We start from the raw sequence: 72089 nt of genomic DNA, 5'->3' as shown, positions 1-72089 counted from the left end.
TATATACCTAAAATGAAAATTTAATACTCAAACAAATAAATAAAGAAAGAAAGAAGTTTTAAACTAGAAGTCAACTATTTCGATTTATAAGAAACAATAAAACCATCTACTGCTATAAATTATTATTATTTGAATTAAACAAAAAAGCTATCAAAAAGTCTTCCTATCCTAATTCATAACTGAAAGCGAAACCTTAAATTGCTGTTGTAATTCATTCTACCCAAGGGCGCCCATATAAGGGGTAAGGGGGGCTCAAGCCCCCCTCCCCTAGAAATGAGAATTTCCTTGCTTTTAGTGTTTTTTTCTTTGCAAAAATGTAATAAAAATTTCTTTTCCAATCATAAATGAAATAAATTATTAAAAATTTCACATTTTAATGTCTCTAATCTGTACAGAAATCAGTTTCCATGGGGAAAATATTCTGCTAAACCATGGGGAACATTTTGAGCCCCCTTAAAATTTTGCATATGGGCGCCCTTGCCAAAGACCAAAAAGGACCCCCCCTCTCCTTTTTTAAATAATCGACTATATAATCTCGCAGTATAAATAATTCTGCCTATATTGTTTATAACTGCCACAAATAAGTAAAGTAAATTAAATTATGAGTTTGAATTTTTATTTTATAAATGATTGAAAAAATTCCATTATATGATCAGCATGAAATCTAAAATAAATAATGGTTTCTTAAATGAACCTATAACTATAGCTCCCTCTCTTCTGTTTAACAATAATGAACATACTATATTGCTATAGAAATGGTACGATTTGAATTTATGTTCTGTCAGCTTTTATCACATTACTGAATATTAGTCGCCACCTTTAGTTTTTGCATGGCATACATTTATGAGGCCTCTTTATGTCTAAAATGAGTTTTGTGCAGGGTTGGTATAAAAACCGGTTTTTTTGATAAAACCAAAAGAAAAACTTTTTTTTTGTTGTTGTTTAAACCAGATTTTTTTGGTTTAAACCGGGTTTATTTGGTTTTTATTACTATTTGTAAGAAAAGCAATTTTACTTCAGGAAAATCAGGAAGGTTTTATACATTGATTGTTAAGGACTGTTTAATATTCATATTTGTAACTAATTTCTTTGTAGTTAATTAAACAATTAAGAGTAAAATCTTGTAATTTCATTTCTTCATACTTAGAGATTTCTATAGGAGAATATTGTTTGATTTTTTTTTAACTGTTATAAAAAATACGATACATAAATGGGTTTTAATATAAATAATTAAAGAAATAATTTACTGTGATAGTTCAGACATTAATTACAAATAACCATTAATGAATTTTTGCAAATTAATTTCCTCTTAATCATAGCCATCTACTATAAATAAAAAAGTTAACGGGTCACAGTACCTTTCAAACCATTTCTTTTAATTTATATAAATTTTATATTTCTTTGAAACCATAACATGCATACTTAATTTGTAATCAATAATTTATTTTCAAAATTTAAAAATATTGCCTACATTTTTTGAAAATTTAAAAAATTGAGGAAAATTTCAACTTTTTAAAATCCCTAAGGTTTTTTTATTTTTGCACTAATTTAAAAAACGTTTTTTGCAAAACGATCACTATAATCATCTCTAAAAATCTGTGCATTCATTTGCCTATGAGTTCATTAGAAAATTTTCTGTGATTAATTATGTAAAAAATCAAAGTTTTTTTTTTTTTTGGTTTTTAAAGGTTTAACATGCTCTAAACATTAGAGTAATTTATAAAATGCTTATCCAATGCACAGTTTTGTCAAATATGTTATCCCAATTGCAAAAAGTATCACTTTAAAGCTGTATCTTCAACAGAAAAAAATCCTTAGGGATTCTAATGACATGAAAACACAAAAAAACCATCATCGAGAAAAAGCAATTTGAAGTTTTTCTTTTGCATAAGAACACATAGGGAGCATGGCCTAAAACCACTCATAACTTTTTAAATATTTGAACTAAAGCATTGAAACTTTTCCCCTGTGTTCAGAATAGTTTTTAGTTTTGAAATAAGCAATAAATTTTTTTTTGATCGTTTCATCATTTTTGAGGTACTGTAACCCCTTAAAGTAAAATCACACACTCTTAAACATGGAAAGTATTTTCATGTATCTATACTTAATACAACTTTAAAAATCAAAAGATCAACATATATTTTGTTTAAAGATTTAAAAAAGATAACAAATCATGTAATTTATTTATTTAATGTATCAATGACAACAATTATAGAAACAGGACAAGTAGGTTTTGAAAAAATTATTATGCTTCCCATTGCAGTCAGGGTACTCCTCAGCAATGCATTTATGAATACAATTTTTTTGGCAAAGAAAAAAATTCCTTTTAATTAAATGTCTTAGTACAAACTTAAATGAAAATGCTCTTTTAACATATTTTAATAATGAAGACTGTCATAAAAATTAATGTTTATTGATTCATCCACCATTCACAAATGAGGCTTTCATAATATTGGGATCAAAAAAGATCTTTAAAAAGTAAAAATGTAGCATTTAATTTCTTTTATTTTTATACATCTTCTTTCCTTGTCTTGACTGCATTGTCTATCGGGGATGCAAAAAGCGTGCATGTATAAATGCAATTCTATGCCTGCTAAGTTTTTTTTCTTGTCATTTAAATATTCTAGTGTTAAGATATTTTTACACTATGCATCGCTTTAATGATACATAATCTATCTCCATAAATCTTAAGTAATCAAGCAAATTAGGTAGTATATGAAGTTTTGGTTGAAATATGCTTTTTGGACTATTTTGAAATGCAAAAGACAGAATAATAATAATAATTAAAAAATTATAAAAGAGTTATTCGGATTTTTTTCCATGTAATTTTAGAAAAACTTAGTTGGTCTGCCTTGTATATTTATGTACCTAATAGAAAAGCTGCATAGATTTAAAAGAAGAAAAAAAAATAATAATAAAAACTATTTAGTATTTATCTTAAAAAATATAAGTTTCTAAATTTATTAAATCTGAGATTTATTTATAAAGCTTTGCTAGTTACTTTGCATTAATTAGATTTTACTTTTTGCAATAATATGCAAAATTTATGAGAACAAATTGGGGCAAAAAACCAAACAACCATGGTTTCATGTTAGGTAGGAAAGAGGGAATTTTCAACAATACTTACCTAGAGTTGTTTAAGTTTCCTCACCGGATATGTACAAGTGCTTTTATCTTTTTGGACAAAAAATTACCATGCCATAAGAACTAATATTCAGAAATTACCGTCTGTGAGATAACTGACTATTGCAGCTAAAATGTTTTATTTCAGTTCTGCATGACCGAATTGATAATTTTATTGCTAGTTAGTTAGAAGTAACAAATACAGTAGCATAAAAGTGATTGAGTCGACCTTCTCTATAAAGCGCAAAGGTGCAAGAAAAAATTTAGGGCCCTGTATTATTTCAAAAGTTATAAAATTTACAAAAACATTAACTAAGGCATGTTTATTTAATATAGGATTTTGTTTTTGATGTAAAGCATTTACTACTTCAGAAAATTAAGTTTTTTGTGCTTAATATATAAAATGCATTTAAGATTTCAGCACACATGTTTCACTGACAGTACTTATTTGGCAATTTTTATTTGCTGAAAAGAGCACTCATTTACCATGGTACCAGAACACATTAAGAAAAGTTTTAACACAGCAAATACATTCAGGAATATTTAATGTATTATTTAGCATGTATAGTATAATGCCTTGTGCATCATTTGCACCCAATTCCGTTAGAGTAAAATTTCGTAGCAAACCAATTTCCAGAATTCAATCTTTGTTATAAAACTATTCAAAATTTTGGAACATTTTTCGAATTCATTTTTTTTTCTATATTTCAATTATTAATGTGAAATCAAAAATAATATTTGGTCTACTTTTAATATTCTATTCGTACAGGCAGGGGTGGAGTTCCCTGAATCAATAACAAAATATAAGAAATTGCATCATCAAAAATCAGTTTAAAGATAGTCAAAATTTAGAGATCTTCAATAATATTTACAATAAAATAATCTTTACAGTATACTGACAACGATAGGGATAGTCACGTTTTCATGTGTAAGAGTAAAAGTACATATTTTTAGTTCCCCCGTCATGTTGAAGCTCCACTATATAACATCCGCCACACCTTCCGGATGGTGTGCAACAATATGATTATATAATAAAATGATCAGGATACATGGGTTAGCAGGTCGTGTTAAGAGGTCTTTCCATTCTTAGTCCCCTCCCCCCATACAAGAGCATGAATATATTCCAGTTCAGACAAAAATGGCACTAGTAAGGTAACTTTTAATGTTCATTGTTTTTCAAACCTTATAAGTGATGGAATACAATTAGTACTTGTAACAATCAATTATAGTATTTAAAAAAAAACGAGTAATGATGTTTTTAAATTTTTACATGTGTACTACATTTTGTTTCGTCATTTATTGTTTGTGAGCTTAGATTAACATTTTTTCCCCATATTTTTATTGAATTAATAATACTTGCATTGTAACTACTAATAATGTTTTTCAAAGGTATCTTTATTTACATATTTGGTTCTTCAAAGTTTTGATGATTAAGAATAATTTAATTTGAACCATACATTAATTTTTAAACTTTTTTAATTGGCTCATTTGCAATGCTAAAAATGATTACAGAAAACACAAAGACACATTGTAGTTCCTTTATTATCAATTTCTTTAGAAAATTATTACATTTTTCTCAAACTTGAAACAAAGTAACATCCAATTTCCCTTAGCTTAATAAAATAATTCAATTTCTAAAAACTACAAAAGAAAATAGGATATTTTATAAGCACTTAATTTCCCTGTAGGAAAGCATTCAGTGCACAGAAACTGGTACATTAGGCACCACAAGAAATCAAACATTAAAAAAATACATACTACAGCAAATATCTTTAGTGGAGGATTTTAGAATTGCAGAGATTGACATTGACACAGCCTACATATAATGAATATTTAAATATCACAAAAGATCACAATATAAATAAATAATGAATAGTGAACATAAAACTCAAAAAGATACGTAGTTTACAATGCTTAACTTTAATTTGATTCTGGAGTAAACATCAAGTTAAACAGACAGAAATCAATAAGTAACAAAACCATTAAAATTCAAAAATTGAATATCAAATTAAGGAGAAAAGTGAGGTTGTTTCAACTGACACAATTTTAACATATTTGGGCAATTCTTGATGGCTGGAGTCGAATATTAGGATCAGCAGCTAGACAGCTTCGGCATTTAGTTTCGGTAGCTGCATGAGCTGAAAATCCGGGTTCCCGGTTTTCGATAAGTTTTGGCAATTGAAAGTTGATTTAAATGTTGAAAATAGGTAAACATATTTTTATATACAATAATACAAGTAATGAAAGTTATAGTATAGTATCATACTGCAACTAATATTAAAAATGCAAAGTAATGACACAATACATAAACCCTTCTGTTTCGCGAAGCTTGATCTCTGTGAATACAATGGGACAGCGAAAATTTAAGCTGCATGAAAATAAGTGCTTTTAAACATTATAATCAAAATGATAATCGCAAGTTATGCTGCAGGAGTATTAGGCATTGTACAAAATTATTTCTTTATTACATGCTACCATAATAATCATTTATATCGAATCATGTGTCAAAAATAAACTAAATTTCAATTTATGCATAATTTCAGAATCATTTACTATATTAATTTGCTTTTGAAGCAACCTTATTTAAAGTAATAATTATTTGCATTTACATTTCACAAAAGACATCCATTCTAAATTGGCATTAACAAAAAATAAATATTACAGTTTAAACAATGTCAGATATACAGTATTTCTCTACTTTAAAATAATGAGGCAACAATGAAATAACAAGAGTGTGTTCTCAGCAATGTGATTACAACAAGAAATGTAATACGTATAATATTTTCAAGTACAAATATTTTGGAAATTTAATATTCTTCATACTTAAAACTAGTGCTTTGCTTTCTTGTTTTTACTTCGTAACAATATACACTTACTAAATTTGCAAAGTAGTTAACTTCTAAAATGCAGATTAAAATTTCATAGTCATAATTCACAAGAAATATTGTTGGAAATTAGCAAAAAATGTGAAGAAACACAAACAGTGCTGATATGATACATTAATTTTCTTTATAGACCTGTACAAGAGGATAAAGATGAATATTAAAAAAAAAATAAATAAATAAAGCAGACTTTGGCCACGGTATACTGCATACTTTCCAGGCAAGACTAAAATACCATTTATACAGCAGGATGTAGGTAAGCATAGAATCTGGAATAAAGGTAAATTTCAAGTTTGTAGCATAAACAATTAACTTCAAAATTGTGTTGTAGCAATCAAACAACCGAAAAGTATGCCCCTCTGTAATGCTTGGGTTAGACAAAGTCAAAACAATAATGGCACACCATTCAGTAAACTTAGCAAAGAAATCCTAACTCCGTCCGTCTATTAAGCAGCATCTCTTAGTAGATAGAAATGGCAGACCTAAAAAAGTTATTGTCTAGTAAAAGAATAAATTACATAATTGATAGTAAAATATTTAACAAAAATAGAAAATAACAGAACTATGTCCTAAATTGCAGACTATTAGACTACTTATATTACAATAACAATTAATAGTGTATTCTTTATTTAAATTTTAAATTTCTGATTTACATCAAAATCGGGTGAAATCTGAATTTTGTCAACTGTAATGCAATATTGCTTTATGAAGTACTCAAACCAAATTTTGTCTATGTACTTGGCCAATACAGGTCAGCTGAAAAAAAAAAACCCACTTAATTGTGGATAGTGCCTGCCAATAAGTTTTACAAAATATATACAAGGTATAAAAGTTATATATCATGCCAGGTACAAATTAACAAATTTCAGCACCAGAAATAAATTCATTATATTATAAAGCAGAACCAAATCGTTAAAAGTTAGTGAAAAATATGGAAGACAACTTTTGAGATTACAATGAGCGTATCTTTTCAATGCAAAAAGATGTAAGTAAATGGATGCAAAGTCATGCATTCCATTCAAAAGCTCCCATCCTCTTGCATTAAAAAAAGATTCCTTGAAATCAGTAGCGGGAGAGGGGGGCCACACCGCGTGACTCAAAGAGGATTTCATAGTTTATATTTAAAAAAAATATACTTTAATTCTGAAAATTTCCACCAATATATCTTAAACTATATTTTAACTAACAAATTTAACAAAAATAGAGTGCCTAATATTGCAGGGGAAAATGGAGGTTACATATATCTAGGATAAATTTTGCAAAAAATGGATTCACAGTTTTTATTTGTCTCCCAAACTTTTGTTATGCCACAAAAATAGAACCAAGTTGTTTCTAAAAATTAAAATGTTTCATATTTGCATAAAACATTTATAAAGTTTTTTTTTTTTGGGGGGGGGGGGGAGAGTTACCGCCCTGTGTGACATCTATACTAGGAACTCTACTTTTTACAACACCAAAATACATGATGCATTTTTTGTTGCTATTTTGCTCTGTAAATTTTTTTTCTTGCAAGTGACTTATATGATAAACTTACTAGTACATTGGCATATCTTTCGTCTATAACTAAGAACATATGCGCAATTCTTACATGTTTTGATAGAAATGAAAGTAACTCGTTGCACCTTCATTGTTAAACCAGATTGGATTGATACACTTCTAATTAACATTAGAGTGAAAAAATTAGAGATTAAAACGGCAGCAACCCTTTACCGGGTCTGCACATTTATTGTTTTATTATTTAACCAAAAAAAAAAAGAATGTACTATATTTATATTACTATATCAGTAATACGCAGTCATACAATATACATTTTTTAAATTTTATATTTATAAAAATACTAATTATGTAACATAGCTTCAAAATAAATATCCTGTTAAGTTGATCAGAAAAAAACGAAAATGTTTTATGACTGAGCACAAACCTATTTTATTTTTGAATTATATAAATTTAAATATAGCTAACTAAAGAAAATAAGTAAAGCAGTTAATGGTTAAGTATGTCAAGTAAAATAAATAAAAATTTAAAGTAAAATATTCTAACAGTACATATTACAACAATCAATAAACATAACATATGGTTTCAAATAACTTTTTCAGGTTTTAATTCAATATATCTTTTTTGTATATAATAGAGTGATCTTCGTGTGGTTTTTACCGGGCACATACATATAATCCAGTTTTATAGAGCATTCATATGATTAGAATAGTAATATAGGTACATAATAACATAAGTAATATTAATATACAGTCAATATTAATATTAGTTATGTTACATTTATTTTTGAAACATTAAATTACCATATTCCATGTATGATTGTAATCATCATTTATATAATCATATAATTTAAAGTACTTAAATTTTTCCATGAAAAAGTCTACTTTATAAGAAAATAAAAAACAGTGAAGTTCTTAAAAATGTAGTAACTAATTTTTAGTTTGTGCTGATTAAAAGTATCAGATATTTACAAACCCTGAAAATAACATGCAATCATTCGAAATACAAGACATAAAATTCCACACATAAAATTAATGTTGAATACAGGTTGGCTACACATTTACTATTTCTACCAACATAATAATACTCTTAGTCATGCTCTATGTTCTACACATGAACAGGGAAAGGACTTAATATTCGTTTTGAATTCCCTATAAAAGAAGTTTAATAATGTAGAAGAAATAATGTATTTTTATATTGGGGAGAAAAAAACCCTAATGAATTTTGAACAGCAACCAAGTGAATATATTTAAATATTCTACAATTGCGCAACACATCATTTTATACAATGAATGAAAGTTGTAGTAGACTATTATAGTATAAAATGAACACTTACTAGTATCATGACATTCAAAATAATTTTGAGGTCAGAAAAAACACGCAGATATTGAATAAAAAAATTTTTTTCTCAATTTTTATTTTATTTTACGGCACAATACATGAACCTTACTATCACTAACTCACTAAAACATGAAACAAAATCATAGTGTTCAAAATAAAGTTCATAAACATGTAAAGTCAGGTAGATGCCATATTTGAACCACAATATGGTAAGAGTAGACTATCATGTTAAACTCAAATAATGTCTTACTAACTATCTACCCCAAATTTACGGATTGAAACAAAAGAAAAAATATCGGAAATGCACGAGAAAACATTTTGCATGATTACAGTCAACTCAAAATATAGTGCTGATAAATTAATTTTATTTACAGACCTATATAAGAGGATAAAAGAAAAATTAAAAATAAATAACTAAATAAGACTTGTTCTAAGACTTACTGTATTCATTTTCAGGTGAGACAATTCTAAGCAGGTACATAGAATCTGGAACAAAGGTTTGCAGGTTCAAGTTAATAGCCCTGGATTATCCAACTTCAAAATCCTGTTGTAGCAGTAAAACAAACACTGAGAACTGAAAAGAATGCCACTACGTAATGCTCATGTTAGACAAAAGTCATAACAATAGTGGCACACCATTCAGTCAAGATAGTGAAGAATTTTAGATGTGTCCCTCTGCACCATTTTTTCGTAGACCATTTGTAAACCTGAAAAAGTTATGATCAGCAGGTCAATAAATTACATAAATAACAGTTAAATACTTAACAAAGCTAGAATATCAAATAAATCTGCTCAAATTTGCAGATCATTAGCCGTTTAGAAACAGTGGCCTTTCAAAAACTGGTACCCTGCCTTTTTTCCCCTCGAGTAAACAGTAAATATAATATATTATAATTCATGAAGTTATAGCAAGCACAAATGAAAAGAAAAAAATATCTGCAAATATTTAATCATGAAAATATATATTTTTAAATACTTCAACATTATTTAGCTCATGGTCACAGTTAAATTAGAATTAACAAAGAGCATAGCTCAAAAGTAATTGTTTTATAATTGCATATGTATATACAAAAGCATTTTCCACTAAAAACCTAGTTTTAATATAATCTTCAAACTAGTTCCGAGCTTTTAGGTATTATTGAAAGAATTGCATTTTATTTAAGATTTAAATTGCAGTTGAACTTAACTAGAAATAATTTTAACTGTGAACTGCTTCACAGGTTAACCACATGTAGAAAACTGGGGGGAAAAGAAGCCTGAAATTATCCAGCATTCAAAGTAATAAATTCATTACCTTACACAATACATGAACTTCATTATCACCAACTCATTTAAATATTAAAAATTATCAGAAAAGTGTTTATAAACATATAAAGAGGTAAATGGTGTTTATGTGCTACATAGTATGGCACAAGTTAACTACCATGTAAAACTCAAATAATGTTTTTAATTTAAACAAAATAAAAAACATCAGAAATGCATTAGAAAACATATTCTGCATGATTAGCTAACTTGTCGAAAATTTAATGTTGTGTTTTTGAGTAATATCATGCTTTGTTTACATTTCATTTAGGTTATTCTTTTTAAGTAAGTAACATTTTTTGCATGAAATTATTGCACAAATAAATAGACAATTTATCTGCCACATGTTCAATTATGAATATATATTTATAGATATGCATATTTTTAAATGCTTTTACAAAATTTAGCTCATGGTCACATTTCAGTTAGAATTAACAGAGCACATAGCTAATAAGTAATTATTTTCTAATTACATATGTGTAAATGCATTTTACACTAAAAACCTTGTTTTATTATCATTTATAAACAATTCAGAGATTTTAGGTAGATTGTTTTAAGAAATACATTTCATTTAATATTTTAATTTCAGTTGAACTTAACTGTAAACAATTTTAGCTGTTAACTGCTACACAGGTTAGCCACATGCTAGGGTACAGAAAATTGAAAAAAAAAAAAAAAGGACAAAGATTATCCAGCATTCAAAGTATAACTTCATTACCTTACATAATACATTAACCTCATTGTCATCAACTCATTTAAATATCAAAAATAACCAGAAAAGTTTTAATAAGTATGTAAAGAGGTAAATGCTGTTTTTGTGCTACATAATATGTAAAACTCAAAAAATGTACTATCTTAAATTTAAGGATTTAAACAAAATAAAAAACATCAGAAATGTATTAGGAAACATATTTTGCATAATTAGCCAATGTGTGGAAAATTTAATGTTGAGTTTTTGAGTAATATCAAGCTTTGTTTACATTTTATTTATGTTAGTTTTCAAAAGTAAATTTTTTTTTTTTTTGCATGAAATTATAGCACAAATTAAATAGACAATTTATCTGCCACATGTTTGATCATGAAAATATATATTTATAGATATGAATATTTTAAAATTTGTTTAGAATATATTTAGCTCATGGTCACAGTTAAGTTAGAATTAACAGAACGCATAGCTCCAAAGTAATTATTTTATAATTGCATATGTAAGTGTAAATGCATTTTACACTAAACACCTAGTTTTATTATAATTTATAAACTAATTCTGAGCTTTTGGGTATTTTTTTAAAGAAATACATTTTATTTAAGATTCAAATAGCAGTTGAAATTAACTATAAACAATTTTAACTGTTAACTGCTACACAGGCCACATGGTAGGATACAAAAAACTGGAAAGGCCCTAGCTTATCCAGAATTGAAAGCAATATATAATTTTAATTTACTTTTTAAAAAATATATTAATACACAGAAATACAGCAACACTAGTACAAGCAACGTCTAAATCTTTTCCACCCATTATTATACAAACTTACCTATCAGAATAAAATTTACATTACAGCTACCAATGTATTAAATCAAACACAAAATAAAATTTAAAACATTTCTTCCTAAAACACATAAACCCCGAATTACTTCTGCTGGATGTACAACACACTTCAATTAAAGCCTGGCCGAAGGATTGGAAAGAGGTAAGTCAATTTCTTAATGCAGCGATTTTTTCTAGTTATAACTCAGGTTGGTTGAATTATTGGATAACTAAAGCAAATTTCCATTCTATTTTTAGTTTTTTCACACAAAATCTTTCAAGCTGTGTGTGTGTGTGTTTTCTTTTTTTTTTTTTTGGCTCATTTTATTTAGATAGGATCAATACAAAGAAACATTTTAATCATCATTTAAACAATTTTTCTAAAGATGAATTTTGAAGTCATTGAACCTTAATGATTAGAACAATCATTTAATTATTTTAAATGTTGCATACATGAGTAGTTTAGGACTTCAAGGGTTTTTCAGTGTATTAAAAATTTTGAGTGTTCATAGAGCAGCAATTGGGATAAAACTTATTGAGCCTAGAACAAAGATGCTTGTATATTGAGAGATTTGCTTGGACACAAATTTACCGCAGGAAAGCTTGACTGCAAGTCACACAACATAGAAATTTTTATAAATCAAACATTAAGATAAATAAAGCTAATATTTGTTATGCACTTGTAAAGATGACTAAAATCGAAATTGTCGCTGCTCTATTGTGTGTTTCAGGGTGCAAAATATATTTTTTGAAAGCCCCTAACTAGATCAAAGGGATATTTTTCCCTACATTTTGGGATGCTGGAGTTAAAATAATTATAATCCTAACTAATAAAAAATATATGCATTGGGGAATTTATCTTCATATGCTAGATGTCAAGGCTGACTAATTTTAACTGTACAGGGCGTTCTTTTGCAAGCATGTTTGCATCGATTGCTTACACAACAACCCATACCATCTTCTAATGCTTGTTGGGGGAGGAGATTCAACACCAGGGTATTTTTGACGAAAATCAAACTGAACAGTTGTTACGGGCTCGCATTTCGTGAAATGTAGACACTATGATTTTTGGGATGCAGTCGCCCTTTTCAAACACTGAAATGGTGGGCGAAGGAAGAGTTAGCGCTACCTGTCAGCAACTCTGTGAAACTCGAGATTTTCCCCATTCTAACGATACCTTTTTTTAATGAAATGGATTAAAATCTGAATAGATATAGTCTTTTGATCTGATTTTTTCTTTAAAAAAAAAACTGTCTCATGCATTTCAAATCTAAAAATAGGAGCCGTAAACTCGGTTTGGGAAATTGTGGCTCGCATTGAAGGTTTGGAAAAAATGTATTCACCTTCTGGTGACCTGACCAAATTTTACTCTTTATGTTTATTATTATTAAGATATACTTCCAGTAAAAAGAATAACAATAAACGTAAATACAGTTGGCCCTTAATAATCTTAAAGTGCAGGGGAAAGGAACAAAAGGCAAATTGTTTAAAGTTACTTAATAAGATTTGGCAGTTTGAGTTATTGAAATTTGTCCCCCCCCATATCAGTTTTTTCCGGGAATATAGTGCACAATAGACTATAACACCTATCGTTTGGACAAAATCAAGTTTTAGTACCTCAAAAAATATCGTCACAGAAAATTAAAAAAAAAACTTCGAAGCAAAAAGTTATTTTTGACTGCTTACTAAAAAACATTGTATCTTAAAAAGTCCTTGAGCTTGTAAACACAATTCGACTTTTCCACCCTTTTGGAATTTTCAATTTACAGCAGTAAAATATTAGAAAATCTGATACTTGCCGATTAGTTGGAGGTGGTACAGATTTCTCAACATCATCTTCGTTAGAATCTGCACAAATAGACTCTCAAAGAAAAGCTTCCATAATCGCTCTGCAGAACAAGGACTCACACCTATTTACTTCTTTCTCGATATTCAAGCAAACTTTCATGTCTGCCCAGTCCTCATCAACAAAGATGCCTCTTAATGATTAGCCAAACTTTGTCGTCACACACAACAAAAAGGCGACTTTTGGCTACTTTTCCAGCAATCGAACTACACTGTGCGCATGAAATATTGTAAATAAACCCTTTCATACAAATCGATACGCAAAGCAATAAGTTCAAAGCAAAACAATCTTTGACTTAAAAGGAGTACATTCGAGATATGTAGAACTTTGTATTGAAAACATTAAATTATTTTAGAACCAAATGAAAAAGCTCTAATAAATACTACAATCCCATGTTCAGGGAATTTCGTTGTTTTGATGAAAATTTGAGAGATATTTGTTATATTAGAAAGTTGGGAGAAGGTATCAAACTCCAGGAATCTCCCCAGCAAATCCGTAGTGTTGGCAGCTATGGCAAGGAAATTTAGTTTTATGTGTAGCAAGATACTACAGTCGGTCAGACATATATTGAAGTAGCAAATTGCCAGGGGAAATTCAATATATCGAAACAATCTTAGTTTATCATAAAAATCTCCTAAAGCATTAAAAATAAAGCTAATTGTTGTGTGAAGCTCAATTTCTAATTGATACAAGCATTCGATTAAATGAGATAATCAAAAAAATTCATTATCTACTGAGTACCTTACTGCATAGTTTCTAAAAAGTAACTTTAAAGTCATTATTACAGCTTTCCGAATTTTCATAATAGCAGGCCCTCTGCTTGTGGAAATACTAAATTTTCTAAGAATGACATTTCGGCCTCTTCATACATCCTAATTCTTCGGTAATTCAACTTGATGCGCAACATCAAGGGACTTTCGTTATGACAATGTAATGGAAGAAAAAATCAATTTACTTAACTTGAATGATTTTCACCGAAGCTAAAAGGACTAGGAATGATAATTAACAGACAAAAGGGGCGACTTAAAACTGAGTATACTGTATTACTGGTTGCAACTAAGATTTAAGATGAACTTGAGGGAATTTAAGATAATGGAACAACGACCTATCTACACAATCCCTGAACCCCAAATTCTTTCTGAGTTGCGTATGAACTTATAGTGAACATAATTCTTTCCACCATCCTTCATTTTTCATAAGACAAACAGTCGGAACTGGAAAAAAAATCTACGAATATCTCAGTTTTTTTTGGATACTACATAGAGACTTTTTCGATGTATAGAAACAAACTTTCCATGTAATAGATATGGAAATTTGCTGGGATTTCGATATATTAAGGTTTGACTGTATTAGGGAAATTGATGAAAAATTCAGGGAAATAGCCATTTTTCAGGAAACTCTGGTTCTACGACATTAAAATTTAATAAAAACACAGGATACAAATATAAGCAATGCAAGATAAAAAAAAATTTCTATACAGGTTTAACTTGCACCATAACAAACAATCAGAAGCTTTAATCAGTCAATTTATGCAGTGGACTTAAATGAAACATGATAAAAAAATTTTGAACTAACTAGGAGCATTTTTATAAAAATTCCTAAATGGATTCGTATTAACAATAAAAAACTAAAAGAGAAATGCAGAAAAAGAGAGCGCTAAATAAGCTCAACTGTACAAATAATTGCTCATCACATTACTTTTAGAATAAATAATACTTAGTTTGGACCTACAACCTGTGTTATTTTCATAGAAAATGCAGATCTCAGTTAAAAGCGTTTGTATTATGCAAAAGGAAAGGCACTAATAACAAAAACTTAGCAATCTACCTGCACGTATTACTTAAAACTACACACTTAGTATAAATTACTTAAATTTAATTCTTGTTATCATATAGACTACACATCTATGCGGAACGAAATAAAATTATTCCCTGAAAAAGTTTAAATCTGGAACAGCATTGAACGATTTATTAAGTCACATATAAAATCTTGCAAACAAATTAAATGTCAGCAAATAATTATCTTGCAAACAAATTCATTGAACATATTACTTACTAATCATGTTATCACAAATTAACAGCTAAAATCCAAAATTTTACTTACACGGCGTAAATATCTCCACGGCATCCCACCTCAATCTGATGAAATGTTTCGAAGAAAACTCAAAAAAACAACATAATTCATACAAGAAACTATTAAAAACTTAAAACTATAATCCTGTTTAATTATTCACAAAAGCAACTGCAAAATTCCACCCTTCGTCACCATCCATATAGGCCTAATCTATCGGTATAATCCACACTATATCAATAACACGTGCAAACTTGGCGAAAAAGTTAACATTGGCTTCTTCCTTCTTCCGTAAGCTAAAGGTTGCTATAGCGCTCAGATAACGAGCAGGAGGGGGGGGAGGAACGGGGGAAAGAACGGCAGCCCCTCAGGCATTCCTTCAATCGGCAAAAACCCCTTGGGAAACGTGCAGACAACATAAACAGTAGAATCGTGCGTTTCTAATATGAAAAAAATTAAGAAAACAAAATATAATGATTCTGAACAGCCGTCGGAATCATGGACTAATGATTCTCAGGATTACCGGGGACGAAAAAGGTTCAAAAAAGAAGAAAATGTATCCCAATTCTCAGAAATACAAACTGGGATAAAAAACAGATCGCCTGAATCTAAAAAGAAAAATTCCGACATAACAGAATCTATTGTGTATTATGAAAGGATTCTTAAAGAGCTAAAGAAATGCCTAAATGACGATTCCAAAGGTTTGAAAATGTTTTAAAATCTGAAGTTACCGTAGTTTGGTGACAAATTGGTTAACTTGCGTGCTCTTATTGTATTTAGTAGCTGTTCTGCTAGGGTGTAAATGTGTAACCTGTCAATCCAAGGGCACCTACAAATAACAAGGGAAGATTTATGTAATTGGTATCTTTGCCAGTTTTTTCAATTGTCTCTAAATTTTTACACAATGTAGACTTCGCCAATGAACTATTGGCCTCGTGTCGAATAGTTAGGTGGTAAATGAGTATCAGTCTGTATATACTGTTTTATTTTGTGGTGAGATATCGTGATTAGCATTTTAATTTGGTGTAGAATGCCTGCAAGTACCACTTTAATATTAAAGTAAGAGAAAAAAGGAAGAGATACTTAAATATTTTTTTCGAATTTTAACATTTAGTTGTTTATCAAAAAATAGAACAAAATGTGTCAAAGTTATGTTTTTAATTTTAATATTTATCTAATGTGAACATTAAAGTTAAATATATATACATGTAACTTATTTATACAGCTGATTTTAATGTAGTTACATATAAGTTGAATTCTTCATTAAAAATCAATTTATAGGTATGAGTTTTTTTCCCCATAATAGCAACCAAATTTTCCAACATTTAAGCATGTGTACAAAACAAAGTGTTCAAAATATTGTGCAAGTTTTGACTTAAAATCAGTAAATTACAATTTTTTGTAGTTACAGAATGTATTATATTAAAAGTATGAACTAAAAAAAGAAACAGCACAAATTTAAAATATTGTTGCATATATTTAATCATCAATTTATTGTTCTTTAATCTATGATTTGAAAAATAAATTTTATTTAACCATCCTGTAAAAATTAGTTGCAAAAAACGTAAAAAAATAAGGATTTTTTTTTTTTTTTGCACCTTAATATTGGACATGTAATAACATTCCTTTGAGTTATAAATGGAACTGAAACAAGTTGTCTTGTAGTGTTGTGAATTTCCTTTCATAACTCTACCAACTGTTACATAAGGAACTTTTTATGTGATAGAGTTATTGGCAATTTATTTTAAGTAAAATATTTTTTAAATCAACATTTTGGCAAAAATATATTATCAAATACTCATTAATTAAACCTCATTAATATTTGTATTTATGCGTTACAAATATAGCAGTAAACACGTATTAGTTAGATTATACCCCTTTAGCTTTAGCATACTTTTGGACAGTTTAAGACACTTTTGGACAGTTGTAGACAGTTTTGGATGGCAAAAACCCAACCCTGATTTAAAGTCGTTTTATTTTTTAAAAGTACTATGTAATAACTAAAAACATGAATTTTTGTTGAACTTTGATTTTTCTTGATTTTTGCTAGCCTGTCGTAGTTGCAAAAATTTGATAATCATGAAATATTTTTCTTATAGCTCTTCATACCAAGAGCTAAAAGACTTTGGTACTTACATATAAAATTCGCAACATCGACGATGTCTTAATTTTGATGAAAATTATAGTTCTCGAAAATAAGTACTTTTACGGTATGTGTATTACATATACATTTTTTTTTAGAGTTATTTTCCCAAAATGTTCTTAAAGAAAGTGAAAACAAGGAAGTGGAACTGTGTTGTCACAAAGTTAGCAGCCACTGCATTGAAGTTTTGCTTCCTCTTTGCAAAGACGAAGATATACTTCAGCGTTTTATGGCTGCATTTGCTCAAGATAAGGAAACAGTTTGCACAGATCCTAGTGCAAGTCATATAACTGAACTGTTAATTAAATATTCCCTCCAAAATGTCAAGGTATGTGTTTATGTAACATTTTCTCTTTATGCATGTTGTAAAAACAGCAGTTGTTTGCTTGGAAGAGCTTAATGTAAGCTAACTCATTCAGTTGTTTTGTTCAAAGTTCTCACAAGTAAAATTTCTTGTTTTGAACATATTCTGTTTACTGTGAATCCCTCTGCCAAGCAGGAATACCCCGAGAAGAGGTCACAGTGACCTCTCAAAAGATGTCCTTATTTAGAAAATTTTGCCTGGTTTGGAAAATTTGGAGACGTATATTGTAATATTGCGAGGGTTTTTTTTTTTTTTTTTTTTGTTATTTTAATGTTTCTTTCCATTTGATGTAGGTGTGAAGTGCTTGTGTGCATGCTACTATTTTACATTTCGATAAAACTCTGGAGTTTTATTCCATAAATTGAAAATTTTCCCACTCCAGAAAGTTTAAGTTGACAGTGTTGAAATTAAACTTTCTGTGTGGCTATTTATCTACTCATTAAAAGGTCTCTGTGTACATATGCTATCTATACTAATCTAGCAATCTTACAGCAAAGTTGTATGATAACTATTGTTTAAAACTGAGTCAGTACACTTAAAAACTTAATTTCAAAAACTTTGAAATTTCTTTGTTTAATATTTTATAAATTTTTGGCTGAGTTTTTGCATTTTTTTTTAAAAATTTTAAATCTGTTAATCTAGTTTGTTCAATTATCAAGAACTCCCTCACTATGCACTCACACCTAAGATCATACATTTAGAAATTCTTCTAAACCATGAAAATTTGAACAAAAGTGCTCAGAATTTCATTTAAATTTTGCATTGAGAATCATTAGGGGAGTTGGGGTGCTTTCGGTCCACTTTTCTACTTTTCATTTTTTATCTCATTAAAAAACTAAATGAGTAATTTAATTGTCTGTCATAGATTTTTATTCATATTTCTCATAATTGTAGGCTTTTTTTTAAATGTTCATTTATTTATTTATTTATTTTTGATTAATTTTTAACAGAACTTTGTTGAGTGGATCAATGTTCCCCATGGCCAGGGGTATTTTGTTCCGCTTAAAAAAAAAGAATCTGTTACAGTTTTAATGATAAATATTATCCAATATTTTTAGCTAACTTATTATCTTTTGTGTTTAGAATGTAAAAAAAAACATATAAAAAGTTAAAGATCAATATGATATATTAAATTAAAACAAATATTAAACTAGTTACCGTGCGGTACGCAGCACTGTGGTTCAAATCACTTCATGTGTCATTCCGTTCTTTGAAAATTTCAAAGAGAGGACAGTATGAAGAATAGAAAAAAAGTTAAGGGTTGTTGGCACAAAAGAAGGCATGTAATTTGATGACATCAGTAACAAAACCTCTTTAAATACAATGTTGGTAGTGATACTGTGAACATCGCTCACTTTTTGGCTTTACATATTTTCAATGCAAACATAAATATTATCACAAGTTTTTACTTGTGAGAAAGCAGTAATTTTGCATGTGAAGAAACGGGTTATGGCAAATACAATTCTGCCTGGAAAGACCATGGGTTTATGTTTTGTCATTAGCCAGCATGATGCACTTTAAAATTATTCTTAAAACATAGAATTTGTTAAAACATTGAATTGATTTTTTACTTTTTGCCAAAAGCAAAAGGGAAGAAAATAATATCTAACTTACAAAGTTGATATTAATTTTAGTGTTTTACTTAGTATTCTAATAAACAATTAAAGGTTTACTGGGTGAAACGTGGAATTTCAATTTGGCCTAATATTTTTTTATTTGTGCAAAAGGTCGAACAGTATTATTAGAAAAATCTACATTTCAGCATACAAAGAAAAAAAATTCTGCACAAAAAAAGATTCCCTTGAGGTCTGAACTATAAAATTTAATTCTTTTATTGAAGCTTACCTTATGCTTAGTTTTCTGAACTGAGTCAAAGCTTTAACAAAGGAAGAAAAAAAAAATAATAATATATATATATATATATATATATATATATATATATATATAAACACCTTTTGACATTGTTATTTCTTTTTTTACTTTTTTCAAAGATATTTTTTTGTTGAAGATTAAACTTATCCGAATAATAACTCTAGTTTGAATAAAGAAGTTGAAACACCAAGGAGCATTCCCGTCACATTAATTTTATTTCCTTACATGTGTTATCTATTGTATGTTAGCCTTACATGTAATGCATGACATTAATCTTTATTAGCTATAATAGCTGACAGCTCGGTCAGGGCCCGAACTGTAGTCCAGCTAGTTTATCGCTGAACCCTCTTCCGAAAAAAACTTTTCAGTTTAACCAAATAACTTAATCCAGTTTTGAAAAACAGGTGAATTGTGGGGGGGGGGGGGGATTTCACTGTAAACAGCGGAGAAAAATTGGAAAATTGGGTTAGAATTTTGCTGGAAAAAAAAAATATAAGAACTGCAGGCTGCATCAAGGTTTTGCAACACCAAGAAGCATTCCCGTCTCATTTATTTCATTGCCTTACTTGTGTTATTTATTGTATGTTAAGTGTACATGCAATGCGTAATATATTGGTCTAGTTTGTCAATACTAGCTGATCGTCCGGGCAGGCCTTGAACTCTAGTCTGGGGTTAACAGATGAATTCTCTTCAGATTGAGCTACTCAGTTTTGTCAGTGAGAACGCAAGGTAAACGGATTAATTCAACCAATCAACTCGGTCCGGTCCTTTTGTACTTTCTTTTTAAAATAAACATGCCAAACGTAATATTATTTTCGCGAAAAGTGGTTGGAAAAATTGGAACATGGAATTAGAATTCTGTTAATGAAAAAAAAAACATTGAAACGGGAATTTACGTCCCAGATACGAACTTGCCATCTACAGCTCTCCACCTTATGCGACAGCTCTCCACCCTACCAAGCAAATTCCTAACCTAAGCTTCCAAATGCTGTTCATAAACTAATGTGCCATGCAGAAAGAAAAAACCGTTTTTTTTTTTTTTTTTTTTTGAATGAAAAATTGATTTATTGACTGTAGATCTATTTTTTGTCTTTAGCCGGCATGATCAGCTTTAAAATTAGAGGCGAATTTCATCAAGAAATAAGAATGATCTCGCATACCGACAGAAAAACTGTCCACAAAAATAATACATGAGATAAGATATTGAGGAGAAGCGTTTTTATTTTTGAAAAGTTATACGATTTTTGACAAAGCAGGCTGCTTGAACCGTTATTTCTTAGATGGCAGCACATTTTCATCATTTAACTGAAAGGTTGAAATACAAAATCAGTTGACTTAAGTATGTTTTTTAAGTGTAGTTTTTGGAATGTAGTCAAAATGTGACTGGCTTCTTTTTTTTTTTTTTTCGAAAGCTGATGAAAAAAAAATTCATATCTTACTCATGAAGTTGATAGTAATTTTTATGCTTTCCTTCATATTTTCATAAATATTCATAGGGTAACTTTATGAAATGCATAATTTCAATTTGAAATAGTAATTTTTTTATTTATACAATGGGTCAAAAACTCATTAGAAGAATCTGCATTTCAGTATATGAAAAAAAAGTATTTTTTATGCACAAAAAAATATTTCCTTGAAGTCTGAAATTTTAAAACTTGATACTTCTATGTATGCTAACATTATGCTTTATTTTTCTGAGCGGAGCCAAAGCTTTTAAAAAAAAAAAAAAACTTTCCAAAAAGTGCCATCTTAACTACAGGATGAAGCGTTCTCATTTTCTTAATTTTATTACCTTGCATGAGATATTTATTTTATGGGAAGTGTACATGTAATGAGTGATTTATTGGTCTCAATTTTCAATTCTGGCATATCGGCCGGGGCAGGCCAGAACACTCATTCAGCTGGTTACCAGCCGAGTACTCTACTGATCAAGCTATTCAGCTCTGTCAATCACAGCACAAGTTAAACTTTTAAATGCAACCAAAAAACTGTCCAGTGCTTTTAAACACGTTTTTTTTTTTTTTTTTTTTTTTGACAGAAAAAACAATTTTTTGAAGATGTGTCTATTTTTTGTCATTTGCCCGCATGGTAAGCTATAAATTGTGGGGTAAATCAATGAAATTGATCAGGAATTGAGGAAGATCTCGCATGATGACAAAAAAACAGGCTACAGAAATAATATATGAAGATTGTCCAACTTCTACTTCAGCTGTATTTATGCCAAAATCAACTATATTTTGGCATGACGAGTCAACACATCTTGGGCCTTCAGTAACTTTACTGTTGCTATTACTAGAATATTGCTTTTCTAGTTCTTCTAAAAGTTTTCCTTTTTGTGGGTTTCTAAAAGTGGACCAACGTATCCCAAGTGCTTGGTCTGAAAAAATGTGACTGTCTGTGTGAAATGTGTGTGTCTGAATAAACTGCCAATAATTACGTTCTAGAACTTATTTTAGGAGAGGAATCCAATTTATTGCTCCAATATTGATCAAAACCGTTTTTAAAAAGAAATTGCTGAGTAACTTCTGAAAGTTACTCAGTATTGCTGAAAAACACTTTCTGAAATAAAATTTGTTCAATATAACTGTACCATGGGATTTTATTATAGTATTTGTAGGCCTATAGGTATTTTTTGTTGATTATAAAATGAAAAAAAAAAATTAATAGTATTAAATTTATTGAGATCGAATTATCCCTGCCTCCCCCTACCAAAAATTAATTAGATGATGAAAAACATCTTTTGAACATAAGAATAAATTTATTTTTTAAACATTTAAATCTGCACATCAAGGAAGGGATCCTGACCCAGGACCCCCCCCTCCCCTCTAATGCCCCTGATACAGTCATATATTTGCTCGGCAGATGTCCCAAAAAATGAAAACAAGTATTGTCACTTTAAAGTGGTAACAAAATCAGCCAGACAATGTTAAATGTTAAGATAATAAGTGCTAGCTGTATTTTTATGTAGACTTAATAAATTGAAGACTAGTTTTGCCTGTGTTCCTCATGTTGTGTGTCCAGTTGAATGTAATAAAAATTCAAATTTAGTTTCTATGTATTAAAATATAGTAATCTCCTGTTAAACTGGTGTACTATGAGTTAAGAATTTGGTTTTAATTTTTAGAATTGGAATCCTGATTTTGTTCCTGATGATGCCAATCAAGAAAGCAAGCTGATCATGAGCTCAATGTCTTGGCTTACAGATTTTGCTGATTTCATCCATGAGAATTTTAGTTTGTGCCTCACAAATGTATATTCATGTCATGTTGCTAATACTTTGATTAGAGCCCTAGGAGGTGATTTAACTCAACAACAGGCGTTTATGAGTAAAAATTCTCAGGCTCATAAACGACAGTTTTATGAATCATATGTTGGTAAGGTTTTCTTAAAAAATCAAATCTACTTTATTTGTTAACAATGTTTTTATGCAATTTTTTTAACAATCTTATGATATTGTTCTGAGGATTGAGAGGCTTGTATTTATTTATTGTTAAGAAATTTATCTTTTATTTTGTGTGTGTTTGTTTGTTTGGAAATTCAGAGAATTTTCTGTTTGCCAATATATTTGTCAAATGCAAATGAGAGTTTGTTCTGCTAAATTTTTAATTTTATCACATTTGGCAAAATGACAAATGTATAATGTGCCCTTGTTCATAAAATTTTTCAAATAACTATTTTTCTATCTTGAAATTAAATCTCTTGCTTTTTCAGAGAATTACCATATATATTTTTTTAATCTAAATCTCTGTAACCTTATTCTTTGCACTCATTTGTATAATTATATAAAATTATTCTCAGAAAGTAAAAAGTAGGCATATTAATGTTTCAATTGATGCACTTTCTCAACTTTGTTCAACTTTTTGCTCCTGTTTAAATAATATGCACATGCCAGATCCTTGGAAGAATTAGGGACCATATCTGGAAATTGTAGTGCATTTTTCCTAGTAAAAGTTAAAGTCATCCTATTTTCCTTAGAATTTATAATTTTTAAACTATTTAAATTGTTTTGATATTTCAATCTTTGTCCTAATTAGTCTAAAATTATTGTCATTTTATTAAGGATTTTTGAAATTAAAGTGCAAGTTCCGCTTTGATTTGGTCCCAATTTTGTTTCAAAGAAGAAGATACTTTTTTTTTGTGTTTGAAATGCACTTTATTTTGTTCAATTCTACTACTCGACCGATGCATCGTCCTGGCCAATGCATCGGCGCCGATGGTTCAACAATTTAGCCATCTACATCGGCGGCCGATGTTAAATTTCAGGAAACATAGGCCCATCGGCCTTAAAAACATCGAAAAGCCGATGGAATTGGCCAATGTTTTTGGAAAAAAAAAAGACCTTTGATGTTTTACCTTTTAATACAAAGTAAAGGTTGTTTTCATATAAAATTGTTTACTAAATTTCAGTATGAATTTCTATTTTAGTCATCCCTGAAAGAGTTTTTAATACTGCATTCAGGTACCAAACAAGTTAATTATTACGTTGTTTCTTGCTGCTGGATGTACGTATGTATCTCTTATAAGTCATAATTGCAAAATGGTAAACTGTAGAAGGATAAGTTTTCGAATGTGGGATGTTCGTACGTTCCAGTTGTTCACTTCCCTTTTTGTTTTCGATCGGGTGTTCTGAAAAGCCTGTTTACTCATTTTTTGTGGCTATTAATTACTTATTTCAATGCAAAACTAATATAGCGTCTCAGACTGACGATCATTTGGTGATATATTGCCAAATTGGAGACCATGGAAACAAATATGAGATGGCAAAACCGGTTTTTGTGTCATTTTGTTAGATTCCCTTTGAGCCAACGATAATTTTTAATTTTTCGATATTTGTAATATAAATCACAGTAATGCAGTCTTTTCTGTATTGCCTCGGCGGAGTTACAAGTTTGGGGCTCGTCGAAATACATTTTGGGGCCCTATTTCTCTTTCACAGAAGTTGTAAAACATTTATCATTTGCATTTTTGTAACTCCTACAGTGCCCCTACGGTTATGGAGCCTCTCGCGCAATTGCAACATTTGCTATATTTTAAATCCGCCACTGCAAGTCAAAACAAACTTGGGTGCAAGTTTTGAAAGGGTTTTTCTGCTCAATGTTTATGATTATTTTGAACTCTATTTTTACGACTATTTTTTGAATTTCCGAGAACACTTGCGTGCCCTTCCTCCCACTCCCTCAATTTCTGAAATTAAACTCTAGTTGTTCTTCTGAGTTGTTTAAAACCAACACCATTCATAAAATTAGAGATTTTTTTTTCAAACTTTATCTATTGTTTAGAAAGAATTTAGAGCATTAATGTAAGAAATTGATTAAAGGCATTTTGAATGGTGACATAATTCGGAAATCGAAGGGACTTTTGAATTTTTTCTTCGGAAGTGCTTGAAATAGATTCAGAAACTCTTCCGAGGAATTGGTTTTAGCGGTTCTGTACTAAAAAAATTAGGCCGAGGTTGGGGCCAAAGTGTGAGTTACTGCAAAATCAGAGGGTGACCCCCCCCCCCCCCCCATTTTGTAATGCGCCATCTTTTTTGTATCATTAATAGCGATTGATTTTTTTCTGTTGTAAGTAACTATTTTTATGTATTTATATAAAATCAATGAATAAGTTATTTTCGTTTTTTATAGAAAAGTTTCGAGGATTTTCTGTTATGCAATTTTTTAAATTTCAAAAAACTATTGTTAAATTGAACAATTTAATTTGAACTTGTTTGTAAAGCTTCATAAAAGACTAAACAATCAAATTTTTCAATATTATGTGTGCCAACATCAGATCAAGTAGTATATGTATTCAGTTATTAATGTGGTGTAAATATTGAGTTTGTTTATTGTAGCTGCGTTTTAAGAACCTCGCTCTTTTCATGGCTATTTTTTTTTTCAGAAAAATTTATGTCACTGTTTTAGTTTTTTGAAAAATGCAAAATTTTCTATTCATAAATTTTAAATAAGTATAAAAATATTCCTATTATGATTTAGTATTGTAATTTATCTGTTACCTTTTTTGTTTAATTTGATGACTAAAAAATGTCTACGTGCAATCGTTCCACTTTAATTGCGTAATTTGTTGACGGTTTCATAGTTTTATTCTTATTTTTTTTTTGAATGATTTAACAACATAATTGAATGTTTTTTAAACATATTTAAAAAAATGTTTAGTGTACCTAAATCCATACATCATTACAATATTACTGAAATCTTAGTTATAAGTTCAATTAAAAAAAACCCCAATCAATTGGTTGTTAAACAGTCTCTTTGTTTTTCTTCCTTTTTTTTTAAGCTGTTCTTTCTCTTTCATTATACAGCAGTCAAAAAAGGAGAAGTATAACTACACCCTATGCAAATTGTATGTAGTACAATCCAAAAGTTCGGGGACAAGCTGTATAAAACCTTATCCAGAATAGTTCAAATTGCAGAAGCACATCCACCTTCAAAAGGTTACCTTGAAGGACTATGTACTTCTGCCAGTGTTCCTGTAACTTTTGGAAACTCTCCTGGAAGCCATTTTTTGCTACCTTCTATGATGCAGCTTTATCTTCTCCTGATGGAAGAAAGCGGCGTCCATGCAAATGTTTTTTTTGCTGGGAACAGGTAAAAGTCACACAGAGCTAAGTCCAACGAAAGGTTATGTTATTTGTTTGTCATATCAGAGTATTGACCAATCAAACCGTGCATCCTCAACATGAAAGTCGCCTTCTTCCCCACGATGAAGTTAAAGCAAGCAGCACAAGAGGCCTTACAGGAGGTAGCGAAAAATATCTTCCAGGAGCGCTTCTAAAAGCTATACAAACGTTCGCAGAAGTGCATAGTCGTTCAAGGTGACTATTTTGTAGATAGATGTGCTTCGGTGATGTGAACTATTCAGGGTAAGGTTTTATACAACTTATCCTCTAACTTTTAGATTATACTACGTATGTATGAGTTTTCAACTTACTGTTTCATAACTTTTTTGAGTGACGTAAGTTTACGCGCATGAAGACATCACAAGAGAATTTGCGATAATTAACTGAGGAAGCGTTCAAAATGGATATTTCGGTCATCTACATGTTCTTAGGTACATATGCATGTACAAACGTGCCGAAAAAACTTGTGAAGTTTAAATTGGGTGATCGTAAAATAGAAATTTAGGTCAAAATCTGTATTTTTTTTTTGTGATTACAATTCTTTATTCGTAGAAAGGAAGTAAAGTGAAATGAATCAATGATCCTTTAAATCCCTGACAATATTATCAATTTATCTCTGTTTGATTTTTTTTTTTTTTTTTTTTTTTTTTTTGCCATCGGCAATCGACCATTTGGAGGAAAAAAATCGGCCATCTTTGAACAATCAGCATCGATCCATCGGCCAAAAAAATGCCATCGGTCGAGCCCTATTCAATTCATTTTATTCAGAAAATTTAAGAATTTAATTTATGCACAAGGCTGCTCACAGCTAAAGCAGGTCTCTTGTCAGTTTGGTTGCTAAGGCCACTCCCTCATAAAACATGAAAGACTCACACTACTCTGATTTTGAACCAGGCCTTCCTACGGGAAGGCCCCATGTTTCCAATTAGGCTGGCATGACTTCTTGTCATCCCTTTTTATATATGCACTTTCTTGTCCATGTTACAAATGGTCTTAGGCAGTGGTTGGAAGTAGCGCGCTACAAGTAACGACGCTACTGTAGTAGCTACATTTTTTAATAGTTTGTAGTGTAGCGTAATACTATTTAAAAAAAAGTAGTGGAGTGAGTAGTTCAACACAAGAAAATAGTAGTTTGTTGCAATTTCTAGAAACTACTTTTGAATAAATTTAAAAAAAAAAATGAAGGTTCAAACGAATTTGACTGGCGCAAGTTTTACAGTACATCAGTGGAAGCAATGAGAAATAAGACTTATGAAAATACTAGCTGACCTCAAGCATATCATTTTGTACTATACGTTCTATCTGCTTGACTCTATTAGTTTGTTTGTCATAGTAATTTTCATATTTCACCAATATTTGTATTGAATAGAGTTTGACTTAAAAGAAAGCTATATGAATTAGCGATAGTCGCCAATCTAATAACTCGTGGATTTCATAGAGATTACGGTTCCAATAATGCAAAAGCACTTATTTTCACAAAAATGAAGATATCTGTGATTTCGCGAATGAAAATTTTGTTAATTTTGTATGAACAGACCGAAAGTCGGAAAAGAAAAATATTTCGCCAGGCTTAAAATTTTGTGATTATAACAGACACGTGGAAAATAAATTTTCTCGAAAATTAGCGCTTGTACAGTATGCACCAAATAAAGAAGCTACTGTAAATGTTATAGAAGAGGATGATATTGAATTGCACTGGCCGGCTTACAATGAATACGACCATTACAGTGTTATATAAAAGTATGATAATTTGATGAAAATGAATTTTTTATGAAAAAAAAAGAAACAATAGATACCTTTTAGTAATATTCCATGTTTAGATGAGCTAATTTATCAATCTAAACCTTTTTTTGTTCAATCCCCTTACTGTATATGTGTGAATTAGGGTGTGCAAAAAATCAAAAGTTGATTTTTCAAGTCCCACACCCTTTTACATTTTTCCTTTTAAGTCAAAACAATTGTAAAAAAGTTTCATGTGATTTGAACAATGGCAACCCTTGCCGACTTCCGTCTGAAAGTGCAAATCAGCATTTGTAATGCTAGACCGAGTAAAAAAACAACTTTTTTTAGAAACTCTAATTTTCTGTTGAGAAAACATTACCCCTATACCCCCGCACATTCACAACAAAAACATTTACTTTCATTGAAAAACATTTGAGTATCCCACACTTGGCTTAAAATTTATAATTTTCTTCAAAACATCGATACATATTTTTAAAAATGTGTGATACATTTTACGAAATTATCAAGCTGAAAAATATAAACAGTAAAGTAGGTAATTAGCATTAAATAGAAATTTTTACTATCTTGCAACCTTGAAGTCCCACATAGTACTCAAAGATATGGATTTTTTCAAGGTTAATTAATTATTTTTAATTTAAATATTTTTTTTATTATTATTCATTTGCAAATGATGATCTGAACATGTGTTCGGTAATAATTTTTGAACTTGATATTTTACTTAAATTTACGTGCAGTTTTTAAAAAGATATGTAGAAAAAAATTAATTTTTTGAAGAAAATTATAATTTTTTGCCAAGTGTGGGATATCTAAATGTTTTTTAATTTGAATAAATATTTTTATGGTACATGTGGATAGGGGGGCAACGTTTTATCAACAGAAATTTCAAGTTTTTAAATTTTTTTTTTTTTCAATTTGGCCTAGCATACAAATGCTGGTTTACACTTTTAGATGCAAGTCGGCATGGGTTGCCGTTACTCAAATTACATGAAACTTTTTTTTCACAACTGTTTTGGCATAACAGGGAAAATATGAAAAGGTATGCGACTTGAAAAATCGACTTTCATTTTTTGTGGGACACCCTAGTGTGTATTCTTTTTATTTATTTACGTTTTGAAAAGTAGAAAAGTAGCTACTATATTTCAAAAGTAGTTTGTAGTTGCTACATTAAAAAAAAAAAAGTAGTTGTAGTTGTGTAGTTAACTTTATTTCTAACAAAGTAGTTGTAATTGTAGTTCGCTACAAAAAAAATGTAGTTTTTCTAACGACTGGTCATAGGAATATAATATCTGTAACCTCAAAGCCAGACTAACGTAAGTCACATCATTACTACTTTGCAGGAGAGTGAAAAAACTTTCGTCTGGTGCATACAAAGGATGGGGCTCGCATTTTTTTATGCTGTTAAATAATTATAAAGGAATATTTTTTTATAAAATTTCATTGTGATGACTCAATGCAGAATACGATTATACATATAAGGTAGTAATAATGTGAAAATTGTCATTTTTGGACTTGCGTTAGTCTGGCTTAGAGATAACACATATGTCCTTTGCTACTAGTTGACTACGGTTTTTTGGCAAAAGCTCCAGATTATAACCTGGTTGGTCCAAGGATCAATATTTAGTTTTTCACCCTTGCAGAAATATCACAGGTATGTTTCTTATACATATAAACAAGAAACAAAATTTGCATTCGGCTTTCCATTCATACTAATGGTTAAAATTATATTGTAAATATGTATTTTAATATTAGTTCTTATAAAAAATGTGGTATATTATCAAATATTTAGCTTTTCATAACTTTTTCTTCCCCCATATAGATGAAGACAATGCAGAAAGACAATGTAGTGATCCTGTTATTTTAGAAAATGTTCCAAAATTCTTTTTAAAATCTTTGAAAAGACTTGCTAAAGCTTTGATGACTCTTACAGATATTGAAGGTTAATTTTTTTTTTAATTCTGCTCCTCTTCCTCTGTAATTTAATGACCAAAATTTTGAATGAAATTATACAGTTTGACTAAAAAAGTACTATTTGATAGTATTATACTTTCACCTTTAACCCATTTGGGATGGCAGCTCGCTGAAGACAGCACTTCCTCAGGACCACAGCTGTTACACAATGACTGCATACAGGCTGGGGCAATTTCTCCCATTAAGCCTAATGCACAATTTCAGAAAGTACGCATTACATAATAATGGACAAAATGTACACTTTGGGTAGAAATGAAACCATTTTTTAATATATGTTAAAATATATCATAATTTCCAGTCTTGCACAATATAGACAAACGCGCAAACGGCGTTCGCAGAAAATTTTTGGCTCTGCAGAAATTTTTTTCAAACTGCTAACGTTAATAATAATAAAAAAAAAAAGTTTAGGGAATTTAAAAAAAAAATCCCAGTTTATTTCTGTTAAAGCCTTTTCCCAAAAGCCTTTTAAAGCACATGTGTGAAAAAAATAATGGTTTTGGCAGTTTTCTTCAGTTGGGGAAAAATAAGCAAACTATGTTATTGTAAAAAAAAAAAAGATTTAAAGCTTTTTTTTTTGGTTTCTTTCATAATTGAATATAAATTTAATTCTTTATTCAAGGGTGAGTTAGGCAAAATAATTATTTGCAGGAAATTTTCCAGTTAAGATTCGTGTTTTTCAGAAAGCTTTCCATTTTATCTAAGTCTGATAATTTCAATCATAACAAAAATATTTGATGAAAATTATTGATATTTACCAATAAAAATACAAAACATATTTTTTTTACTATAACTAAAATTGCCAACAAACAAACCAACATTTTTGTACAAAACAGGAAAAATATTTGCGCTTAATATTAGGAAATACTTGAAGAATATTGTGACAATATTTTAAAGCAGGATGAAAAATTTCAAAGCACGGAGCAATACGCATTGTGCATTTTACACTCATAGGTACTGTTACATCTTTTATTGTGCTTTGAGCAAACTTATCTCCGTCTAAGTTCTTTGCCTTCTTTTTCAGCATATGATATTAGAAAGTAACTACTGTATGAAGAATTCCAATAAAAATAGTGTATAGTTGTTTCAATGCTGCCCGAAAAATCTATAGATGGATAAGTCATAAATTTAGGTATTTAATCCTCATAAAAATGATGATAATGATATACGAATGAATCTAAAAGAGAAACCCCTTGCTAGAATATCTCCCACGAATAACCATTATAAATGGAATCGAACCTAGAAACAGCAATTTCAAAATGAGTATGCGTTTCCTTTTTCACTTGCTAGCACATGTTTATATTTTCTTTAACAAAATCCAATAAATCACCAACACTTGATGGGATTCTGACATCAAAGAGAGAAATAATAATGTTCGAAGCCAATCATTTGAATGGAACATGGATAAGTAATGCCGTATAATAGTTAACATTTCATTCCGAAACCAAGACCCATACGAGCGTCGCTCGGACTCTTGAGTAGCATATGCCAGAACGCACATAAGCGTAATTGGGACGGGACAAGCAGCCGCCACTGACACAAATGTGCGTCGTTTGTCCCGAACGGGTTAAGCATTAACTAGATGACCAAATTGTTATAACGTTGATCTATGCAACGGAAGATAATGGATTCAGATCTCAGGTTTGAATTTTCATTAGTTCATCTTTTAATTTCAGGTTACTTTCTAGAAATATAGAAAAAGCAGCCTGAATCAGAGAAAGGAGTACAGGATATTCAGTTTCATTTACAGCTATTTGATCATCTAATAACTTGCTTAAAGATAGAAATATGACAATTTAACAAAATGTGTTGATTGGTATTAAATGACTTGATAGGTAACGACCTTTTTATTACAGTAGACCTTCGTTTTACCCAGGGGTTACATTCCACAGAAATGCCGCGTAAATCAAAACCGCATAAATTGAGACCTAATACTAGTGTAATATAGAGATTTGGTTCCATAGATAACAAAATACTTCATCCTAATGATGACTAATTGTATAATAAGTTTAAGTACTTATAAGTTTATACTTTAATAAGTTTAATGTGTTACTCAACTTTTATGCATAATATGTATGAAGAAACATAAATTAATTTCGTGTTCTGTTTATAAAGAGCTGGCTATGATAGTCTTTTGGCCGTCATTAAGAATTTTTCTCTGTAATTCTTTGCAGAGCATTAACGCATCCATGATCACTTGCGTCATTTCCACGATAGAATCTTCCTTCACTAACAAATCAGAAAGATCATTTCTATTCTATAGGAATGACTCAAAATTTTCAATGTGAACGTTTCTGGTTGTGCGTCACCGACGTTGGTATACTTGTTGGTTTTGGCTTCCTTTGTCACTCCTGAAAGCTCTTCTTCCAGTGAGTTCTGAACTGCGTGAGTTTAATAACTTTACTTCTGGAAAGAGCTCTGGAACCAATTGCATAAAATGTCTCCAGTGGCCCAAGCTCAATCATTAGCACACCAAAATGCTGTTGATTACGCATAATATGCAATCTTTAGGAGTATGGATTTTGAAAGAGGGGAAAATTTTATCTGTTTGCATTGCCGCATCCGCGTAAAATTGAAACTCATCCAAGTAAAATAAAATAAAGGTGACAAATATTAAACCGCATATAATCGAAATTGCATAAAATAAACCCACGTAAAAGAAGGGTCTGCTGTACTATTATTTGTCTACATGGTTGCCTTTATACTTATTTATTAGGGTTTTAGAAACACTCAAGAACAGCAAATTTTATCACTCATAAATTTCATCTTTAGCATTTAATGTTGGTTACTGACACTTTTCCAAAAAAAAAAAAAAAAAAATCCTTGAAGTAAAATAAACTGTGTATAAATTTAAATTTATCTTAAGATATATTTGTGAAATTTTCCTTAAATTAAATCTTATGAATTTAATATTGATTAATGACATTTTTCCAAAAAAGAAAAGAAGAAAAAAAAGCACACATGAACAAAAATAAACTGTGTATAAATTTATTTTAAAATACAGCAGTAAAATTTCTAAATTTTATTTATTTGCAGTTTTTTGTATTTTCATGTTTAAGAAAGGTTTTTCCCAACAGTATTTTTAAAATAATTCTTTTGTTACTTTCTGTTTAGGTTTTACATTTTCACTATCACTCACTCAGTCAGCTTTCTCTGGTATATTCATGCAATAAAAGAAAAGCTTGGCTTGAGACATCAATGTTTTGTTTCTTTAAATTTTTTATTTAATTAATCACATTTTACTCAACTTCATATTTTTTCAATCTGAATGTTATTTTTCATGTAGCAATTGAATTATAAAAAAAATAAAATATCTTATAATGTAGTCTAACTCATTTGTAATGACCAAGCCAGCTAGAAGGAGTCAGAATATTTGCTTCTTATAGCTGAGTGCTTGTTAAAAATATGTTTGTGGAACAAAAGCTGTTAAAATTCATATGTTATTGCTTTTTTTTTAAAAAAATTTCTGTACAGTAGCAAAGAAGTTGATTAATTTGCTTTGAAGTGTCTTATTGTTTCATTTTTGGGTTCTTGATTTTCGAGAATTTCTCATGGCCCGATCACCATGGTCATTTACAGACTTGGCTTTTAAAAAGTTTTGAAGTTTTTCTGCTTAGCAAAAGCCATTAACTATGTTGAGAATTATTCCACATGAAATTCTTCAGTTTGTTATCATTGTCACTTTCATGATTTTTTTTCATCTGCTTTAGCTTGAATTTGAGCTACAATATCCTAGGAGGTATTAGAAGTCATAAAGTATGCAAATTATGTGTATTTCAAATGCCTCTCTTAAAATTAAAAAAGAGCTTCCATCTCTTGTTCTCTGGATTTTTGATTCATGATTAACTTTTGATTGACTTCAGAATGTTCATAAAAAAATTTCACGAAAAAATAAGCTGAACTGAAAGTTAATAGAAATTTTATGAATCACAAAGTATTGCTTGTTTTGAGTCGCATTTGCTCATTAAAAGCAAATTATGCTCTTTTCTGCTGTAAACTAAAAGCAAAAGAAATAAGCCAAAAAATAAACTCACCCATAATATGACCACAATCAGACTTTCATAAGTATGAGACTGTAAGGAAAGTTAAGTGCTATCTAGCATGTAATTGCAAATATTTTTAACTCATGTAAAAAAAACACATATATATGTATATATGTGTATTGAAAATTCAGTGATTTTTTTATTATTATTATTATTATTATTTTAATGAGGATAAAATAACATTTAAAATTTTCTGAAACATAACTAGAATTTTGTCCGCAGAATAAATATATATATATATATATATATATATATATATATATATATATATATATATATATATATATATATATATATATATATATATATTCATTTTACTTTTCTGTGAAAAAAACTGATTGTACTATCTAATAGGGCATTGATTATTTTTATATAAGCATCAGAAATTCTGCTACAAGAAAAGGCAGGCAAAAAATCATCTGAAAAGAGACAAAATACAAATTTAAAGTTTTCTAGAATACATTTTGAGCACTCAAGAGCAATTTAAGTTTTTTTTTTTTTTTTTTTTTTGATGATATGTATTCAACATTTTGTGGTTAATTTTAGTCTGGACATTGCATTCAGAGTGACACACATACAGAGGCTGATACTTCATTTTATAGTCTACAGATTTTTTTGTTTAATGCATAATATTAATAAGAGTGAAGAACAGTTTTAGTAGAAAATGTTCTAGGTTTTTTTTTTCCCAGTGTTTTAATTGCAGTATTCTCCTACATTTGTCACATAGATACAAATAATTTTTAAGAGTAATAAATTTTATTTTGAATTTAGTTTTATTATATCGCATAAAATATTTTGGGATGACCATTTATTGTGGTAAAATCATCTGGTATAAACAAGTGCTTTAGAAAAGCCAAACCAAAAGTAACCTTCCTTTTTTGGGGGAGGGGAGAGCACTACTTCTCCTTTCTATTTAGAATTTTTCTAAAATTTTAAAAGGAGCAATATTTTTTTCTTTTAGATTATGTTACTGAAAGTGCTGTTGCTACTGTGATAGAAGCTTTACTTGTTGCTGTAAAGAAAAGACTTCCAAAACGCAGTAAAAAGTTAATTCTGTGCTTAGCTGAAAAAATTTTCCAGCAAAAAAATCAAGATGGGTAAATAAATATATATTACTCGCTGAATTGTCTTCTTCCCTTTTTTCTTTCTTTCTTTCTTTTTTTTTTTGCATTTATATGTAATTATAGTTTTTGGGTACAAATGCATTTCATTCATATCTTACTTTTTAAAAAATGAACACAATCTTTCATTTTAGTCTAACTTTTTGGATTTTTCCTAAAATTTAAAAGGTGCTAGTGGTTAGAAAATTAGGCATAAAAATCAATGTAAGTAACAAGCCTCCCCTCTCATGAACTTTTTATCAATCATAGTTCAGTAACTTCATTCTGCTGAATATATAATTTTCCTTAAAACTCAATTTAAAATTTCTGCAGGAAATTTTGTATATAAATGCAAATAAAATGCTTATTTTATTTTTAAAATATTGTCGGTTATTAAAATTAAAAAAAAAAATGTTATCTATATAAATGCAAAATAGAACTAAATTTTAAGAATTGAAAACAATACATTATTTTTGTTGTAAAATACTTTTAATTTATGCTAGCTCTCAATGTTTTGTGCTTATTTTCAGCGTAAATTAGGTAAGACAGTATTAGCGCAATTTTGACCTTTTGTTCTTTGTTTTCCTGTGTTCCATCAAAAGAGCTCTGAAACATAATAAAAAACTGATAATTACAACATGTTTTACTTCTCATTTAAAAACTTGAATGTACAATTATTAAGTAAGCATCAGGAACTTGAAACCATCATTGACCTTAATATTTAGAATAGGAGAAAAATTTGCATGAAAAAAAACATATTTTTGCATGCTTAATCTACTGCTGAAATGTATATATTTGAGGAGCATAATTAAGCTTTATCTTCAATCCTAGGTTTTCTACATTTGTTTGTTGTATGGCAGATTGACATAGTGGTCAGGTGTTGGCCTCTTATAACCAAGGTTGTGGGTTCAAACCAGGCTCCTTGGATTTTAAAGATATAGAAAATGATTAGTGCCCATGTCATATGATATTGTGGCATGTTAAGCATCCCTTGAGTTTTCATTCAGTTTCAATACTGTTGGCAAAATTAAATTCCTAGTGTAGTTTCATGTCTTGTGAGCCCAGGTCTCTATCTAGTGGGAAACTGGGTGTCAAAATTCTGAAGTGGTAATGGCTTTCTGCTGGTAGTGGTGTCACATGAAAGAATGATTGCCAGTCTTTAGAGGATGCAATAAATCTAAAAACGATGAAGCGCCGATACCCAATCAAGTATTTGTTGTATTAAAAAAAAGAGGCTTATCCTTATATATGGGTCATTCTTCAAAAAGTAATTTTTCTGTCACATGCCTTTTACAGTAAAAATGTTAAGGAACAATTCATTTTACAATGATTTTTAATGTCATCAAAAATATATCCGTTTAAAACTGCCAACAATTTTTTAATAATAATTTTTATTTTAGTATATTTTTGGTTCGCAACATGTGAATTCCACCTCCATGGCATGTCACACACATTGTGTGACTGATATGTTGCTTAACAACTTGTTTAATTAAAAGTATATACTTAAATTCCTTTCACAAGTTCTCACTCCTTTCACTTATTTATTATTCCTTTCACAAGTGTCTCAAATACTAATTGTTTAAGTATATTATATTTTTAAACCAGCCGCCTTCGGCAACCAGCTGGTCCGCCTTTTTACGCCAGGGTTGCTGCCTTCGGCGGCTGCTTCGACAATTTAGCGACGGTATTAATCAATGTTTTTCTCTATATATCAATATTATCATCTGCCTTTTTACGCCAATGTTGCCACCTTCGGGGGCTGCTTAAATAAGTTTCGTGGCAGTATCAATCAATCCATATCTATACTAAAAATACACCACCAGCTCAGCTATTCCATCCGAGAACTGCAGTTTCGTGCTTTTTAGCACTCATCAGCCCGGAATAGGAATCACATGAGCTGGTGGCAAAAATCCTCTTAAGGGAGCCAAACAAACTGGTAGCTAATGTAGAAGTAGCTGGTGGTGTATTTTAAGTATTTCTGCCTTAGCCCTGGCTTAGGGCGGTAACTTACTACAAAATACCATGCCTTGCCATCAATCTTTGAGTTGAACTGCACCATTGCTGCGGGCACTCATCTGGTGTGCTAATTCTGCATTAGCTACCAGTTTGTTTGGCTCTCTTGACTCCCTTAAGAGGATTTTCGCCACCAGCTCATGTGATTCCTATTCCGGGCTGATGAGTGCTAAAAAGCACGAAACTGCAGTTCTCGGATGGAATAACTGAGCTGGTGGTGTATTTTAAGTATTTCTGCCTTAGCCCTGGCTTAGGGCGGTAACTTACTACAATCCATATCTATATCATTATTAATTTAAATAAAATATTTTCTAGATCTATCTCCAGTTCCGTCGTTTGGAATATTTTTAAAGGAGGGGGAGGGGAGACACAAACGGCTTGCTTTCAAAGTCATGATGTGTGTGGGGGGGGGGGGGCATTGACACCCCGTTGAAGTTCCTTAAATGTCTCTTTCGGGCATGACTCTTTCTTGCTGTCCATCTACTATATCGACCTCTGCATTTGTCTACCTATCTATCTATCTATACGATCTATGCGTATCTACCTCTGACAGTAATTAACAATTTTTTGTTTATATACAAGCAGCTGCCTACGGCGGCCGTTTGGCTTACTTGTCATTCACCATTTTACGCCAAGAAGTCGTAATATAACAAAAATCGCTTCCATTTTTATGTAAAAGAATTATGTTTTCAAATCGTATCGGTGCCCCCCCCCCCCCCCCCCGCTGTTGTCCTTTAAATAACGGGTCTGTCTATCTCTCACTGTACATCGACCTGTAGATTTATCTTTCTCTAGATCCATGCTAATTTACCTCTGATAGTAATTAACAATCTCTTTTTCAAAGAAAAAAAATATTAATTTGAAAAAAAAAATATTTTTTGTACACTCAATGTATATCTATCTACCTATTCGATCTATCTCTAAATTTTCTCATCTATCTCTATTTATTTTTATCTAACTTCCAATCTTATTCCCTAACAAAAAGAAAATCATGCAAAAAAAGCGCGCTTACCTATTTATTACAATAGCACAAAAAATTGGTGTCTCTGTGGTACCTGGAGTTGACCAAAGTATAAAAAAAATTGTTTTTATTGAAATTCAAAAAAAAAAAAAGTGACTGGTACCAAAACGATCCGATGTGGTCCGTCTGATTAACCGAAATCGAATGTTTAGCGAAACATCAGGGTGGGGGGGGGGTGGGGGGCAGAAACAAATGAAATACCTGGAAAGAGAAAAAAGCTAATGAATCCTTCGAAAGGAAGAAAAGAAAAAAGCAAGTTACGCACTTCAGTTAGATCACGTGGGTGCGTTACGTCATATTCGAAGCGGTCAGCGGACAGTAGATTCGATGAAGCGACAGCTCATATCTTCGTTCTCCCTTTAAAAAATTGTAAAAAAAAAAAACTTTTGAATATTTTTGAAAACTTTTTTCTGTAGAGGACGAAATGTTCTGGCTACTACATAGTAAAATTGTAGAAAAGAGGTTATTATATTTTTCACAGGATGCGTTTAGAAAAAAATTAAACCCAGAAAAAAATGCAAAATAAAAGTTTTTTCAAAAATTCATAAAAAATACAAAAATTGCTCTATCTTCAAAATTTTTTTGTTCATCATATTTAAAATTAAATTTCCGACACTATAGTACAAAAAATATTTGTCTGGCGCGATTGGTTCGGGGTATGTGAGGTTAAAAGTACTAAAAAGTGCAAAAAATCACATAAAACATTAAATAACTTTTTTTCTAATTAAAATATCAAAAATCGAAGCCCGAGGTGCACAACTTCAGCAAAAACTACACCTGTATACCAAATTTCATCTTTCTAGACCTTACCGTTTTCCCGGGATGCACGCCACACACACACACAAACATCTTATTTTATTACTAGCCACCTGCGGCGACCAGCTGGTCCGCCTTTTTACGCCATTCACTTTTTTGCACCAGAGTTGCCGCCTTCGGCGGCTGCTTAGACAATTTAGCGACGGTATTAATCAATGTTTTTCTTTTTTTTCTCTATATTATCATTCGCCTTTTTACACCGATGTTGCCGCCTTTGGCGGCTGCTTAAACAAATTTCGTGGCGGTATCAATCAATCTATATCTATGTATATCATTAGTAGTTTGAATAAAATATTTTCTAGATCTATCTCCAGTTCTGTCATTTGGAATATTTTTTAAAGGAGGGGGTACGGCGTACTCTTCATGCAAATTTTGTCAAAAAATAACAAAAAGCACTTCTACTTTTATGTGAAAGCATTGTTTTTTCAAAGTCGTGGTGTGTGTGGGGAGGGGGGCACTGACACCCCGTTGAAATTCCTTAAATGACGGGCATGCCTCTTTCTTGCTGTCCATCTGCTATATCGAACTCTATATTTGTCTATCTCTCAATCTATACGATCTGCGCATATCTACCTCCTGACAGTACAATCTTTTTTTATTTATATAAGTATTAATTCAAAAACAAAAACATTTTTTGTCCACTCAACCTCTATCTATCTATCTCTGTATCTACCTAACCTAACCGCCAATTCTGATGGGCTATAATTCTCCAGCATAAAGCAAGAAAGAGAATAGCCCAAGTTTTGCAAAGAATAATGATAATTCAAAGCTATTAAATTAGCAAAGTGTAATACGCGATTGGAGTAGTCAAACTATTAAATAGAAATTTATCTTCTGCTGCATGAAGACTCTTATATCAAGTGACGAAAAGTCATTCTTTAAAAATATCAACGATTTATTAAACAATTAACAATTGTAAAAGATAAAATGAGAAAATAATAAAGTAACTTGAAGAATCAATAACTCAAAGCCATACGCAAAATTAAAGTATAATCATGAACTTTGTAGACCTATTATATCTATTTACTAATTCTATTAAGTATTACCAAATATTCCATTGAAGAGGTTTTCATGATCTCTATTCATAGATCTCTAATACTAACATTTCAATAATGCATCACGAACACTAAGTTCGGCGAGTTCTAGTAGAATCTATTAGATCACATCTAACTACCGATCAGAAAACTAACTTCTTATTAATCCATTCTAAAAACTGTGAATGGCTATCTCGATGGCTGAAAAGCCAAGAGCCGAAAACCCCCAACTGCAACCTGCAAGTTGGCAAACTAAAACATCTATCGTAGATGCGAGGAGTGAAAAAGAGAAAGAGTCATATCACACGAGCGTATAAATACTGCTTTCCCAATTAGCATAACGCGTCCTCACAAGTTCAACACGTGCGGAAAAGACGTGTGCAAAAAGCTTCTAGAATGTCTGAGAACGAGTGACGTCATCTGACCTTCAATTTGCCGGGAAGCAAAAACAGATTCACTCATTGTTTACGTTTTCATCTGAAGTTGAAGTACGCGGGAAGAATCGCTTGTCAAAGCGAAAAGAATATTACAACGCGAACATGCTAACATGCATAGTAATTTTACAATTAAATAGCTCTAGTTTGTAAATGATGAGATACATATAATTAAATAATAACATTGTACTTAGGATAAACTTAGTGTTTATCAAATTCGTAACAGAAACGAAGATCATGCAAAAAATCGCGGACTTTATCTATTTAATCAAAATAGCCCTCAAAAATAAAAGCTCTTTGTTCCCCGTAGTGTTCAAAAAGTAGCGCTTGCAAAAAAAAAAAAAAAGTGAAGAGAAGGCAAACGATTTCAGTTGGATCACGTGATGAGGTAAACTCGGAACTCAGCCGGCAAGCGAACAGCGCGCGTTGTGTTCTGCCATTAAAAAAATTGTAAAAAAAAAACTATTGCGTATTTTTCAAAACTTTTTTCTTCTGAAGGGGGCGGAATGTTTTTACTATTACCAACTAAAATTTTAGAATTGAGAGTACAATACTTGTCGCAGGATGGGTTTCGAAAAAAACTAAACCCAGAAAAAAATGTAAAATAAAGGTTTTTTCAAAAATCTATAAAAAATACAAAAATTGCTCTATCTTCAAAATTTTTTCATTCATCATATTCAAAATTAAATTTCCTACACAATAGTACAAAAAATATCCGTCTGGCGCAATTGGTTCGGGATCTGTGAGGTCAAAAGTACTAAAAAGTGCTAAAAATAACATAAAACATTAAATAACTTTTTTTCTAATTAAAATATCAAAAATCAAAGCCCGAGGTGCACATTTTCAGCAAAAACTGCACCTGTGTACCAAATTTCATCTTTCTAGGCCTTATCGTTTTCCCAGGATGATCGCCACAAACACACACACACACACACACACACATCTTGTTTTATTATATGTATAGATATGTATAGATATTAGGGTGGAACGAAAAAAGCAAAGTTTTTACTTTCGAATCGTAATAGTGCGGAAAAGTTGCGATTGGTGAAGACTTACAAAACAAAACAAAAATTTTTAAAATCGGATAATATCTTCCGATCCCGCAACGAGCCTGAATATTTGAAAAGATGGAAAATTTCGTGTTTTTTAGTGATTTTTCAAAATTTTTGTTTTAATGTTTCTTTTTAAGGCTCTGAGACGTAAAAGTTACGATTGGTAAAGCCTTCAGAAATAAAAAAACAAATTGAAATCGAATAATACCTTCTGATCCAGAAACAAGCCTAAAAAATCGAAGAAGTTGAGAATTTCAGGTTTTTTTCCGAATTTTTAACATTTTTGGTTCAATGTACTTTTTCAGGCTACAGAACGGAGAAGTTACGTTTAGTGAAGACTTCAAAGCAAAAAAAAAAAAATCTTTTTGAAATAAAACAATATCTTCCAATCGCGCAACGAACCTACATATTTAAAAAAATGTAAACTTTAAGCTCTTTTTCAGCTTTTTTTTTTCTTTTAGTTTAACGATCCTCATAAGTTCGGTATGAAATACTAATGAAAGAACGTTTGTTTATAAAATAAATGTGATATTTTAGTACTAGCTTGCCTGTGAAATTGTCCACATGGCCCTTTAATCCCGCGAGACTCATATTTGTTTATGCCACTCAGTACAGTGTATGCATCTAATACGCCCCATTAGCGCCTCACGAACTTGAATTTATGAGCTTTTTAGTTGGTTTGTGTCTATAGATATCTTACTTAAATGAATAAAGCAGTCGTGCTGGCATCAGTATTTCTCAATATTTTTAATGTGCGTGTGATGTCTATTTGCTCTGTTTAACGTGTTTCAAACATGAATCCATCTTTGCAGAAAAGAATTACGAGAAAGTCCTTTGAGTGCCCTATATTTGGCCACCCGAGAGATTTGCCAACAAATAAGCTCCTTACTTATGAAAACATACTTCAAAGTTGCTTTCAAGAGAGATTTGAGTTACCTAGAAAAGTCAATAACACGAAAATGAGTTTTTCCATTGTTAAGGACAAAAACTTAAATGTATCTTTGATATATAAGGCCTCGATTCCTACAGTTTCCCTGAAAAGAATTGCTCAGCTCATTGATATCTTCTACAAAAAAATATCTCAATTTCATGAGATCTTAGGACCGAAACAAGGATAAACCAAAGTTTAAAGAAAGGATTGATAAGTTTAAAATGAAGAAGGAAACTTTTTGACGTCTCTGCCTGTAAGTGCGTAAAGAATGTTATTTGCACTAGTAAAAAGACCCCAGACATTTGTAAATGTCCAATTTACGTCAAATGTACGTGTGAAAAATCTGAAAAGATACTGATCTCTGAACAAAGATTTCTCTATCTTCAGAGGAAACATGGCATAGGAAATATTGGAACTTTGGACCAAAAAGAAACAAAAAGGTTGAAAAAAAGATTTCAAAGAGAAACCTATGCCTTAAAACGGAAAGTTTCTGAGTGCGTTTCAGTCATGAAAGATCAATCTGATCTTTCGAATGAAGAACAACCAAGTTGTCCAGTCAAGAGAGAAACTGATAATGATTACAAGTCAACCGACCCTGAGAGGAAAACCCGGTGGCAGATGAGGATTAAGCTGAAAACTACGGCACTACAGCGTATCTGATTGTGCAACTGCTGCCATAGCATCCAGTGTGCTTCAAGACGTTGACCTTAGTGACAGACTTAGTCCTTACCTTAGTGACTTAGAAACAGATACTTCCAAAGTTGTTGATGGACAAAAAATAGGAGAGAAAAAAGCCAAAATAGAAAACATCTGCCAAGTGGCATTAAACAAGACTCCGTTCGGGGTATTTAATTTGACGGAAGAAAAGATGACACTTTATTTTTAAATAAAAATGAATCCAAGAAATTTTGTCAAACAGTGAAAGAAGAGCATTATTCTATTATCAAAGAACTTGATTCCGTTTATATTGGCCACGTGTCTCCAAACTCTGGATCAGCCAAAGACATAGTGAATAGCATTGTATTATATCTAAATGAACAAAGAATTTTACTGGATGGTTTAGCCATCGTAGGTTGCGATGGTACTAAAATCAATACTGGGTGGAAAAGTGGCGCGATTCGTCAATTTGAAATTTATATTGGACGACCATTGCAATGGGCTATTTGTTTATTACATTTCATTGAGTTTCCTTTTCGCCATCTTTTTCGCATTTGTATGGTGTAACAACTGGCCCAAGTTCGTTTTCTGGATCAATAGGAGAACAAGTCAGAGGTTGCGAAAAATTGCCGGTAATAGGTTTTCAAGCAATTGACTGTACAATTCCAGATGTAAACAGAAAGTGCTTGAGCAAGGATCAAAGATATCTTTTAGATATATCTCAAGCGATAAAGGGTGGCAATTGTCCAAATGATTTGTCAAATCGTGACCCTGGCCCACTCTCACATTCCAGATAGCTCACTTGTGCAAATAGTTCTTAGACTGTACGTAAGTGTATCGATCCCATCAGGTGAGTTAAAACACATAGTGACTTTTATTTTTCGATGTTCCATGCCGGTCTGGTTTGAAATAAAGAACCGCAAAAATTTCACAGACGGTGCCATTCATGTTTACAGAACAATTCAAACCTGTTGATACTTACCTGACAATCTAAAACAAGTTGTTTACCCTGTCATTGAAAAAAAACTCTTTATTTGCGCATCTTGAAAACTTATTAATGGCAAGGGTGTCTGATGAAAGCAGGCACACAATAGAACTAGCGTTTAAAAGTGTGTTAAAGGCCAGAGAGTTTCTTTCTAAAGGCAAAAGCATTAGAAACTTTGTTATTCCATCTCTAAATTTCGAAGCAGAAGATTACACAGATATTATTAATTGGAACACGACAAAGCTATCTTCTCCACCTTTTCTTCGAAACGGACACAACAAAGACATTGAAAATTTTATTGTAACAGGCACTATACCCGACTGGGATATAAAACTATTCCCCTGCCATACGCAAGCTGTCAAAAGATGTGTGAAGTTAGTGACGGAGGCTTCACTCAAAAGTTTCGATTTAAATCAAGAGATGGCTACATAAAAGCAACATTGAAATCCAGATCAATTATGCCCGAATTTTCCAAAAAAATCTGATTATAAATTAGCTTCAACAAGAAACACTTAAAACAATAAGTCTTGTATACTGGATTGTAAATTTGGTAAATATTTTATAACTTTTTATTATTTGAAAATATTTCATTATTGAAAAGAATGGTAGTTTTGCATGTTTAGAAGATACCTTAAAAGTCAAGAAATAAATTAATGTTTATGCGTAATATAGGGTTTTTTTAAAGGCTTTTCCCTGTAACACCGGGGGGGAAAACAGCAAGAACAATTTTATTTTTAATTACTAAGAAAAGATGAAATTCTCCCTTTTTTTACTTTTCATTCTTGTTCCTGGATCAGAAGGTATTAATCGATTTCAATATGTTTTTTTAAATTTCTGAAGGCTTCACCAATCGTAACATTTTCGTCTTAGAGTATTAAAAAGAAACGTTGGAGCAAAATTTTTAAAAAATCGCTAAAAACATGAAATTTTCCATTTTTTTCAAATTTTTAGGCTCGTTGCGGGATCGGAAGATATTATCCGATTTTAAAAATTTTTGTTTTGTTTTGTAAGTCTTCACCAATCGCAACTTTTCTGCACTATTACAATTCGAAAACAAAAACTTTGTTTTTTTCGTTCCACCCTAATAGATATTGTGTTTTAGTTCATTTGAGTAGGACAAGGAGTTGTCACACAATAAATTCTCACTTCCGTTACCTAAACACAAAATGCCATTCCTCATTAACACGTGGCGGTAATGACATCAAATTTAATTTTTATGATACAAGGGAGCCCCCTTGTTTATTTTCAGCCATAGTTGAAATTGTGAGATTTTTGTTGAAAAACAAGAAGATAGATTTTGCTTTAAAATCTTAATGTGATTATTCTGACTTTTCACCTCCTTGAACTTGAATTTCAGTGATGTTAATTAATGTAACAAAAAGTGAACAGGTTTTCATATGCTTAACATGTGCAGATTGTAGCAATGAAGAAAAAGAAAATTTTTCCTGAAAAATGTATCTATTAGGCCTATATTAATTTAAAATTCCTCACCTCCGTGACAGACCTTACCAATGTCATTATTTCTGAGGTGAAAATAAATGGTGGAGGAGAAATACATCAATAATTGGCATTCTACCAAAATTATAAATTGCCAGTTTACCCTCAAATTTACTAAATACTGTTTTTTAACATACATTTGAAACTACTAATTAAGCCATACTTTAATTAACGGAGCTTAATGTTATATTCCCATTAATCATTAAAATAGCTGATTGTTTGCGCAATTAATAAAAACACTACTTTAATATTAAATTGGCCTTAATTTTTGAATATTAAAAGTTTTTTTTTCTTTTTTTATTTCTGTGAACAAGGCATTATTTTATTTTATTTTTATTCATGAGTAAAATGATTGGAACTTACCTGGGACATTGTTTATGGTTACTTCTAGTAGGTAACACTTTCATGTAAGAATGGAAAAAAGAAAACAAAAGGTTTTAAAATTAAAAAATATTTGCGCTCAAAAGTTACGTTTTTTGGAGAATGACCCATATATAATTGGGAATTCACTGATAGTAATACTGACGTTACCAACAATGAAACTTGCACCACAGCATGATAATTTGATAATATTTTTTGGTAATGTTTGACATGCAGGGAAATGCTTTATTTTGACAAGGCTAAACTAGATTGGTTACCTTAATTCTTTTCCTGGTAAGACTCATTTAAGGAGAATGAAGAAACGAAAAAGTGGTCAGCAATTACTGCTATCTACTGGAGTTGAGGGTTAATCCACAGGAATTAGGGTTAAAATTTCAAATATCAAAATATCACCAAACAAGCAGTTGCTTCATTCAAATGTGGAAGCAATTTTCACCCCTCATACCTCGACGGTCGATTTTCTAGTTTTACTATAAAAGTAAACTTTTTCTGCCAGTTTATTAATTCTGCCCTGTAGGATTCACTTTTTTGTAACAGAGTGAATTTTGTAACACAGTGCATTGAACAAGGATTAAATCTCAAATTACAGGATTTGGCTTTAAATCTGTAATTTGAGTTCCTGATAGGAAATCTCATTTTGTAGTCAGTGGTCAGGTTCTTGAAAGACTCGTGGTCAAAGTCCTACAAGTGGAACGATAATTCTGGGAGTGCCGAACCAGGGACTGCTCAGTTTCTGCTCGGGATCCAAAAATCAGAGCTGTCTTCAACATCCATCCAACTGGTTAAACCACTAATAGTGGTAGGTACAGGGGGCCCTGGAGTTGAAAAAAAGTGGTCAGGTTCTACTCCTGGCATCGCTGTCGCTACTTTGAGAGACAAGAATTGAGGTGATAAGCTACAAGCTGCCATCCATAGCCAGAGCTAAGGCAGAAGTGCAATCAAATATCAAATAGGCAGGTTGCAGCATTCAGATGCTGTTGTTGCATCCTTGCTTGGGATCATCAATCTGAAACAGCCGTAACAGATCTAAAGGCAAGAAAACTGCTTATTAATGCTAAAAATATCTTCATGTTGGTATCTGAATTTATTTCAGTGCACTATTGAGTTGCTGTAAACAAGGTCGATGTGGCTTTAATTTCAAATTTATTTATTTCTAAATAAACTATTTAAAGAATTAGTTTCATAAATTTCTTAGTAAGCAAAAATTAAGTTTTAAGTGGATATTTTTTAAAAATTTCATGTAAATTTTGCATGTTTTACTTATTTTGAAGTTCTAAGAATAATGCATAATTTGTTTTCACTTGCTTTTCTGTGATATATATATTTTTTGTAAGTGTTAAAAATTACACCACATGAACAAAAAAAAAAAAAAAAAAAAAAATCCCCTCTCCCCTCTGCTCTTATTTTAAATTTCCATGCTTCAACTAATGTTCAACACTTAAATTTAAATGTTTTATTTTCTAGCATACCATTTGCCCTTCTCCACAAAAACAGCTCTTACATTATAGAAGAAATGTTCAAAGCAGCTGATGAAGAAGTACAACATCAGCTTTGGGAAGAGTACATGGGATGTTTTCTGAGCAAACTAGTAGTCCACCCAATTGGGAATTACATTGTGCAAAGGCTTTTTGATACAGCTACAAATGCACAGCATGTAAGTTGTTATAATTTTGTCTTTGGACTTATATATATTAAAAGTCCAAATAAATAGGCATTATTTAAATTGTCTTAACGAGTTTCAGCTTGAATAATAATGCTCAAAAGAAAGAATTTTCTTACATGATATAGTTTGTTTGCATTCATCTAAACTGCACTTTTAGGTTTTTTTTTTTTTTTTTTTTTTAAATAAATCTCTTTTGAAAAAATTTATCTTTTCCAGTGTATGCCTTCACATTTTAGAAGTTCAGAGCTGCAATATTTAAAATACTGAATACTTTTAAGATTTTTTAACAAAAGCTCAATTGATTTACAAAGACCTTCCTGTCCCTCAAATCTTGGCTTGTTTGAGTGTGTAGAGTACCTCGGTAGCTGAAATAGCGCAAGGCTGCTACATAGGTCACATATTCTTAAAAGTCTACAAGCTATTTCTTAGCTGGATACAAAAAAAAAGGGAAAAAAAATCTTAAGCATCATTGAATGAAAATTTTTATTACAGTAGACCCTCGTTTTACGCGGTCTCGATTATATGTGGTTTAAGATTTGACACCTTTATTTTATTTTGCGTGGTTGCGGCAATGCAAACAGAACATTTTTTCCCCTCTTTCAAAATCCAAACTCTTAAGGGTTTCAAATTACGCATAATCTGCTTTTTGCGTGCTAATAATTGAGCTTGGGCCACTGGAGACATTTTATGCGATTGGTTCCAGAGCTCTTTCCAGAGTAAAGTTATTAAACTCACACAGTTCAGAACTCACTGGAAGAAGAGCTTTTAGGAGTGACAAAGGAGGCCAAAACCAAGGAGGATACCAACGTCGGTGAACCAGAAACATTCACATTGAAAATTTTGATCCATTCCTAGACAATAGAAATGATCTTTCCGGTTCGTTAGTAAAGGAAGATTCTATCATGGAAATGACACAAGTGATCATGGATGCGTTAATGCGCTGCAAAGAATTAACAGAGAAAAAATTTTAATGACTGCCAAAAGACTATCATAGCCAGCCTCTCTTTATGAACAGAACATGAAATTAATTTATGTTTTCTTTATGCATGTTGTGCATAAAAGTCGATATAAGTACACATTAAATTTATCATACAATTAGTCATCACTAGAATGAAGTATTTTGCTATCTATGGAACCAAACCCCTATTTTAACACTAGTATTAGGTCTCAATTTACGCAGTTTCGATTTACGCTGCATTTCCATTGAGCTAAACTCCTGCGTAAAACAAGGGTCAACTGTATATTTTCTGAGATATAATCTACATTTCTAAGAGCCAGTTTAGATTTTACAAGTAATGTCAGTTAATCTTGCAGACTATTTTAGGGTTTTTTAATTTACCTCACAGACTGCTGATAAAAATTCTGCTGCCTGTCGTAGCAGGTTACCAGTTTTTCTTCACCTTCTTTTTTGAAACTTCCCACCAATGACGACAACCTTGAGTCCACAGTATTTTGTAGAAAGTCGTCATTGTGAAACGTATATTCTTGTGGATTTTTCTTCAACTTTCCTAACCAGATAGTTGTTGACAACAGAAGACAGATTACTCTAAGCCTCACTCTGGACATTTCTTCGACCTTCATGAAACATTCTAATCTACTTTCTCAGGTTCTATCCCTCATTGTGTCTTCACAGAACACATCTTTAAGATGACGATAAATTTCAGGCAGTTTCACATTTCTTGGGTTCAAAATTAAATTACAGCTTGAACCTCAGTTAACAGGCTCAGTAATTATCTTAGCCATTTTAAATGTGTTCAGCAAACTAAAAACCAAAATGGTGTTGGTTGAGAGTCAGTGAACAAGGAAGACTAGTGCGCTTGCGCAGAACACTGACAACAGAATTGTGGCAGCAATAAAATGAAGGGAACTTACTTCTCAAATTTAGTAACAGGCAATATCCTGTTTGTTATGTTTTCATTCACTTAAACTGCCCTCTTATAGTCAGTATGCTTTCTTCTTTTAGTAAAAGTTTGTTCCTTATATACATGTGTATTTTTTCATATTTTTAAAAGTGTCTGGAGTTGCAATATTTAAAATACTGAATATTTTCAACATTGCCAAAAAAATAAATAAATAAATAAAGTTTTAGATAGAATGAAAAAAAAGCAACAGTAACTTTTTTTTCACTATAAAATCATTTTCACTTTGATTTCACATTATTTTGTGAACCCATGAATTTCTCCATATAATGTTATCATTTTCATAAATTTAACATTACCATGAACAAATTTAAACTGATGAAATTCTTATATAGTTCTGAAATCTTTATATTCGTTAAAAATTTGACACTTGACATTTTTTATTTATTTTTTTCTTCTAGTTTGAAACTATGTGCCAATCTGTATGGAATCTGTTTGATGAAATTTTAAATTGTCGTCATTATGGAATTTTTGTTTCAATTGCAAATGCCTGCGTGAGACTCAAGGTGCAACAGGCACAATTTATGAAAGTAAGTTTTTTCTTATGATCCATAACTATGAGGCACACTCGATTTATAAGATCTCCAAATATTTTTTTGTCAGGGAGAGTAAGTAGCAAGGTGTGACTTCTTTTAAAATTTGCAGAATACATTTATAAATTATTTATTAATTTACGCCGGTCTTGCAAGACAATATGAATGATACACACATGTCCATTTGTAGCTATTGCCCATGCGTGATTCTGAATCTTACTAAATTTCCTGAACTTCATAACAGATTTTCTGGTAGAACTTGTTAGCAGGGCCCTACTAACTAAAATAAAGGCCCAAGGCCAATAATATGAGGGCTCCCTCTCTATTCTATGTAAAATAATGTTTTAACTTTTCCGCAGTGTAGCTCTTGCGGAGTCCTTGTATAATGCGCCGCAGAGCCCTCTGCAGTTGCATATTTTTCCCATGCCTAGCACCACCACTGCTTTTTTTTTCATATTAATTTTATAAATTGATACTTTTATAGCTCAATTAAATAGTGAATAGGAATAATTAAATAGTGAATATTGCCCTCTCCTCCCACAAATATTCGAAAGAAAAAAATTGGTTATTTACCAAACATTTTTTTTTTTTTCAGTCTTCTTAGCTTCATTAGTCAGTTCATTTATGAAAAAAAAAAAAAAAAAAAAAAACCCTAGTAACTATACTTTTTATTGAATGAAATTCAAGAAATGAAGTGTTTTTACTTATTTAGAACCATCTAAAAAGAGAAATAGTAATTAAGTATCGAGAGATTTTTTTTCATTAATAAGTTATTAATTGTGTATTATTTTCTTTAAAATATATGATTCTTGGTTGTTATGCATAAGTTTTTCAAATATTTAGGGCCCCTTAAGAAGGTGTGGCCCTGAGCTAAAGGTCAAGATTTAGGAAATTTCTAAGTGGCCAATGGCCACTAGAACCAAAAAACTTAGTGGCCACTACTGTCACTGAGTTTTGAAGAACAAAAGGGGGGGGGGGATTTTTAGTACTTTTGTAAAAAAACAGACATGTAGAACTTTACAGAGTACGTTATAAAAGCTATAAATATGCATTTTGGAAAATTTAAGTTAAGATAGGTTTTTATTTATTTTTTTTAATAACTTAATAGATGAACAAATCAATGAGAAAACGGCAGGAAACTGCATTTTAGACGAAATAGTTTTAGTTTGGCGCAAAGCCTCTGAAACAGCGAGGATCAAATACAATTTTGCTGATAAAATTTCTCTTTTCTAGAAAAAACCTAATTTTTAAAAAATCATGATTTCTGGCACTTTTTATATTATTTTCAATAGTTTGCATTGAGATAAGCATCCAATTCTGTTTTTGGCAACTTAGACAATTAATAGTCTTGTCTACTTCCGTCTTGCGAATGACCAAACATGGCTACTACACAAAAAATTAAAGCTAATAGATTTTTGAATTTGTTGCAAAAAAAAAAGTAATTATAAATAATTAAAAAAACCCAATAAACTATAATTTGAATGAAAGAGTCAGTTTTCAGCACATTAGCATTGAAGCAATACAGATAAAATAATATTCTAAAGATAAAATTTGAAGGAAAAATTTTTGCATTTTTTCAAGAAAATAATTAATTATCCGGAGGGAGGGGGATACAGCACATTTTGCCGATTTTCCAACAGTTTGCATTGTATTGCAATAGACATCCATTCTGTTTTTGGAAACTTAGGCATTTAAAAGAATCTGCCCACTTCCATCTTGGAAGTGACCAAATATGGCGACTGTACTAGAAATTAAGATTTTGGTTTTTGAATTTGTAGCATAAAAACAAAAATAAAAAATCCTCATTAAACATCAATTTAATTGGATTGTTGTAGCTTTTAACACATTATCTTCCAATGCAATGAGGATAAGATGAAATTTTAAATAAAAAAATAATAATTTCTCAAGAAACCTATTTTAAATAATCAATCAATAAATAATAAAATGCTTTACAGCACATTTTGCATTATTTTCATTAGTTTGCGTTTAAGCAAACATCAAACTCTGCTTCGGTTTTTGGAAACTTAAGCACTTAAGTATCTTAACTACTTCCATCTTGTGAGTGACCAAATATGGCGTCTATTTTTCACACATAATTGAAAAGTATTGCCGTTCTGGTCAAAAAACGATCTTCATTAACCCTCCCCCCTTCAGTGTTTATTCTCAAGCGTATGCTTCCAAAGCGATTTATTTTCTTCCACCATCTTGAGTTTGTGCATAATTCCTGTTCATACCAAGATTTTTTTTCTTTGATACTACTGGAAGGAAAATGACGACTAAGGACGTTCTTTTAGGTTGCCACTTTTTCAAACTAGGTCACCTCGTGGCGAGTGGCAACCATGAATCTTGAGCTTTACCCCGAGCCCAGGTCTACTTTGCATGTGCGGTAATCAGACCCTGCTTGTTATATAAATTGGAAAAAAAAAAAGTAATAATAAAATTTTCTAGCCTAAAATTCAATACTAACTAATAGTTACCTACACTTCTACATTCAAAAATCATTTTATGAACCACTTTTGTTATGTTTTTCCTTCATTTATTGTTTTGTTTGTTCAATTTGAAATTTTATACTGTTTGACATTTTGATTATGATTCTGTTTTATATTTGCTTTTCATACATTTATATGCTCATGCATTGAAATAGTATATGAGTATTACTTTTATTAAATTTTCACACATACGACCTTGATAGAGTTTACTAAATAGTTAGCACCAACAATTTGAGAGGTTAATAAATTTGACATTAATTTATTGTAAATTTTAGTTATATTTTTACATGAAAGAGATATGTGTTGTTTATATATATATATATATATATATATATATATATATATATATTTTTTTTTTTTTTTTGCTCAATGAAAAGATTAATTGAAATAATTTGAATCAGCAGTCATGTGTACAGAAAAGTAGACTTGTTTGGTTCTAGAGGATTTTTTTAGTTTGCTTGTAATAGTTGGAAGAGGTTAACCTTTGATGGGAAAAGTGTGTAAAAGTTTTTTTTTTTTTTTTTTTTTCAAAATAAAGTTAATTTCTTCATGATCAGCATCAATGATTCCTTATAAAATCCAGCATTTTTAGGTTATTAACTTTTACAGTGTTTAATTTCAAATTCTTTTGTAAAATCTAGAATATTAGAAAAAGCTTTTAGTCAAGTGATATTTTCTGCACATTTTTAAAATTTCCTACACACTGCTTGAAAAAGATTCATCGTTTTCACCCAATTTAATCTTCCTTTCAAATGTTGAAACTTTAAAAATATTCAATGTTTCAAAATATAATATATAGATTTTCTCAATGGCATGGTAGGGGAACGTGGGGCAAAGTGAAATGGTTAAGATGACTGAGTATTTTCAAAATGAACAAATAGGAAATTTATTTTGAAAATTACAGTAAACAAAGAAAGAGCATTGTATTTTATAATAAAACTTGTGTTGAAACAGTATTTTTTGTTGTAAACAAATTATTAAATGGATAAATCAATTAATTTATGAAGAAAAATAAGTGAACAAGTAAAAGAATAAATAAATTAGAAAATAAGTGAATGAATGAATGAATAAGTAAACTACTAAATGATGGAATGCAAATGAATTAATTAATAAATGAAAATGTAAGTGATTTATGTTAAATGATTGATTCAGTAAATGAAACAAACAATTTCACTTTGCCCCACATGTACTTGACTAATAGTACAATTTATTTAAAATACAAATAAGCTTAATATTAACTAAATTAAAACGGTATTGAATATTAGGCGGTCTCAATTAATATTTAAAATCTTAATATCAATAACTTTATCATTTTATAGTAACAAAAATAATTTTTAACTTACAACAAAATATTATAATATACGTACCAATTTTTTAAAATTGCCTATGTTACCAGATGCTTTAATTTTCGGTGGCATTTTTTTCCCCTAACTGCAAGAGACTACGTATGGTACAACATAGTTAAAATAATACCAGATAGGTGGAGCTAAAAGCAGAGCAAATATTTCACTATTTCACTTTGCCCCATGCCATGCCCCATGCCCCATTGCCAAATGCCCCATTCCATTTGCCATGCCAGGGAATTTTACCATTTTAATATTTAGCTAATTGTATAAGAAATTCACTTATGTAACGAACTATAAGAGCAGAAGAAATGTATCTAACAGCTCTTTTAATTGTAAAGTGAAAGATTATAAAAAATTATATTCATTCATTTTAGAATGTGTGTTTTTATGTTTGATTTAATTTTGAATTTTCTTTTCTTTTAAGAACATAATGCAGTGTCTTCATTGTTTAGAATCTGAAGAAAGGCAGCTTCAAGTAGTACCTCTCCTTCTTGGATTTAAGAAGTATGAACAATACATTGAATCAAAAACTTCTCAGGATAAGTTTATTTGTTTGCAAGGATCTCTCGTTTCACAAGCAGTTCTGAAATTTCATAAGCCCATAAAAGTTAGTACTTATCACTGTCATTACTATAGAGTTATTGCTATTATTATTTTGATATTTTAGTCAAGGTTATTCTTTATAATCTTGTTCGGAGAAGCTCAGTAATTTTGCCTGCATATAAGGATAGAGTATCTCTATTTCCTCTGCAATAAAAAATAAATAAATAAATAATAATTTCCAAAAAAAAACATCCAGATTAATTTTGTTTTTTCTGGAAAAAAATTCAATTTAAAATTTTTGCAATTATTTTTCAGCTTTTTCAGTTAAAATAAATAGAAATTTTCTATTTTTGTTTTAACTACAAGGTTGGTACTGGTTATTGAAATCCTGGAAAGTCATGGGGGAAAAATAAGCAAATTTTTCAGACCTGGGAAAGTCTTGGAAATTTATTTAAAGTCATGGGAAAATGTCCTGGGCAAAGAGAAATTAACAGTTGCTTTAAGAGCATTAGAAATTTTGAGTGATTTAACAGTATTGCACATAACAGATTAAAACTGGAAAAATGAAAGATCCCAAAACGAAATCTGAATTTTGAAATCTCATTGCATCTACCTCTGTAGCAGCCACTCTTCTTTTTTTGCAATGCGATTTTACTGCTTGGACATCACTCATTTTGAATTTACTATTACCGTACGTTACTATTACCGCACTTCTTATATTTTATATTCTGTAGTAGCCAGGGGCGGACCGACTAACTTTGGCCCAGTCGGCAAAAACATATTCTGACCCACCATTGCAAAGTAAGAAATTTAAATTTTGTCAAATCCTCGATTTCTTATACACAGAAGAAAGACATGGAGCTACCACCCATGCCTCTTTTTTCAACTTTCTATATCAAGTTTTAATATAAAATAAAAAAGGGTTGAATTTATAAAGTAAGAAATAAGAAAAATACTGAGAATTTTTTAAATGCTATTTATAGCTTTGAAGAAAAGATGGACTTCTATGGTTACAATACAGGAAAGAAGGGGGGGAGGGGACAAAATTGTAAGCTATCTGTGGGGAATGAATTTAAGGAAATGGTGATGTCTCTCTCTGCAAAATTTTCATAGTTTAATTCTTAAAAAATTGCAATTTCAGTCAACCTTTGGGGTAATATTAATGAATTAGGGAGAATTCTTAGGCTCTTTCTCTAAATTTTTCAACATTAAAGCTTGAAAAACAGAATTGCAGACTTGGAGGAAGTCTTGTCGCCCCAAAAGTAAACACAAGCCTCAAGATTCTCTCTTCAGAAAATGTTTCAAATTTGGGATAAGGCTTTCAAAAATGCTCAAAAATGAGGCATTCGAAGCCCTCTCCAATGAACTTTTTAAAATTGGAAATGTAACTTTTGGGCTAGCTTGGAGACGCTAACTGAGAGGAAAAGGGAAGATTTGAGGATGTTCCTCGATGTTTTTTGAAAGTAGAATCTTAAAGGTGCACTTTCAGTCTTCTTGAGTCGTAACTTTGATGGGCAGGGTTTTGGGGACACAGACACATTCCTTAAAATATTCGGAATTGAAAGTCAAAAAATGCATTTCAGGCTATCCTGAATGACATTAGGAGAAAGGTCAGGATTCGGAGGCTAGAAACTTTTTGACATTGCAGTTTTGAAAACGCAAATTTAGGCAACGTACGAAAATCCATCGTTTAACTATCGAAAATCTATCGTTTGAAAAAATGGAAAAGGAAAAAATATCCCTGGAATAAAAAAAATCCCACCCTTGGTGTGTAATAATCTTTTTCTTCATCTGAAATGTTTAAACAACCTTTAAAAAAACCTATAAACAATTCGTTGCAATTAAAAAATTTTCGCCAAATAAACAAAAAAGACATTGCAGTATGTTAACAATAGCTTTAAATATAATAATCCCGCTACTCTTGTTTATCGCCAAACGACTACCCATCCGTAACCCAGTTGAATAGCAAACTCCGATCGATTAGCGGTTTCGATCTTTTGAACGAAAACGTTTAAACGATAATTCCGCTCTCTAGCTGAGCATTGGTTTCATTAACTATTTTTCCACGCTTACTTAAATGACCTTCATATACTGCATGATTTGTTCTTTCAGCCAAGGATAAAAATCATCCACTGATCTTTGGTGTACATCCTGATGTGATTTATCTGGACGGAGATAAAATATGTCTCTTTTACAAATTCGACCATCTTTTCCTTTAATAATTTACCGATTACTTTGATAATCCTCAACGTCTTCTTGCCAGTGGTGTCAAGACTCAGATGATTCGAGCCGGGATCAAATGTTGTTATGTACCGTACTTTCAGATTCAACTTCGACGAAAGGAAGACACGTTTGACGTGAATTTAGCAAGAAACCAGATTTATTTCAACACTTTACTTTCAAATATTTCAAGCCAATTGAGATCTTTGCTTCAAGAAATGAAAGCTTTATTCTCTTGCCTTTTATTCCTTCGCTATTAATAATTCGCATTGGGTTAAATATTTATTTCAGTTCTTGCTTAACAGTGGGATAAAATTTACATAATAAAGTTCTAAAAACTGCTAAAAATCACATAAACGCTAAATAACTCTTTTGGACTAAGTTTTTTAGAAATAAATTATAGCCTATGTTATTTCTTGATAATGTAGCTTTCTATAGTGAAAAAATGGTTAAAATAGGTCCAGTAGTTTTGGAACCTATTCTACCGTAAAAACCGGCGTATCGGCCGCACCCGCGTAAGAGCCGCATCTGAAATAATGTTCGTGTTTAGAAAAAAATATCGCAGAAGGGCCGCACCTCGCGTATGGGCTGCATCGAGATTCTTCAATAAAGGAACTTGCAATGTAAATTACATTTATTCCAGTGAAAATAACGAACAAAAATACATGTTTACAACAAAATTAAGCATTTAAAAATAATAATAAAGCATTAAAAGGAATAAATAATTTTAAAAAAAGAGTATCAAAAAGTAACATTTGAAATTTCAATCGAAACCATCAAAGTCAGAATCATCACTAGAAGAATGAAACAAATTTAAAATCGTTTCATCTAATTGTTCATTGTTGTCGTCAATGTCAGAATCACTGTCCGCAGATTCGTCGAATCGGCCATTATCCGAGATTTCGGCGGCTTTGAACGCGTTCACAATAACGCTTTGTTTAACGCTCTTCCATGAGTCGCTTACCCATTCAGCGACTTCGGCGTAGCTTGCTTTTCTCATTTTCCCAGTTTTCGTGTAGGAATGCAAACCATCCGTCATCCACTCTTCCCAACGTTTTCGAACTTCACTTTTCAAGCATTTATTGACTGTCAAATCCAGGGGTTGCAGCTTTTTTGTTAGTCCACCTGGAATGACAGCCATAGTTGCAGACACTTTTTTACAGGCACTCTTGACTACATCTAACAGATGTGCGCGCATGGAGAGATGTGGAACAAGAAGTCCGTCTGGCTTAAAAAAGGAACCCTTCCTCTTCCTCCAGACTTCATTCAACCAATCCAGCATAATTTCCTGGCACATCCAGCCTTTTTCATTGGCGCGGATGACGACGTCTTTAGGGAAGTCCTCTTTAGGCAAGGTTTTCCGCTTAAAAACGATAAGCGGTTTTAATTTTTCTCCATCGGCCGCACATGACAACACACACGTGAATGAACATTTTTCATTTCCAGTTGTTACTATATTTACAGTTTTTTCTCCCGTAACATTAACTATTTTGTTGGGAGGACAGTCAAAAGTAAGAGGCATTTCGTCCATGTTGACGATTTGCGACAAATCAAATTTTTTTTCGGAAATAGTTTTTTTCACAAATTTGAGAAACTCTGCCTTCTTTATCTGCCAGTCGGAGGGCAACGCTTGCCCCATTGTCGTTTTCGTCCGGACGGAAAGTCCATTGCGCCGCATAAATCTGCAACACCAGGACTGGCTGCCAGCAAAATCATTAAGATTCATTTGCGATGCCATTTTTTTGGCTTGGAGCCTGATTTTTACAGTGGATAACGAAACACCCGCGTTTCGTCTTTCTTTAATCCAAACAGTTAGATTTTCCTCCAACTTAGGATAACGGACAACTCCAGTCCTGTTCGCGCGTTTCTTACGCGGCATTGCAGACAAAGTTGCTTTATCTTTTTTCCATCGTTGTATACATTTCTTGTCTACGTTGAATTCACGAGCAGCCGCTCTATTCCCGATCTGCTCAGCTTTTTCCACGGCACGGAGTTTAAATTCAGCAGTATAACTTTTCAGCCGTTTAATAGGAGCCATACTTCAAATGGACGAATTTGGAGCAACAAAATTACAAGAGCGCTAGATACGATGTTGAAGTTAGCTCTGCGAGAAAGCGAAGTGAACAGGTCAGCTGCTAAATTGACGGGGAGGGAGAGAGGGGAGTGACGGAGCGAGCGCGTCTCTCTCTTCAATTATTCGTGCCCCAAGGCTGAAAGTTTGTTTCCCTTCCCAGAACCTCAGTAACAGGACACAGCTTCAGATTCTATACCCCACCCTCCCGACCCCTTTTCTCTCCAGTAAAGCACGAAGGCGTTCTTTTCCTCGTCGTCAATCCATTCAGCTGATTTTTTGAATTCCATTGCTTTTTACCACTCCTGTAAGAAACTCTCCCTCCCCATCCCCCCCCCCCTTCACTCTCCCAGCATTTTGTTTTTGAAGTCCGAAGTAGCCTTCAGCTGTATTGGCTTATTCAAGGAACTCTCCCTTTGTTTGCCATAGATAGATGTCCGAGCAGGTGTTTCCCCTCCTTCTTCCACTGTTTCAGCAGATAGCTGACAGCTACAGGTCGTCCCTGGGCAGGGATATCAGCAAAGATAAGAAATTACTTTTGTTACTTAGAAGTATCGCATCTGCTTTTGCCCACCCCCCATAGATGATTTTTGTCCTAAAAGATAGATTATTTTCACCGTTACCCTCTATTTCCCAGCCTTTTATTTATTCTCAGAATTTGATATTTACGTCTGGAAGTGTAGGAAAAAGAATTAGCGTAAGGGCCGCCCCTTTGTATGGGCCGCAGTAAAGATAAAATAACCTTTTTTCACGCATGAGCCGCGGCTGATACGCCGGTTTTTACGGTATACAAAAAAAAAGAAAAAAATCTTTCATCTTGATAACAGTAGTATAGATAACTTGAGAAAAATATAAAACCCACTCTTATTAAGTCCATTTTTTGTTCAATAAACACGTGAATCAATCAATTTTATGATTTTTTGATCTGTCGTTAATTTTGAACTTAAAGTGGAGGGGCAAAGCCCAGTTCATGTAGCATTTCAACACATCTTTAACTGGGGTCTCTAATTATGGATTTCAGTTTATTTTCCTCTTTTGTTCTATATGAAGTTGGCTGTTTGACGAAAATTGCTTGAGAAGAGGAAGAGAAGCTTTACTTATTTCAGGCAGATTTTTGATATTCAAAGGATTCTCATGTACATGGGCGTGCATAGAAATTTTGAGGCCCGTCACAAATGACTTTTACGGGGTCCCCTCCATATTGTTTACCCCTACGTCCCTACATATATTTCACCCCTCATTTAAAAAATTTCAGGCCCCCTTCAGGCTCGGAACCAGGCAAACAGGTGCCCCCCCCCCTTTGTGCACGTCCTTGCTCTTGTATAAACACCCCAAAGCATGGTCCGTGCATTTATAGTAGGGGTGCGACATCGATGTCGATGTTTTGGAAACATCGATGTTTTTGCTAAAACATTGATGTTTTACTTTCGATGTTTTTGGAACATCGATGTTTTGGTTTCGATGTTTTTTCGATGTTGATGATTTTGTATTATAATTAAAAATTATAGTAAAATTTGCTCCAATTTTCTTGCTAGGTAATTAAATTTACGTATGGAATTGCACCAAAATTGTCATTTATTTGCACACATTTCAAAATATCGATTTTTCTGTGTAAAGGATGATTTTTGGAAAGATCACTGCAAGACGGTAAAAGATGACTGGAGGGTGAGGAAGAGGTCAAAGCTATTGGAAGAACTCGACAATGGTAGTCTGTTGCCAGTTCTTGCAGTCGATTCTAAGACTTCAATTCTTAAACTAAAGGAGAATCCTATATATTACTACGGTGAATATTATAACTGTACTAATTCAGAACTGTTAACAGTTGTGTCAAAGTATTTGATAGTGATGGCGACTTATGTTTCATCGGAAGGAGATTTTTCTCTGCCTGGTGGAATAGTCAGCGAAAAGAGAAATGCGCTTAAACACCAAATATTGGGGGTTACTTATCGTCTACCCAGGGGCGGATACAGACTAACATTTTAGGGGGCTCATGCTAAAGAGTGACCCTCACCCCTCCTCCATGAATAAACTTATGGTTTTTGGTAAGAAAAATTTCTGAAACTACTTAGGTGTTTAAAAAATACCACATCGGTCAGGGATCACCTAATAGGACAAAAACCTCAAGAATAAATTTTATAGACAATTAAAAGAAGAAGTATTTCAAGTATTTACTTGTAAAAATAATTCAAAAACTGAAACAAAAACGGAAATTATTTATATTTTATCCATAAAGTGTTTGAATACAATGCGAACGGATAATATTGTCGACGTTTTAGGGAGGGGGTCATGACCCCTATGACCCTCTCCTTGTATCCGCCACTGACTAGGTGGCACCACTGCGAGAACCTATGTATAATGAGGTTTTGCTCTAACACGACACTCAAAGTTTACATTTCTTGCACGATAATAAATCCTAAACACTGATTTAAACTAATAAACTATTTACAGCACATTTAAACATAAACTCAGCACGACTAAAAACTGAACTATCTAAAAATTATAACAGAAAGAAATTCTAATCTATAGAGACTTTACAGAAAAAAAAACATTTATGGACTCAAATGTTTTATCGATTGAAGCGATGCCTGAAGCTTTGGATATGGTTTTACAAAAACTATCGTTTATTAAATTTGTTGCTTATAAAAGCAAACGGGCGTCAGACCTTCTTTATTACTTTTCATTATACTGGCTCCTGAACTCAGCGCCGCTTACTAACTGTCTCGAGAAAAGCTATTTTTACTGTCTACATATTTTAAATACATATGCTATAAATAGAAAAGTGACAGTTAATACCCCCCCCCCCCCCACCGAAAAAAAATCGAGAACTATTTACTGTTTCTTATTATGATTTCGGTCCGGCTTTTTTTTCTTTTTTTTTTAAGCAGTCATTTTCACTACTCAAATGCAATGAACCTTGAAACAGATTACAAAGTATTGTCGCAGATTTTTATGGGAGGAGGGGGTCATGATCCCCCCTCCTCCTCCTTGTGTACACTTACGGTTACGATCAAGTTTTTTATTTTTTCGAGCAAACATTCAAATACTGTTGCGGGTTGGGGGGGGGGGGTGTTATGACCCCCTCACTCGTATCTGCCACTGCGTCTACCCTCAATAAGCCGTCCACCAATTACTCACAATTTGTGTTTAACTTTTTTGCACTAACAGTTCAAAACATATTTCTTGCTCTTAATAATGATTGTTAGAATTAATTTTGTACTTTTAATATAATTTGTACAACTCTTTCTCATCATACAACTGAATGTAAGTGATATCATATATTTTTTCGCAGATTTAACTAGTTTGTATTAATTGTTGCATGTCTTATCATTTTTTGTCTTATTATAGTACCAAGATGTTGCGAAATTATTCCTATTAAATTGTATTTATGATTTGCAGTTCAGTTGTTTCAATATATTCGTGGGGTTCGTATTCTTTTGTATTGCTTAAATTAGACACAATGCCCTGATCCATTAAGAAACATTTGTTAGAGATTATCATCTATATAAGTTTGTAGTGTAGTATACTAAAAAATGTATGTTAAATATTGACAAAACGATCGATGTTTTAAAACATCGATGGATGTTTTAAAACATCGATGTTCAGAAACATCGATGTTTTTTGGTCGATATATCAATACCATCGATGTTTTAATTTCCAACATTGATGTTCTGAAACATCGATGTTTTGCCATCGATGTCGCACCACTAATTTATAGCAAGACCGGAGCCGCTTTGTCTGATGGTGCAGGCCCATTACATTTTTGTTAATAGACGTACAAATATAATTTTTTTACGCCCTTTTCTCGTTACGGACCCTTTTTCAGGCCCCTTCCCGTTTCCTCAAAGTGAGAGCCATGGCCCCCAGGGCTCTAAAAACTAGGTAGAAAGTTGTTAAGAGAGGAAAGCATTCACAAGTGCGGACTTCGGCTATTTACTTTTTCCCTGCTTAGGATGGAAAAAAATAAACATGTTTCCAAACGCTTTTTCACATCACGTAAGCAAATTACATGCTTTTTTAAAACTATTTTAACACTTTGAAAAATGTTAGGCTTGAATTAAAATGTATTAAGGTAAATAAAAAAAAATGTTTGAAGTGGCCCACTCAACGGTTGACCCAGTCGGGGATCCCCGACTAGCCGACCTGGCCAGTCCGCCCTGGTAGTAGCGAATTTGCACATTCTTGATTTTGCCACACCCACTCAAAAAATGCAATTCAGTTACATCCGAGTTCATTTCCACTTGTATAAATTTTTTTTTTTAATTTATCTTAATTTATTGAAGGTTAAAAAAAAATAAAGGTATGAGTCACAGGGAATAGAGTACAGACATAGGGGAATTCTAATTTCCTAAAACAGTAGTGCCCAACATACGGCTTGCAAAACTGATCCAGGTGACCCACTGCTATGTTTAATGTCAAGAATCAAACACTGTTCCGAAATTTCTGAACCTATTAATTTTTATGCATTTGAAAATGTGCAAATAAGTCCACAAGGAGATTTGAATCAGAAGATTTATTCACTACTGAATGTTTTTTAAATAAATATCTGGCTTAAAGATATGAATTTAGTATAGAATGTTTTTTTCACTTTGAAGAGCCAAAGTACTGTCAAGTTATTCGGATGATTAATTGCACTGTTGACACTAAAAGCCTTTTGCAGCAAATTTATTGAAATTTAGTAATAACTCATTCAACCTTTGTCCCATTCATTATCATTCTGCCTGTTTATAAAAATAATAATTTTAAAAAAATAAGTATAAAAAACTAGACATTTAAGAATCATTATATTCCATTTACTGTATTTTTACTTTACTTAAATTTATATGATGAAGACAAATGCGAAGTTTAGGTTTTTAGATGTAGACGGATTGTTTTTCAATAAGTAAATGCTTCAATGAGATAGTGGCATTTACCTGGAAGTTTTGCTAATGCTCATTTTCAAAAGCTGGCAAGTTTGATATTAAATATTCTCTTTGTGTAACAAGGTCATGAAAATTTTTATGAAGTCTTGGAAAAGTCATGGAATGTTTTCATCCAAATAGAGTATGAACCCTGTAACTAAGACATTAACTAAATATTTATTTAAGAGAAAAGTAAATTTTTGCTTTTTGCTAGTTGAAAAAGACATAAAGTAGCAATATGAAACTGTAATTGATATTCAGTAATTTTATTTACTTCTTTCTTTCACTTATATTTTGGCAGCTGCACTCAACTTTTTCAAAAAATAAATAAACTTGCAAGATATTAATTTTTTTAATGCATAAGTCAATTATATTAGCTGTTATCGTAAAAAGTGCTATGACTTTTATTTATTTTTTACCTTTTGCAGATCAAAATCGTACGTTGCAAGAAATATTTTTGCTGCAAGTTTTGCTGTCTAAAAAGTGTTAATTAGGAAATAAATAATAAGAAAAAATAAAAATACAAAATTTAAAGTATAGAGTAAAAGTACAATAAATAGTATGTGAAAACTTATCTGCTGTGTTTTATATCAGGAAATATGGTTGTATTCATCAGGGTTCATACTTATTTTTAAAAGTGAAAATCAAGAACTTTTTTAAGGATTCTCAAAAAATTTTAAGGTCTCATCTAACTTTAGGTACACCATTTCTAAGTTTTCCAGGGGGCAAAGTACTTGATACATTTTATATATACCAGGGGTTCTCAAACTGGTTGCCATGGCACCCTGAAGGACCGTAGGGAGAAGTGAGGGGTACCGAGAAGTGTCCGTCAATATATATGTAAAGCGAATGCTCCAAATAATGCACGGTTGACCAGTTAGGGAAGCCTTCATTTCTTGATACAGTATGACAATAATTCACTAAATCTTCTTTCATCGTCATCACAAAACCCGACTGATGATAAAGGGTTGTCATCAGTCTGATCGCGTGATGATGATAAAGTATTATCAGCAAGCCATTTTTAACTACCAGGCAACAGTGCAAACGTATAGCAAAACTTGTTGCGGAAGAATGATGTCAAAACCAACTGATCTTCTTTTACGGTAAATTTTGTTTCTACAGGATTCCATGAAATTTAACTAGAATGAAAAAAAAAATGTTGCATACAATTCTTGAAACCTAAATTATGACGAATTCAAAAAGAAAAATGTTGTGTGCCGTCATTTTTTCCCAAGGTTTGATAACATAGAAAAGTAGATTGTAGTACAATAGGACCATAGTTTCCCTTATTACCACTTGTCCTTTTATGTAACACCGGAGTTTTTGCGAGGAGGATATGATCCTGTGCTGCATATGCTGCACGAACTGTGCTCCAGGTGTAGGACCCCCCCCCCCCCCCCCGAAAATAACAGCTTATTAGTTTTAGAGATGGACTAGTGTGCCATGAGAAAATTCTAAATCTTCAAAGTTGAAAAAATTTGAGAACTCCTGATTTATATTTTACAAATGCCAACACAAATGCATAACATTTTTCCCAAAATGCAGGAAGAGTGCAATTGTTGCTTTTTATTTGTTATTGGTACTAACATCCCATTTTGTACAAATTTGCTGCATTGCACCATTTCTTGCAAGTGTTTTTCTATATAAATTCAAATTTTGAAAGAGAGGCAGCAATTTCTAGTTCCCAAGTCCTCTACTACAGGATTGAGGGAGCCAGAGTTCAAAACTGGCTGTATCACTCAACAATATCAATTTTTTATATTTTTTAGAGAAAAATATAATTTTTTAAATAAAAACATTTGAATTTAAGATATTGAAAATTTTAAAGTAAGCTTTGTTTGTAAAGTAAAACTTTACAACAGAGTGAAAAGTAAATAATTGATCATCCTTTTTCCTTGTATTGGAACTCAAAACTTGGTTTAAAAAGCTGCATAATACTATTCCAGAATCATAAGAATAACTTGAAGTTGGCTCATTTAATAATGAAATTCCAAAACATTTTACAGGCTATATAGCCTAAACCATTAGAGATTCACCATAAATATTTTGAATGCTTTAATACATTAAAAAAAGGTAACCATGCCAAGTTTCAATACAATTCGAGACTGGGAGTTAGACCACATTTTTTTGACTGACTTCTGCATTTTTTCTAAACTAAATTTAAAAAATAAAAATATTATTGAAATAATGAATAAAAAAGACAGATATAAAGTAGTATATTGTGAAAAAACCTCCCAACATCAAAAATGATTAAAATATTTGCAGGATGCAAAAAGATTGAAATCTCAAACAAGGCATACAATTTTCGGCAAAACATGTGTTTGACATCGTTGGTATGTTTCCCAAACATACGTTTTCGGCAGATATCGCGGAGGATGAAGGCTTGAGGGGGCAAAATAGAAAAAAAAAAAAAAAAAAAACTGGGACCAAACTTAATATAGTGTTTAAAAAATTAAGAACATTTTCAGAAAATTAAGGACTTTTTAAGGGACCTTAATTTTACTTGATAAAATTAAGGGTTTCTTAAGGAAGTACGAACCCTGTACATAAACCAACAATACATGCAGTGCTTTCATTCATTAAAAAAAAGCACCTACTACAAGCATTTAATGAAGATGGAAGATAAAATTTGAAAAGAAAAAAATATTTTACTCAAACACAAGCAATAACTGTGCGTTATTACTTTCACCCATCGCAAAAATATCCCCCCCCCCCTTTTCTTTAAAATACTAACTTTCACATACTCTGTTGAATTTCAACCACTTAAATCATTTGAAAACGTTTATTAAAGTTTAACTGCAATTTGGTTTTCTTTTATTAGGTTGTCAACAGTTTGCTAAATATGAAACCTCAAGATCTTGTGTTTTTGGCCTGTCACATTCAAGGTTGTCATGTTCTAAATTCATACTTTGCTATCTCCAATAATGTGGGTGAGAAAAACAAGGATAAGCTTCTGAATCATCTTAAGGTAAGTAAATATTTCTTCTGCAGAGAGGGGAGATACGCTTGCTTTTTGCTATTTATTGCTTTGTGTTTAGTAATTGAATCCACTGAAAAGTGTTGATACATTGCAATGATTAATTTGTATTTAATTTCTAAGATATGTTTCAGACAGAGCAGTACTAAGAAATAAATGAATACCTTTTTACTGATAAGTAAAAGATAATAATACAAGGTTTAAATACAACTTTGCAGGAAACTGCAGATATATGTACTTCAGGGTTATAAGGAACTCCAAAAAATGTGTCTCCAGTGTCCCGCAAATTTGTATTTTAACGTTGTACAGTCGTCCTTTGCTACTTCGCACTTCTACTTTCGCGGCTTCACTACACAGCGATTTTTTTTTCCAAATATACTAATTAGCCTTTTTTATGTGCTCGTGTAAACTTTTTCCTACAAAAGGATAACAAAGTATGTCTTTTAACTAAGGTAAGCTCTTCTGAGGGGCTGTAGTTGTACTAGTTGAGGGAGTGGAGGCATAAAATCGCCAAAAAAAAGTGTAGGGAATTTTTTACATTTTAATTTAATTAAATATTTTTAAATAAATAAATAAAGTTATTTATTGATTTATTTTTAATTTAAATTATTTATTTTATTTTTTTTTTCATTCTTTTTACATTTTATTTTATTTATTCATTTAGTTTGTGTGTGAATGTCATTCGCATAGCACAGAACTTTTCTTATAAAATAATAATAATTAAAAATAAATAAATAAATAAAAAATATTTAATAAAAGAGGGCAAAAAAAAATAGAAAAAGGAAAGAAGGTTTAGATTTTTTTTGGGGGGCGGGGGGGGGCACCCCTGTTTTAACTGTTAAGCACTAACTAGAAAGTAAAAAAACTATTTTTACTAGGGTATAAATACATCTGTAAATGGTGTTCAACAATGTACTAGCTTTTTAAGTTGTATGCGTAATACCTTTAATGAGGATAAATGTAGAGGAAGAACGGGGGTACATACGGTCACTAACTGGCAATAATTCATCATCGAACAAGTTGAGCTATTTTCATAGATTAGTAGAAGTAATAAAACTGCATGTGTGTGTGGAGTTTTTTCCCAATAATTAACAATGTAATATCTATTACGTCTATTCTCATATTTTGTGCAATATATTAAGCATTTCAAATGTAATGGTGGCTAAAAGTGCTGTTTCATGTCTAAGGGACTCCAACTGTGTTAAAAACCTATTTACATTTTAAGTAAAGTTTTAGGCACATCAGTTAGGAAAATATTCAGTTTATAAATCAGAATCCTACTGTGGGGGAAATTCAGTTATCGCGGTAAAGTCTGGAACGAATTAACCGCGATAAACGAGGGTTGAGAGAGAGAGAGAGACTGTATTTTTATCTTTCACCAGAGCAGTAGTTGTCAAAGTTTATTTCTAAATTTTCATGTATTTGGAGTTATCTGATTTGTGAGATTTAGTGGAAAGCATTTTTGAAAAATCTTCTATCATAAAAAGTAAAGAATTAAATCATGGTTGAGGTGATTTCTTATGCTGAAAAGCATGCATCATCAGAATATAAAAACTGTAAAAAAAAAAGAAAAAGCATTGATTTAATGCATTGTTACTACCGGAAGAATTCATTGTTACAATGAACTCTTCCGGTTGGCCAAAAGCTTATAGAGCAGTATTTTTATCTTATGCAATTCAATAATAGTTTGTCTTTTATTAAGCAACCATTAATATTTTACAGCACAATGCTAATAAGAAATGTGAAAAATTAGGTTTTTCAAATTCAATGTTTCCCGTATCATAAAGGGCTACCGGTTAGAACTACTTCAAACAGTAGTTTTTTTCTCTCTAAGTTATCTATAAAAATTATACTATTTTGTGTTTTGGCATGGTGCTAATGATATGTATTTTTTTTTTCTTTTTTTTTCTCGCATTCAAAGGTAATATATTATACTAGACGTACTCATTTGTGATATTTTTTCAATTCTCCTTCTTTGTAGACAACTGCTAACTAAGCTTTTCACGTTTCATTGTTTGTTTCTGTTTCAACTTTCCATAAGCATTATTTATGAGCGTTTTGTAGAAATTTTTACAATAAAAAAAACTATTTTATTTTTCTCAATAACAATTTATTTATTTTTTGATAATCACTTTTTTTTTTCTTTTTGGTTTATTTTAACGTGGCTTTTTTTTCATTCGACATTTGGTATGAATAATAAATATGAACAGATAGTTTGAAATTATAGAAAACTGTAGTTTTTAAAAATATGGAGCAATCAACTATAGAACATACAAATTCAAAGAGAAAAAAATATAAAATGTATAGTCTTTTCATCCATAAACTCATTTTTTATATTGAAAATGTTCTTGTAATCCCGAAACATGCATATGCGGTTTTCCTACTAATTTGTGCCCTTCTACATTGTTTCGTATTCATTTACTCTTTAAGCACAAAAGTAATAATTCAATTCTTAGAAAAAAGTATATTTCAATATTGCATTCATTGATTGGAAGAAATTTATAATTTGTAAGAAACAAATTGAATGTTTTTATCAATTATAAGTAGGTTTTTATGAACTATTAAATCCGCTTATGTTTTTAATTTTTGCACAAGAAGAGGTAAGAATGCCAATTCACCCAGATGACTGTAACGTTTAAATTTAGGCTAATAAAATGAAATTGTGAAAATAAGATGTTACATAATTAAATCAGTTCACCAAATGTTTATTTAAATATGTTGAACTTCTCAATTTTCATGATTCAAAATAAAATAGTTGTTGTAAGATTCATCTTAAAGAAAAAATATTTTTTAACAGCAAACTCTTGATTATGTGTGGAATTATGCAGAAAATTACCAGCAAAAAGGCTAAAAATGAGGGGCAAATAGGGTGAAAATTGCTCTTGTTAAAAAACCTTGAATTCATTGAAACATTGTACAAACAGTGGAATACATACTGTATAGCAGTTCTTTTAATTTCATGCGCAAAAGAACAAGTGTATTGGCAATAAAGGAAGTACAAAAACAACTAACTTTTAAATTTTTTGAAAAAATCAGTCATTGGCTATTGTTTTTCACTTCAAAAATTATTCTTTAATCTTGACTGACTTGTCCTTAATCCGCTTGAGGGAGTTTACTATAAATAATTTTGCTGTATCTACAAAAGAAGTTGTTTTATATAAACTGTACTGCCAATTAAAAATACTTTTTGTTTCTTTTTTACAGCCAGCTTTTGTTTCACTGATTTGTGATAGGAATGGAAGCTTTACATTATCCAGAATATGGACACTTCTCTCTATAAAACAGAAAGAAATAGTTATGAGAGATATAATTATGAATGAAAAGAAACTCCAGCAGGATCGCAATGGAAGTGTCATTCTCAAGAAATTCGGTGCATTTTACTTTAAAACACACTTTGATGAATGGAAACAAATGCAAAATAATTTAACTCGCAAAAATCAACAAAGAACTTTTTAATTTTGTTAATAAAAAATGTAAATATAAACAATTTGTTATTTCCTGTGTGCTATTTTTTCATTACTTATATTTAGTACACTAGCAAGTATATAAAATCTGTATTTGCAAAAAATTGTTGGAAATATTGAGCCTTCAAATAAATGTCGCTCTCTAATAATCATACAGGAGGGTAAAATTGAAGAGTGCATTTGTTAATATTTTTGTTATTTGCAAACTAAATTATTTCATTTTCTCTAGGAAAACAAAATTCAAACATAAATAAAAGGTAATTCTAATCATATTTGTGCTTGAAAATCATGTAATGTAGAAAGTTTTGTTCCCACAGAAGATTTAAACCCTTTTAGGTTAAGTCTGAATGGAATACACTTTGCATAGAGCTTACCTGTTGACATACAGATGGGAGACAAAATAATATGAACACCTATGAAAAAGTATGCCGTATTTCACACTTATAGTACAGCCACGCCACCTGCAACAGTAGTCTGCCACCTGGTGAGCGTGAAGAGGAACCTATCTGTGTCTCTACAGTAGTCACAAATGTTGCGTGCTTGGTTCTAAATTTCTGTAATAAGTTGAGATGTCAGACCTTACAGAGTTCCAAAGAGGAATGATTGTTGGGGCGCGTTTAAGTGGAGTATCAATTACGGAAACAGCAAAGCTTTTGGGGTGTGCAAGAGGTACGGTGTCAGAGGTTATGACAGCATACGCGAAAGAAGGTAAGACGACGTCTTCAAAGCACCACAGTGGACGAAAGTCAAAGCTTACTGATAGGGATAGAAGAGCTTTGAAGCGCATAGTAGCCCGAAAGCGCAAGCAATCCTTATCCTAAATAACATCTGAAATGAACAGCCATCTCCAGGACCCCATTTCAACAAAAGCTGTCAAAAGGGAACTTCATGCTGCGAATATTTATGGCAGAGTGGCAATTCGAAAACCCTTGGTGACAGCAACTAATGCTTTCAAGCGACGCCAATGGTGCAGAGACCACAAAGTTTGGTCCCCACAGATGTGGCAACAGGTAATATGGTCAGATGAATCATCATTTACCCTATTTCAGACTACCAGGCGCGTTTATGTCTGGCGAGCGCCCTCAGAAGCCTTTAATCCTGAATGCCTCTTGCCGACTGTGACAGGGTGGCGACAGGAACAGCGAAAAAAAGTTCCCTGACTTTTCCCTGATTTCCCTGATTAAGTTCACTGAATTTCGCTGATTTAAGTTACCATGGATAATGGTTTTCTTCCTTTACCGTACCTGAAAACCACTGCATATTAAATAAAATGTAGTGTTTAAAACATTATAAGCTGTTAATTAAAAAAATATATTTTGAAAATAAGCTTCTTTTTCTTAGTAAAAATAGTATATTAAATTATCTACCAAGAAATATTATAGGAAATCTAAAACAATGCTTTACTTCCAGTATCCTGTTAACATAGGAATTCTAAGAAATTATTATAACCACTCGTAAAGAAATATCTAATCATCATAAATCTAAAAATGTTTATTTGGAACTAATTTTGAACTGAATTTTCAAGCAGCATAATTGTTGCTGCGAGAATAACAAGTAATTGTGAAAGTATAGAAGTAATTTAGTTTTACTTACATAAATAATGGACATACTTATGTAAAACAAATTGGAACCTTTAAACAACCAGTCATATTGAGCTATTCTCTAAACAAGAACTTAGGTTTTAACGAAGGAATACATAATTTTAACTATTAA

General features: G+C 31.3%; 1 protein-coding gene across 1 annotated transcript; it reads left to right on the top strand.

Annotated features, from left to right (window-relative positions):
• The first annotated feature begins 15995 nt into the window (after positions 1-15995).
• Positions 15996-70421, top strand: LOC129224378 (uncharacterized). The gene is made up of 10 exons (XM_054858821.1): positions 15996-16284; positions 17825-18054; positions 23087-23336; positions 30141-30260; positions 35294-35429; positions 47718-47907; positions 50237-50365; positions 54628-54810; positions 66757-66903; positions 70117-70421. Exons 1-10 carry the CDS (start codon positions 16029-16031, stop codon positions 70366-70368), a joined length of 1893 nt encoding a protein of 630 aa, XP_054714796.1. The 5' UTR covers positions 15996-16028; the 3' UTR covers positions 70369-70421.
• The last annotated feature ends 1668 nt before the right edge of the window (positions 70422-72089 follow it).

The sequence above is a fragment of the Uloborus diversus genome, chromosome 6 (genome assembly GCF_026930045.1).
Source record: "Uloborus diversus isolate 005 chromosome 6, Udiv.v.3.1, whole genome shotgun sequence".
NCBI lineage: Eukaryota > Metazoa > Arthropoda > Arachnida > Araneae > Uloboridae > Uloborus > Uloborus diversus.
The sequence above is the reverse complement of the archived record's forward strand: the minus strand, read 5'-3'. Positions and strand labels throughout refer to the sequence as shown.

Coding starts and splice junctions, on each gene's coding strand:
- LOC129224378 (XM_054858821.1), top strand. CDS start 16,029: ATGAAAAAAATTAAGAAAACAAAATATAATGATTCTGAACAGCCGTCG. Junction 18,055..23,086: donor ATTCCCTCCAAAATGTCAAG/GTATGTGTTTAT, acceptor TTTAATTTTTAG/AATTGGAATCCTGATTTTGT. Junction 66,904..70,116: donor AGCTTCTGAATCATCTTAAG/GTAAGTAAATAT, acceptor TCTTTTTTACAG/CCAGCTTTTGTTTCACTGAT.